This window comes from Callithrix jacchus, chromosome 2 (assembly GCF_049354715.1).
Source record: "Callithrix jacchus isolate 240 chromosome 2, calJac240_pri, whole genome shotgun sequence".
In the NCBI taxonomy this organism is placed as follows: domain Eukaryota; kingdom Metazoa; phylum Chordata; class Mammalia; order Primates; family Cebidae; genus Callithrix; species Callithrix jacchus.
In genome coordinates, this window is record NC_133503.1 from 139,781,459 (window position 1) to 139,852,588 (window position 71,130).

General features: G+C 42.9%; 1 protein-coding gene across 7 annotated transcripts; it reads left to right on the forward strand.

Moving 5' to 3' along the window:
* The first annotated feature begins 306 nt into the window (after nt 1-306).
* On the forward strand, nt 307-55,570 carry LOC100385179 (survival motor neuron protein). 7 transcript variants are annotated; one of them, XM_078365379.1, is made up of 9 exons: nt 307-423; nt 38,471-38,542; nt 40,582-40,701; nt 41,876-42,076; nt 42,232-42,384; nt 44,216-44,314; nt 45,615-45,725; nt 54,451-54,504; nt 55,003-55,570. In XM_078365379.1, the coding sequence occupies exons 1-8, from the start codon at nt 343-345 to the stop codon at nt 54,499-54,501; spliced, it is 888 nt and encodes a 295-aa protein (XP_078221505.1). In that variant the 5' UTR covers nt 307-342; the 3' UTR covers nt 54,502-54,504; nt 55,003-55,570. The 7 variants fall into 7 exon arrangements, with proteins under 7 accessions (XP_078221505.1, XP_035147336.2, XP_078221506.1 ...); XM_035291445.3 differs by lacking the exon at nt 54,451-54,504; XM_078365380.1 differs by lacking the exon at nt 44,216-44,314.
* Nucleotides 55,571-71,130: the final 15,560 nt, after the last annotated feature.

Consider the following 71,130-nt stretch of genomic DNA (forward strand, 5'->3'; position numbering starts at 1 on the left):
TGAGGCAGGAGAATCGCTTGAACCAGAGAGGCGGAGGTTGCGGTGAGCCGAGAACGCGCCATTGTACTCCAGCCCGGGCAACAAGAGCGAAACTCCGTCTCAAAAAATTAAATCAAATTAAATTAAGATTGGGAAACATAATACTGTGAAATAAAAGGTTTGAGAGAAATGAAAAATACACTCCACAAAGGTGGGGGGGCGAGAACCACACGTAGAAAGCGTGAGAAGTTACTACAATGGCCTTCCAGGCCACCGTGCTGTTCCGCTCCCAGAAGCCCCTTGGGCGGAAGTCGTTTAAGAAGAGAAGGGGGGCGCCCCACGCCGCGCACCCGCAGGTTTGCTATGGCGATGAGCAGCGGAGGCAGTGGCGGCGGCGTCCCGGAGCAAGAGGATTCCGTGCTGTTCCGGCGCGGCACCGGCCAGGTGAGGTCGCGACCAGTGTAGCCTCACTATCGGCACTCTCACACTCTCCTTCCCCAGCCGCGGGACTCCATCAACTGGATCCGCTCACTGTTGTTGTGGTCGGCGTTCGTCTACGTCTTTTCCCACTTCTTTCCCTGCGAACCGCATCTATAAGCTTCCTCGAGCAGTTTTTGCGCCTTGATGGCTTTGAGTCGAGGCCCTGTCGCGACTTAGCTGTAACTTATTTTGTCCACTCCTCTCTGGCGGATGCGGGGGAGTTGAGGGCATTAGGCCAGGGTGAAGCTGGGAAACCAGTTAGGAGTCTGTTAAAATTATCCAAACTTTAGATCAAGATGTTATTAACAGAGTTAAAATGTTTGGATTCTGGGTATATTTCGAAATCAGAGGCAACAGATTTTTCAGATAGATTCGATGATGGAGGTTTTCCTGAATAGTTGAAAAGATAAAGTTGATTTTTACTGAGATGGGAAAGAGAAGATAGTCGGTAGAGCAGGTTTCTCAGGAGTTCAGTTTGGGCATAGTATGGCGGGGGATGAATTTGGAAATACAAAAATTAGACTGGCTTTGTGGTGCTCGCCTGTGGTCCCAGCTACTTGGAAGGTTCAGGCCTTGGAAAGCTCAGGGAGGTGGAGGCTGCAGTGAGCTGTGATTGTGCCACTGCACTCCAGCCTGGGCTATTGAGCCAGACCCTGTTTTAAACAAAAACATCTGTAGACATATGAAGGAACTTTATTAAAAAAAAGTTTTGTTGTTTTTTTTTTTAGAGGCAAGGTCACCACTCCCTGTTACCCAGGCTGAAGTGCAGTGGCTGATCATAGCTCATTGCAGCATCGATCTCTTGGTCTCAAGCCACTCTCCTGCTTCAGCCTTTGGAGTAGCTGGGTCTAAAGGAGAGAGCCACCACGAAATTTTATTATAAATGGAGAGTAGAGAAATCGGGCAATAAATGGAGGGGGAAGTGAGTTAAGAGTTTTAATACGTGTGCGTGTGTTTAAGACAGGGCATCTTGCTTTTTTGCCCGGATGCAGTGGGACAATTGTGAATCACTGCAGCCTTGAAATCCTGGATCCTCTCACCTCTGCCTTCCAAAGTGCTGGGATTACTGGTGTGAGCCATTGCACTAAGATGGGAGCAACATGTTTCAGCATGTTTGTGGATTGATAGGAAAGATAAGAATGGGAAAATCGATGTCTGAAAGAGAATTGCTCGAACAATGTCCTAGGGTAGGTAAGAAGGGATGGATTTGGCCTTTGTGGGAAACATTACTGGTTCTTGTGGTGACAGCTATATAGTTACACATATGTGATATGTGAATGGGCAGATATGATGGCAGGAGATTGTGAAAGTTCTCTTGATTCTTACTCTTCTCTTAGTGAAAGCAAGGTTATCAGCTAGGATGCTAGGATGGGAGAGGAGAGAGAAGATGGAAAGTAGATAGGTCTTTAGAAGAGGGGGCAAGGGTTAGACTAGGACAGTTCAATGGAAATGTTGCTAGGCAACATGAAGGCCTACTAGAGATTTGTGGTCATGAGTTGAAGGAGACCAGATAGTAAGATCGTGTATGAGGACACCCACAGAGTAAATGGAGAGTTGAAATTCATACGATTGTAGTTTTACCACGTAGATATGAAGAAGTGAGGGGGGAAGTAAAAATGAGTTATCTTAATGATTGACTATGGAATTTTTTTTTTTTCTGAAGTGAATGAATTGAGCCAAAGAACATGGAATTTAAGCTGGCTAAGAAAGGAAATGAGGACTTTAAGACCTTGGCAGTTTAAAAAGTGCCAGCCCTAGTGAAGTGGAATGTCCCCATCAAACTAGTAATAGGAGTAAGCTGCATAGCCTAGAAGGTGGTGGTTAGAGTGAGATTCTTGAAACTGCATTTATGGAGAGGTTTTGGTTATTGGTTATAATAAATAAATACTGTAGAAGTGAATGAGTAGTGGTTGGGCGTGGTGGCTCATGCCTGTAATCCCAGCACTTTGGGAGGCTGAAGCAGGCAGATCACGAGGTCAAGAGATCGAGGCCATCCTGGCCAACATGGTGAAACCCCGTCTCTACTAAAAATAAAAATATTTGTTGGGTGTGGTGGCGTGTGCCTGTAGTCCCAGCTACTCAGGAGGCTAAGGCAGGAGAATCACTTGAACTGGGGAGGTGGAGGTTGCAGTGAGCCAAGATCGTGGAGTGTGGAGAAGAGAAACACCTGTCATTTGAGATGGCTTCAAAGGAAAAGACATCCGCAGAGAGCTAGATTTTACTTAGAACAAGAAATGAAGGGATGATTCAGAGGTTAAAGAGTGGGATTTTGTTGATTACTTAAGACAGCACAGTAGAATTTTCAGGAATTAGGAGAAGGTAGAAGATAGCAGGGTGTTGGGAATAATTTGAGAAATCTGAGCTACTAGAAGTGACTGAGAATCAGATATAGAGGTAGTTCTGATGATCTTTTCTGCCTGCTGTTGCTGTGTGATGAATCTGCCAAAACTTAGTGGCTTGAAACAACAAAGAACATTTTAGTATTTCTCATAGTTTCTGTGAGTCAGAAATTTGTGAGGGCCTTGCTGGGCAGTTTTGGTGCAGCTGTCTTATGGTTGCGCCTGCATAGTTGCTAGAGCTATATTAGTTCAGGACTGAGCAGCTAGGGATTGTCAAGCTATCTCTTTTTTTCATGTAGTCTCATGAAGATTTCTTTATGTGGTTTAAATGTGTGGGCTGGTTTGGATTTCCTTATAGCATGGTGGCCTCAGCTGGATTGCTGTTTTGTGATCCTTCCCATCCCTCCTTGTCCCATACCCAGACAACCACTAATGTGCTTTCTGTCACCATGGATTAGTCTGTATTTTTAAGAATTTTATAAACATGGAATGATGCAGTACCTTTTTTTGTCAGGTTTCTTTATTTAGCATAGCAATTTTGATTTTCGTCCATTTTATTGCTGAGCAGTATCCCATTGCATGTATATATTATACTATATCCATTTGGGTATTTGGGATTTTTCCAGTTTGGGACTGTTAACAAGTAGAGCCACTATGAATATTAGTGTATAAGACTAGTATTAGTGTTATCGCCAAGGCTGGCAGATCACTGGAGCCCAGAAGTTTGAGACCAGCCTGGGAAACATGATGAAACCCCTGTCTACTTTTATTTTAAAATCAAAAATTAAAATTTTTCTATAAAAATTTTTAAAAAAATTTGTATAAACATACGCTTTCATTTTTCTTGAGTAAATACTTAGGTCACAGGGTACATGTATTTTAGTCTTTAAGGAGCTGTCAAACTCTTCCTCAAAGTGATAGTTGTAGCATTTTACTTTTTTTTAAAAAAATACATATTTTATTGTGTTTTAGGTTTTGGGGTACGTGTGAAGAACATGGAAGATTGTTGCATAGGTATATACTTGGCAATGTGGTTTGTTGCCTTCTTCCCTATCACCTATATCTGGCATTTCTCCCTATGTTATCCCTCCCCAACTCCCCATCCCCTGCTGTCCCTCCCCTAGTTCTCCCCCGACAGACCTCAGTTTGTGATGCTCCCCTCCCTGTGTCCATGTGTTCTCATTGTTCAACACCCGCCTATGAGTGAGAACATGCGGTGTTTCATTTTCTGTTCTTGTGTCAGTTTGCTGAGAATGGTGTTTTCCAGGTGCATCCATGTTCCTACAGAGGACACGGACTCATCGTTTTTGATGACTGCATAGTATTCCATGGTGTGTATGTGCCACATTTTCCCTGTCCAGTCTATCGTCGATGGGCATTTGGGTTGTTTCCAAGTCTTTGCTATTGTAAACAGTGCTGCAGTGAACATTCGTGTGCATATGTCCTTATAACAGAATGATTTATAATCCTTTGGATATATACCCAGCAATTCCATTCAAATGGAATTTCTATTTCTAGGTCCTTGAGGAATCGCCATACTGTCTTCCACAATGGTTGAACTAATTTACACTCCCACCAACAGTGAAAAAGTGTTCTATTTCTCCACATCCTCTCCAGCATCTGTTGTCTCCAGATTTTTTAATGATCGCCATTCTAACTGGCATGAGATGGTATCTCAATGTAGTTTGGATTTGCATTCCTCTAATGACCAGTGATGATGAGCATTTTTTCATATGTTTGTTGGCCTCATATATGTCTTCTTTTGTAATGTGTCTGTTCATATCTTTCCACCCACTTTTGAATGGGCTTGTTTGTTTTTTTCTTGTAAATCTGTTTTAGTTCTTTGTAGATTCTGGATATTAGCCCTTTGTCAGATGGGTAGATTGCAAAAATTTTTTCCCTTTCTGTCGGTTGCTGATTCACTCTAATGATTGTTTCTTTTGCTGTGCAGAAGCTCTGGAGTTAGATTAGGTCCCATTTGTCTATTTTGTCTTTTTTTGCCAATGCTTTTGGTGTTTTAGTCATGAAGTCCTTGCCTATGCCTATGTCCTGAATGGTTTTGCCTAGGTTTTCTTCTAGGGTTTTTATGGTGTTAGGTCTTATGTTTAAGTCTTTAATCCATCTGGAGTTAATTTTAGTGTAAGGTGTCAGGAAGGGGTCCAGTTTCTGCTTTCTGCACATGGCTAGCCAGTTTTCCCAACACTGTTTATTAAACAGAGAATCCTTTCCCCATTGCTTATTTTTGTCAGGTTTGTCAAAGATCAGATGATTGTAGATGTGTGGCGTTGCCTCCGATGCCTCTGTTTTGTTCCATTGGTCTGTATCTCTGTTTTGGTACCAGTACCAAGCTGTTTTGATTACTGTAGCCTTGTAGTATAGTTTGAAGTCAGGTAGTGTGTTGCCTCCAGCTTTTCTTTTTGCTTAGAATTGACTTGGCTCTGCGGGCTCACTTGGTTCCATATGAAGTTTAAGGTGTTTTTTCCCAGTTCTGTGAAGAAGGTCATTGGTAGCTTGATGGGAGTAGCGTTGAATCTATAAATTACTTTGGGCAGTATGGCCATTTTCACAATACTGATTCTTCCTAACCATGAGTGTGGAATGTTTCTCCATCTGTTTGCGTTCTCTCTTTTTTTTTTTTTTGAGACAGAGTTTCACTGTTGTTACCCAGACTGAAGTAAAATGGCACAATCTCGGCTCACCGCAACCTCCGCCTCCTGGGTTCAAGCAATTCTCCTGCCTCAGCCTCCCCAGTAGGTGGGACTACAGGTGCGCACCACCATGCCCAGCTAATTTTTGTTATTTTTAGTAGAGACGGAGTTTCACCTTGTTGACCAGGAGGGTCTCGATCTCTTGCCCTTGTGATCCACCCGCCTCGGCCTCCCAAAGTGCTGGGATTATAGGCATAAGCCACCATGCCCGGCCTGTTTGGTCCCCTCTTATTTCATTGAGCAGTGGTTTGTAGTTCTCCTTGAAGAGGTCCTTTACATCCTTTGTTATTTGTATTCCTAGGTATTTTTTCTCTTTGTTGCAAGTGTGAATGGCAGCTCGTTCTTGATTTGGCTCTCTTTAAGTCTGTTATTGATGTATAGGAATGCTTCTGGTTTTTGCACATTGATTTTTTATCCTGAGACTTTGCTGAAGTTGCTTATCAGTTTCAGGAGATTTTGGGCTGAGACGATGGGGTCTTCTAAATATACAATCATGTCATCTACAAATAGAGACAATTTGACTTCCTCCTTTCTGTATTGAATACCCTTTATTTCTTTTTCTTGCCTGATTGCTCTGGCCAGAACTTCTAATACTATATTGAATAGGAGTGGGCATCCTTGTCTAGTGCCAGATTTCAAAGGAAATGCTTTCAGTTTTTGCCCATTCAATATGATGCTAGCTGTGGGTTTATCGTAAATAGCTTTTATTATTTTGAGATACATTCAGTCAATACCTAGTTTATTGAGAGTTTTTAGCATAAAGAGCTGTTGAATTTTGTCAAAGGCCTTCTCTGCATCTATTGAGATAATCATGTGTTTTTTGCCTTTGGTTCTGTTTATGTTTATAGATGAATTACGTTTATAGACTTGAGTATGTTGAACCAGCCTTGCATCCCCGGGATGAAGCCTATTTGATCATGATGGATAAGCTTTTTGATGTGCTGTTGCAGTCAGTTTGCCAGTATTTTATTGAAGATTTTTGCATCTATGTTCATCATGGATATTGGCCTGAAGTTTTCTTTTGTTGTTGAGTCTCTGCCAGGTTTTGGTATCAGGATGATGTTGGTCTCATAAAATAATTTGGGAAGGATTCCCTCTTTTTGGATTGTTTGGAATAGTTTTAGAAGGAATGGTACCAGCTCCTCTTTGTACATCTGGTAGAATTCGGCTGTGAACCCATTTGGACCTGGGCTTTTTTTGGTTGGTAGGCTATTAATTGCTGCCTCAACTTCAGCCCTTGTTATTGGTCTATTCAGGGTTTTGACTTCTTCCTGTTTTAGGCTTGGGAGGGTGCAAGTGTCCAGGAATTTGTCCATTTCTTTCAGGTTTACTGGTTTATGTGCATAGTGTTGCTGGTAGTAATCTCTGATGGTGGTTTGTATTTCTGTGGAATCTGTGGTGATATCCCCTTTATCGTTTTTTATTGCATCTATTTGATTATTTTCTCTTTTCTTTTTTATTAATCTGGCTAGTGGTCTGTCTATTTCGTTGATCTTTTCAAAAAACCAGCTCCTGGATTTATTGATTATTTTGAAGAGTTTTTTTGTGTCTCTGTCTCCTTCACTTCTGCTCAGATCTTAGTTATTTCTTGTCTTCTGCTAGGTTTTGAGTTTTTACCATTTTACTTTTTAATATAGCAGAGTTTAATTGAGCAAAGAATAGTTCATAAGTCGGACAGCCCCCAAAACTAGAATAGGTTCAGAACAGCTCCGCCATTTTACATTTTGACCAGCAATGTATGAAGTTCCGTTTGCTCAATGTCGTTGCAAACAGTTGATATGGTCAGTTGTTCTAGGCATTCTAATAGATGTGTAGTGGCTTCTCGTGATTTTAATTAGCATCTCCTAGTGACCAGTGCTGCTGTTGATCATTTCATGAGCTTATTTACCATCCATATATCTTCTTTGGTGAAGTGTCTGTTAAAATCATCTGGGTTGTTTTTTTGGGGGAGGAGACAGTGTTTCACTTTGTTGCCCAAGCTGTTGTGCAGTGATGCTGTCATACAGCCTACTGCAGCCTCGACATCCTGCACTCAATCTTCATGCCTCAGCCTTCTGAATAGCTGAGATTACAAGCATGCACCATCATGCCTGGCTAATTTTTAAAATCTTTAAAATTTTTGTGGAAACGAGGTCTTGCTATGTTGCCTGGGTTGTTCGTGAACTCCTGGCCTCAAGTGATCTTCCTCCCTCAACCTCCCAAAGTACTGGGATTGCAAGCATGAGCCCCTGCACTTGGCAGTTTACCCATCTTTTTTTTTTTTTTTTTTGAGACGAGGTCTTGCCCTGTCACCAGCCTGGAGTGCAGTGGCGCTATCTCAGCCCACTGCAACCTCCACCTCCCTGGTTCAAGTGATTCTTCTCCCTCAGCCTCCTGAGTAGCTGGGATTATAGGCACCTGCCATGGCACCCAGCTAATTTTTGTATTTTTAGTAGGGACAGGGTTTCACCATGTTGACCAGGATGGTCTTGATCTCCTGACCTTGTGATCCATCTGCCTTGGCCTCCCAGAGTGCTAGGATTACAGACGTGAGCCACCACACCCAGTCTACCCATCTTCTAATTGGATTTTTTTGTTGTTGCGGTTTGAGAGTTCTTCATATTTGATGGGTACAATAGCTTTATCAGATAGGTAACTTGCATGTATTTTCTCCCAGTTTATAGCTTGGTTTTTCATTTTGTTAGCAATGTCTTTTAAGAACAGAAAATCTTAATTTTGCTGAAATCTAATCTTTCCGTTTTTTCTTTGATGGTTTTGAGAGAGGAGGTAAAAAGAGACTAGCTAGGCCGATAGTTAGGCAAAGAGTCCTTGGTAGAACTTCCTTTCTAATAAAAAGCAGCACAAGAAATCATTTCTCTTCTAACAAAGAGCAGCCTGATCTTTCAGGCTGCAAACATGGATAAGGCACGGAGTGGGAGCTCCCTGGGTAATCAGCAAGCTTCACATACGTATGATGAATCCCAGTAATACAGTGGACCTAGTGAGCACATTCCTTTTTCATTCTTTCTTTCTTTTTTTAAATGTACTCAGATAAGGAGGTTCTAAGCTTGCACATTGTGGATTGGCAGGGATGCGTACAGCTGCATGGAGAGAAACAGTGGGGGACATACCTGGGGCCAGGCATGTCCACCATGGAGGCTCCACCTCCCCTTTTTTAGCACATGCACAACAGGAAAGAGAGGGGGTACAAACCTGGGGCCAGGCATGCCCACCATGGAGGCTCCACCTCCCCTTTTTTAGCTCAGGCCAAGGACCTGCTTGCATAATAAAAGGTTGGGGTGGGGGCTGCCAGAGATTCACACTCTCTGCAGATGGCACACCTGATCCTAACTGGTTTTTTGCTCCCTATGTAGATAAGATATCCCTTCCGCATTAGCTCATTTATAAAAACTCTTGTATTTCACTGGAATGGCAGCCCTTTTGGAAACCCCTCTCTGCAGCAGAGAGCTGTTTGTTCTCTTTTGTCCATTAAACTTCTGCTCTGACCTCACCCTTGGTATGTCAGCATCCTTGATTTCCTTGGCTGTGAGACCAAGACCTTCGGGTGCCACCCCAGGCAACAAGGCCGTTTCAGTTTGTTCTTTTGTTATAGGCAATCCATGATCACAGATTTTTCTCTCTCTCTCTTTTTAAACATTTTAGAGTTTCAGTTTTACACATAGGTCTGAAATCCATTTTGAGTTAATTCTTGTATATGGCTCTATGTAGGCAGAGATTTGATTTGCTTTTGCATCAGGATTTCTAATAGTCTAACCACCATTTGTTGAAACTACTATGCTTTCTCTATTTATTTATTTTTATTTTATTTTATTTTATTTTATTTATTTTTTTTTTTTTTATTGGATTATAGGTTTTGGGGTACATGAGCAGAGCATGCAAGACAGTTGCGTAGGTACACACATGGCAGTGTGCTTTGCTTTTCTTCTCCCCTTCACCCACATTTGGCATTTCTCCCCAGGCTATCCCTCCCCACCTCCCCCTCCCACTGGCCCTCCCCTTTTCCCCCCAATAGACCCCGGTGTTTAGTACTCCCATTTCTGTGTCCATGTGTTCTCATTTTTCATCACCCACCTATGAGTGAGAATATGCGGTGTTTCATTTTCTGTTCTTGTGTCAGTTTGCTGAGGATGATGTTCTCCAGATTCATCCATGTCCCTACAAACGACACGAACTCATCATTTCTGATTGCTGCATAATATTCCATGGTGTATATGTGCCACATTTTTCCAATCCAGTCTACTATCAATGGGCATTTGGGTTGATTCCAGGTCTTTGCTATTGTAAACAGTGCTGCAATGAACATTCGTGTACATGTGTCCTTATAGTAGAACGATTTATAGTCTTTTGGATATATACCCAGTAATGGGATTGCTGGGTCAAATGGAATTTCTATTTCTGAGGCCTTGAGGAATCGCCACACCGTCTTCCACAATGGTTGAACTAATTTACACTCCCACCAACAGTGTAAAAGTGTTCCTTTTTCTCCACATCCTCTCCAGCATCTGTTGTCTCCAGATTTTTTAATGATCGCCATTCTAACTGGCGTGAGATGATATCTCAATGTGGTTTTGATTTGCATCTCTCTGATGACCAGTGACGATGAGCATTTTTTCATATGATTGTTGGCCTCATATATGTCTTCTTTCGTAAAGTATCTGTTCATATCCTTTGCCCACTTTTGAATGGGCTTGTTTGTTTTTTTCCTGTAAATCTGTTTGAGTTCTTTGTAAATTCTGGATATCAGCCCTTTGTCAGATGGGTAGACTGCGAACATTTTTTCCCATTCTGTTGGTTGCCGATCCACTCTAGTGACTGTTTCTTTTGCCGTGCAGAAGCTGTGGAGTTTGATTAGGTCCCATTTGTCTATTTTGGCTTTTGTTGCCAATGCTTTTGGTGTTTTGTTCATGAAGTCCTTGCCTACTCCTATGTCCTGGATAGTTTTGCCTAGATTTCCTTCTAGGGTTTTTATGGTGCCAGGTCTTATGTTTAAGTCTTTAATCCATCTGGAGTTAATTTTAGTGTAAGGTGTCAGGAAGGGGTCCAGTTTCTGCTTTCTGCACATGGCTAGCCAGTTTTCCCAACACCGTTTGTTAAACATGGAATCCTTTCCCCATTGCTTGTTTTTGTCAGGTTTATCAAAGATTGTATAGTTGTATGTATGTTGTGTTGCCTCCGGTGCCTCTGTTTTGTTCCATTGGTCTATATCTCTGTTTTGGTACCAGTACCATGCTGTTTTGATTACTGTAGCCTTGTAGTATAGTTTGAAATCTGGTAGTGTGATGCCCCCCGCTGTGTTCTTTTTGCTTAGAATTGACTTGGCTATGCGGGCTCTCTTTTGGTTCCATATGAAGTTCATGGTGGTTTTTTCCAGTTCTGTGAAGAAAGTCAATGGTAGCTTGATGGGGATAGCGTTGATTCTGTAAATTACTTTGGGCAGTATAGCCATTTTCACGATGTTAATTCTTCCTAACCATGAACATGGAATGTTTCTCCATCTGTTTGTGTCCTCTCTGATTTCGTTGAGCAGTGGTTTGTAGTTCTTGAAGAGGTCCCTTACGTTCCTTGTGAGTTGTATTCCAAGGTATTTTATTCGTTTTGTAGCAATTGCGAATGGCAGTTCACTCTTGATTTGGTTTTCTTTAAGTCTGTTATTGGTGTATACGAATGCTTGTGATTTTTGCACATTGATTTTATATCCTGAGACTTTGCTGAAGTTGTTTATCAGTTTCAAGAGTTTTTGGGCTGAGGCAATGGGGTCTTCTAGGTATACTATCATGTCGTCTGCAAATAGAGACAATTTGGCTTCCACCTTTCCTATTTGAATACCCTTTATTTCTTTTTCTTGCCTGATTGCTCTGGCTAGAACTTCCAGTACTATATTGAATAGGAGTGGTGAGAGAGGGCATCCTTGTCTAGTGCCAGATTTCAAAGGGAATGCTTCCAGTTTTTGCCCATTCAGTATGATATTGGCTGTTGGTTTGTCATAAATAGCTTTTATTACTTTGAGATACGTTCCATCGATACCGAGTTTATTGAGGGTTTTTAGCATAAAGGGCTGTTGAATTTTGTCAAATGCCTTCTCTGCGTCAATTGAGATAATCATGTGGTTTTTGTTTTTGGTTCTGTTTGTGTGGTGAATTACGTTGATAGACTTGCGTATGTTGAACCAGCCTTGCATCCCCGGGATGAATCCTACTCGATCATGATGAATAAGTTCTTTGATTTGCTGTTGCAATCGGCTTGCCAATATTTTATTGAAGATTTTTGCATCTATGTTCATCATGGATATTGGCCTGAAGTTTTCTTTTCTCGTTGGGTCTCTGCCGGGTTTTGGTATCAGGATGATGTTGGTCTCATAAAATGATTTGGGAAGGATTCCCTCTTTTTGGATTGTTTGAAATAGTTTTAGAAGGAATGGTACCAGCTCCTCCTTGTGTGTCTGGTAGAATTCGGCTGTGAACCCGTCTGGACCTGGGCTTTTTTTGGTTGGTAGGCTCTTAATTGCTGCCTCAACTTCAGACCTTGTTATTGGTCTATTCATAGTTTCAGCTTCCTCCTGGTTTAGGCTTGGGAGGACACAGGAGTCCAGGAATTTATCCATTTCTTCCAGGTTTACTAGTTTATGTGCATATAGTTGTTTGTAATATTCTCTGATGATGGTTTGAATTTCTGTGGAATCTGTGGTGATTTCCCCTTTATCATTTTTTATTGCATCTATTTGGTTGTTCTCTCTTTTATTTTTAATCAATCTGGCTAGTGGTCTGTCTATTTTGTTGATCTTTTCAAAAAACCAGCTCTTGGATTTATTGATTTTTTGAAGGGTTTTTCGTGTCTCCATCTCCTTCAGCTCAGCTCTGATCTTAGTAATTTCTTGTCTTCTGCTGGGTTTTGAGTTTTTTTGATCTTGCTCCTCTAGCTCTTTCAATTTTGATGATAGGGTGTCAATTTTGGATCTCTCCATTCTCCTCATATGGGCACTTATTGCTATATACTTTCCTCTAGAGACTGCTTTAAATGTGTCCCAGAGGTTCTGGCACGTTGTGTCTTCGTTCTCATTGGTTTCGAAGAACTTCTTTATTTCTGCCTTCATTTTGTTGTTTACCCAGTCAACATTCAAGAGCCAGTTGTTCAGTTTCCATGAAGCTGTGCGGTTCTGGGTCTGTTTCTGAATTCTGAGTTCTAACTTGATTGCACTATGGTCTGAGAGGCTGTTTGTTATGATTTCAGTTGTTTTGCATTTGTTGAGCAGTGCTTTACTTCCAATTATGTGGTCAATTTTACAGTAGGTGTGATGTGGTGCTGAGAAGAATGTGTATTCTGTGGATTTGGGGTGGAGAGTTCTGTAAATGTCCACCAGGTTTGCTTGCTCCAGGTCTGAGTTCAAGCCCTGGATATCCTTGTTGATTTTCTGTCTGGTTGATCTGTCTAATATTGACAGTGGAGTGTTAAAGTCTCCCACTATTATTGTGTGGGAGTCTAAGTCCTTTTGTAAGTCCTTAAGAACTTGCCTTATGTATCTGGGTGCTCCTGTGTTGGGTCCATATATGTTTAGGATCGTTAGCTCTTCTTGTTGTATCGATCCTTTTACCATTATGTAATGGCCTTCTTTGTCTCTTTTGATCTTTGTTGCTTTAAAGTCTATTTTATCAGAGATGAGAATTGCAACTCCTGCTTTTTTTTGCTTTCCATTTGCTTGGTAAATCTTCCTCCATCCCTTTATTTTGAGCCTTTGTGTATCCTTGCATGTGAGATGGGTTTCCTGGATACAGCACACTGATGGGTTTTGGATTTTTATCCAATTTGCCAGTCTGTGTCTTTTGATTGGTGCATTTAGTCCATTTACATTTAGGGTTAATATTGTTATGTGTGAATTTGATACTGCCATTTTGATGCTAAGTGGCTGTTTTGCCTGTTAGTTGTTGTAGATTCTTCATTATGTTGAAGCTCTTTAGCATTCAGTGTGATTTTGGAATGGCTGGTACTGATTGATCCTTTCTATGTGTAGTGCCTCTTTTAGGAGCTCTTGTAAGGCAGGCCTGGTGGTGACAAAATCTCTGAGTACTTGCTTGTTCGCAAAGGATTTTATTCTTCCTTCACTTCTGAAGCTCAGTTTGGCTGGATATGAAATTCTGGGTTGAAAGTTCTTTTCTTTAAGAATGTTGAATATTGGCCCCCACTCTCTTCTGGCTTGTAGTGTTTCTGCCGAGAGATCTGCTGTGAGTCTGATGGGCTTCCCTTTGTGGCTGACCCGACCTTTCTCTCTGGCTGCCCTTAGTATTCTCTCCTTTATTTCAACCCTGTTGAATCTGACGATTATGTGCCTTGGGGTTGCTCTTCTTGAGGAATATCTTTGTGGTGTTCTCTGTATTTCCTGCAATTGAGTGTTGGCTTGTCTTGCTAGGTGGGGGAAATTTTCCTGGATGATGTCCTGAAGAGTATTTTCCAGCTTGGATTCATTCTCTTCGTCCCCTTCTGGTACACCTATCAAACATAGGTTAGGTCTTTTCACATAGTCCCACATTTCTTGGAGACTTTGTTCATTCCTTTTTGCGCTTTTTTCTCTGATCTTGGTTTCTCGTTTTATTTCATTGAGTTGGTCTTCGACTTCAGATATTCTTTCTTCTGCTTGGTCAATTCGGCTATTGAAACTTGTGTTTGCTTCGCGAAGTTCTCGTATTGTGTTTTTCAGCTCCTTTAATTCATTCATATTCCTCTCTAAGGTATCCATTCTTGTTATCAATTCCTCGAATCTTTTTTCAAATCTTTTTTCAAGGTTGTTAGTTGCTCACAAAAGTTTCTCATTATCCATCTTCTGAAGTCTAATTCCGTCATTTCGTCACAGTCATTCTCCGTCCAGCTTTGCTCCCTTGCTGGTGAGGAGTTTTGGTCCTTTCTAGGAGGCGAGGTGTTCTGGTTTTGGGTGTTTTCCTCCTTTTTGCGCTGGTTTCTTCCCGTCTTTGTGGATTTGTTCGCTGGTCGTCTTCGTAGTTGCTGACTTTTCGTTTGGGTCTCTGAGTGGACACCCAGAATGTTGATGATGAAGTATTTCTGTTGCTTGGTTTTCCTTCTACCAGTCTAGCCCCTTCGCTGTACGAGTGCTGAGGTCCGCTCCAGACCCTGCTTGTCTGGGGTGCACCTCTAGTAGCTGTGGCACAGCGAGGGATGCTACCAGTTTCTTTTCTGCTCTCTTTGTCCCAGGATGATGCCTGCCTAATGTCAGTCTTTTGGATATAGAGGGGTCAGGGAGCTGCTTGAGGAGACAGTTTGTACTTTATAGGGGTTTAATTGCTGAGCTGTGCACTCTGTTGTTCATTCAGGGCTGTTAGGCTGCTATGTTTGATTCTGCTGCAACAGAGCTCATTAAAAAACCCTTTTTTTTTTTTTTTTTTTTCTCAAATGCTCTGTGTTGAGGGGTTTGGGCTTTATTTTTGGATGTCCGATCAGGTGTCCTGCCCAGCTAGAAGGCAGACTAGCCACTGTTTGGCTGCCGAGCCTCCGCCCTGCTGTTGTGTGATTCACGCTGTTCCTGCCGGCTCTGCTGTGGTCTCCGCCACGCCCTGCGGTGGAGTCTCTTCGTTGTAGCGCAACGGCAGGCTGCGTCAGCAGTGGGCGTGTATCTCAGTAGGGACAGGTTGCCTCGGCAACGTCTGGCTGCGTCAGCAATGGGCGTGTATCTCAGTTGGGGCGGGTTGCCTCGGCAACGGCTGGCTGCGTCAGCAGTGGGCGTGTATCTCAGTTGGGGCGGGTTGCCTCGGCAACGGCAGGCTGCGTCAGCAGTGGGCGTGTATCTCAGTTGGGGCGGGTTGCCTCGGTAGTGGTGGACGCCCCTCCCCCACAGAGCGTCTAGGACCGTCTGCTCGGGATAGTTTGAAATCGCAGTTTTGTTCGTCCCACTGGGTATCCCAATCCCTGCAATCCCCTGGGCTGGCCTACTGTCCAAGTCTCGTTCAGTCTCAAATCCAGCCCTCTCAAGTCTCAGGTTGCTGGTTCAACAGGGCACCCGGACAAGCGCGCCCTGTGGGGATTGCTGGGTAGGGCCGGCCGCCGCCGCCCCGGCTGCCGGCTTCGCCAGGCAGACCTACTGCCTGGCGTCCCGTGTCTTTTTTATACTTGGGAGTTTCCCCGTTCTGTGGGCAACAAAGATCAGTCTGGAAATGCCGCTCTGACTCACCGTTTGCGGGTTCAACGAGAAGAGCTCCAATCTGCTTTCTCTATTAAACCACCTCTGTAACTTTAGTTAAAATCAGTCATGTATATCACAGGGATTTTTCTGACTCTCAGTTCTGCTGCATTGTCTATTAGTTTATATTGATGCCAGTACTACACTTTTAATTACTATAGCTTCAAGAGTATGTCTTGTAAGCCAAAAATAAAATTATAGCCTCCCATCCCCAGCCATCTGAATAGACCCATCCTCTCAGCCAAGGGCATTCCAAAATTAACCTGAAAAACTAGTTCTGGCCATGATGGAAAGCAGGAGCTGCACATGTCTCATCATACCCTCCTCCCTTTTGGAATTACTGATAAAATAGACTCTAATAGTCTGGTAGGAAACATTTACAATCGATCCTCTCTGAAGCCTGCTACCTGGTGGCTTCATCTGCGTGATAAAACCTTGGTCTCCACAACCCGTTATGGTAACCCAAACATTCCTTTCTGTTGTTAATAACTGTTTCAACTAGCTGCCAATTAGAAAATCTTTAAATCTTCCTTTGACCTAGAAACCCCCCTATCCCCACTCTGAGTTGTCCTCCCTTTCCTGATGGAACCTGTGTACATCTTATATATATTGATTGAGGTCTTATGTCACCCTAAAATGTGTAAAACCAAGCTGTACCCCATCACCTTGGGCACATGTCACAGCACCTCTCGAGGCTATGTCATAGGGGCATCTTTAACCTTGGTAAAATAAATTCTGAATTGATTGAGACCTGTCTCAGATACTTTTAGTTTACAGTCTTAAAGTTAAATAATGAAAATTATCCGGCTTTGCTCTCTTGTTGTCCTTAGTATTTCTATATAAATTTTAGAATCAGCTTTTCAATTTAATACACTACTTTTCTCTTAGATCGACAATTAAATATATTTGATGTTAACAATTCTGTTATTTTTAAAACCCAAGTTTCCCTGGTTATATCTTTGTTGGATGAAGCTTATCTTCAGTAGATTCCCCTGGAAAGGCTAGTGAGTACAGCATTCTTCCACATTTTAAACTTTTCCTACTCTTGCTACTTCAAGGACTGCTAGGCTGCATATAAAATTACTGGCTCTTACTTTTTCCCCATAAATTTCTGTGAGAAAGTCTAATGATAACTGATTTTCTTTATTTTGTAAATGATTTAGTCTTTTTGTATAGAGGCTCCCAGGATGGGAGTGGGTTGTTCCTCCCATCCTTAAGAATTTTTCTTTTATTTTGAGACGGAGTTTTGCTGTTGTTACCCAGACTGGAGTGCAATGGCACAATCTCGGCTCACCGCAACCTCCGCCTTCTGGGTTCAAGCAATTCTCCTGCCTCAGCCTCCTGAGTAGCTGGGACTACAGGCGCCCACCACCATGCCCAGCTAATTTTTGTATTTTTAGCAGAGATGGGCTTTCATCTCGTTGACCAGGATGGTCTCGATCTCTTGACCTCGTGATCCACACACCTCAGCCTCCCAAAGTGCTGGGATTATAGGCGTGAGCCACCGCGCCCGGCCAGGATTTGGTTTTATAGGTTTGCGGTAGACAGTGGAAAGTTACAGAAGTTACATTTTAAGGTGGTGTTTTGCAAGCTGGCAGGGGTTCGTAGAGTCTGGAGTCACAACATTGACCAATTTTGATTAAAAAGTCCAATGGCCTTATCAGTTGTGGCCACAATAGGAAATAGAAGAATGTCTCTTGTTAGGCGCCACAGGGTTGATTGTTCTTCCGCTTTTCATGGACTTTCAGTTACTTCAGGTTTCGTAATTCAGGAAGGCCATTCAGAGGTGTAAGTGCAGGTCACAGGAGTGACCATGGCATCCATGGCGCCGTCAGTCAGCCTCAAATACCTTACATTCCTGTCTTTTTACATTTAGTAATATAAATGGCAAAAAAATGAAGAGTGGAGGGCAGTGGAATATTAGGAAGGCCGGCACAGAGGAGTGGTGGGCCGATGTTTCTCAGGGCTTCTTTAAGCAGGATTGGGGCGGCACGGAAAGCTAAAAATGGGAAAGAATTTAGACTGCTGGGAGATCTCAGGGCAAGGGGTGATATTGTGGGGTTGTTAGGAGGAGCATTTGTCATATTGAATGATTGGTTATTTCTTGTAAACGATTTTATAGGAATTGAGAGATTAATCGGAAAACACAGGGTCCAAATAAGAGAATAAGAAAGATAGGTATCAGAGGACTAAGGATTAGAAGAAGCCATGACTCCTAGTTAGAGAGTGTCCAGCCAGGTCCAGAATAACCATTTGCCTGATTAGCGAGCTTTTGGGCTCTGTCTTTTAATTTATTGTTGGCATCATATATGAGGCCGGGCTGGTTTACATAAAGACAACATCCTTCATTTAGGAATAGGCAAAGACCTGCTTTTTCAGCAGTCAGTAAATGAAGACCTCTGGTTTTGGAGGACAACTGCAGCTAGGGAATTTACTTGACCTTGAAAAAGGGTTAGTGATTGGGTTAATTCTGCAATGCTAGCAGAGAAATCATTAGAGAGGTTACAGAAGATGACGATTGAAGTGGTAAGGCCTGCTATGCCTGTGTCAAGTGCAGTAGTAATTCCTAACCCTGCAAGTAAGGGGATCAATGGAATGATCCTCTTGTGTCATGTCGGGACCACAAGGGGAACAGGGAGGCTTTTGTCTCCGTTGGCAAACAATTTGGGGAGTAAGAAAAACTAGGATACCAGAGCCTGTCCAGTTGATAGGAAGCCACGTGTAAGAAGAACCACAGTGGAAAATATGTCCTTGGCTTAGACAGAACTGGAAGTGTAAACTGAAAAGGTGAGAAAGTGTTTTGAGGGGGCTGGAGCTTTGGACCCAAATGCCAAGGGAACCAGCAAGGGCTGTGGCTGTTAAAGGTTCTAGCAGGGTTTGGCAGGGTTACTGTGGAGGGAGAGCTTTTGTTTTCATGGTGTATGAGGAAGCATGTGGTATCTATAAGTAACTACTCACTTTCATTAATAAGATTGGGCATGAGCAGAGAATGGGAGCAAGATTAAGAGTGAGTATAAAAGAAAAGAAGAGGACTGTATTGGGGTGGAAGAATTGGAGAGCTCCCTGCCACTGAAGATTATCTATCGATTCTGAGAGAGATTTAAGGGTCGCAGCCTGAGGGTAAAACCATGAAATATCAGAATTGCCTGGAGGAAAAGTGTAAATCGGCAACTTAAACAAAAGCAGGGCATATAAAAGTAAATGAGTACAGTGAATTTGAGCACAGTTAGAAAGTAATAGAAACAAATTTTCTGAGGTGTGTTTTTTTTTGTTTTTTGTTTTTTTTGAGATGGAGTTTCGCTCTTGTGACCTAGGCTGGAGTGCAATGGCACGATCTTGGCTCACTGCAACCTCCGCCTCCTGGGTTCAGGCAATTCTCCTGCCTCAGCCTCCTGAGTAGCTGGGATTACAGACACGTGCCACCATGCCCAGCTAATTTTTCGTATTTTTAGTAGAGACAGGGTTTCACCATGTTGACCAGGATGGTCTCAATCTCTTGACCTCGTGATCCACCCGCCTCGGCCTCCCAAAGTGCTGGGATTATAGGCGTGAGCCACGGCGCCTGGCCCAAGGTGTGGTGTAAGTAGTAGGGCAACTGCTTTAAATAGCGGTGTTAGGGAAAAGATGCCTACTGAAAGTAAAAGGTATATCAGGTTTATATAGGGTTAGTCTTCCACTTCGTGGATACTGGTGAGTTTAAGAGAAGTCGGGGAGAGAGCACTTGCCACTTCCAGGAGGAGATGGAGGAGTCAGGCCAATTGATGGATAAAGCTTTATCCTGGAATGATGGACCCACTGGGGAGGGTCTTGTAGATGGACAGCGGTTGGGGTGCTATAGACGACCAGGAAGGTTCCTGTCCACCGAGGTTGCGGAGACCAAGGGGTTAGGCTTTTAACTAGGAATGACCTTCTGGCTAGGGTGTTTTCACATGGCCAGGTATCTGAAGTGGGTAAGAGGAAATTAGCAGCCTGGTGGATTTCATGTCTGGCCTGTTGGAGGACTGGAAGATAGTCACCAAGAGTACTGGTGTCTGGAATAAGGTTAGGCCCAAACAGAAACGTGCAGCCATGTAGGAGTTCAAAGGGGCTATACCCTGTGGGTTCTTTAGGAGTGGCTCAAATCCTGAATCCTCTGTAGTAGATATCTCTGGCTTTGGCTGGGTCGAGAGTGGCCTTAAGGAGGGCCCTTATGAAGGGGGCATTGATAATAGAGGACCCCTGTGTGGTGAGAAGACCTCTTTCTGCCCATATGGCAGCATGGTGGTATAGGATGTGGAAGGCATAGAGTTAGTATAGATAATAATATGTAGTCCTTTGGCAAGAGTAAGAGCATGGGTTAAGGCAATTAGTTTAGCTTGCTAAGAAGTAGTGGAAGAGGGGAGTGTGGCAGCCTTGATAAAAGATGAATAGGATACAACAGCATAGCCAGCTTTGGCTGTGCCAGCCAACTGGGCTTGGAGGAACTGCCATCAGTAAACCATGTGTGTGGTCTGGGTCTGGAGTAGGAAAAAGGAATATTGGGAATTGGGGAGGATGCTGTATGGATTAGGGAGATACAGTCATGGGGTTCAGGGTTTGTGTTATGTATTATGTCGGGCTGGGTTGAGTCAGGACTGAGAGCAATGGTTACTGTGGGTGCTTCCATGATAGTGAATGAAGTTGGAGGAGGCGAGAGGTGGAAAGTATGTGTGTAAGGTGTGAAGCGAAAACTAAACTTTGGGGGTTATAAGAGCTATAGAGTGTGAGTGGGCATAGCCTGTGATTTTGAGGGATTCTAAGAGTATCAGGGCGGCAGCAGTTGCTGCTGCACGTAGGCATGAGGGCCAGCCCAGGACTGTGAGGTTAAGTTGTTTGGATTAAAAGGCTGTAGGCTATGGGCCTGGCTCATGTGTAAGAATTCCAATGGCATAGCCTTTTATTTCTGCTGTGTAGAGAGAAAAAGAGTTGAGAGGAGTTGGGGAGCACTGAAGTAGGAGCAGTCTCTAAGGCCTTTTTTAAGAACAGAAAGAAGAATGGGGGAAGCTAAGTTTCCTTTTATTAAGTTCATAAAGTGGTTTGGTTAGTAGAGCAAAACCTGTATCTAGAGGTGAAAGTATCCTACAACACCTAGGAAGGAGAGCAGCTGTTTAGTGGATGGGGTTGGGGTTTGGGAAATTAACTGGATACGGTTGGCAGGGAGAGTGCATGTATGCTGGTGAAGGATTATGACAGATGCGTAGAAATGTGGGCTTTAGAAAAAAGCATTTTTGAGGTCAAGAACAGCATAGTGAATTGTGGAAGCGGGTATGGAAGATAGGAGGGCACAGGGGTTTGGTATACAACCAGGTGAATGGGAAGCACTACCTGGTTAGTAAGGCAAAGGTTTTTTTTTTTTTTAAGACGGGGTTTCACCATGTTGGTCAGGCTGGTCTTGAACTCCTGACCTCAGGTGATCCACCCACCTTGGCCTCCAAAGTGCTTGGATTACAGACATGAGCCACCACGCCTGGCCAAGGCAAAGGTTTTTGACTAACTTGTAGGACTTGTCCGGTTTATGGATGGGTAGGATGGAAGTGTTATAGGGAGAGTTAGTGGGAACTGAAAGGCCGTGTTGTAGTAAGTGACTAATAACAGACTTTAGGCCTTCTAAGGCTTGTGCTGGGATGGGGTACTGGTGCTGAATGGGATAAGGGTGGTTAGGTTTTTTTTTTTGAGACGGAGTTTCACTCTTGTTACCCAGGCTGGAGTGCAATGGCGCGATCTCGGCTCACCGCAACCTCCGCCTCCTGGGTTCAGGCAATTCTCCTGCCTCAGCCTCCTGAGTAGCTGGGATTACAGGCATGTGCCACCATGCCCAGCTAATTTTTTGTATTTTTAGTAGAGACGGGGTTTCACCATGTTGACCAGGATGGTCTCGATCTCTTAACCTTGTGATCCACCTGCCTCGACCTCCCAAAGTGCTGGGATTACAGGCGTGAGCCACTGCGCCTGGCAAGGGTGGTTAGGTTTTAAGGGGATGATGAGAGGTGAGTGACTTGTAGCAAGGCATGGGGAGGTGGTGTCCCGCACCCTAGGGTTAAGGTAGGGGGACATAAGGGGAGCTATTGAGGGAGATACGGGTTCGGGAAGGAGGGCAGCAATGAGGTGTGGCTGGTAGCCCAGGAATAGTTAACGAGGCACACAGTTTTGCTAGGATATCTCGGCCTAACAGGAAAACTAGACAAGTGGGGATGATTAGGAAAGAATGTGGAAAGGATTTCTGGCCTATCTGACCCCAGACTTGGGGAGTTTTGAGAGGCCTGGAGGCCTTGCCGTTAATTCCCACAACAGTTTTGGAGCCAAGGAGTCAGGTCCTTGAAAAGAAGGCAGCGTGAAGTGGGTGGCCCCCATGTTGATTAAGAAGGGGATGGGCTTATAGGAGCACATGGAGTGGACAAAACTTCTCAAACACCGTACTGAGTAAGGAAGTGACTTTTTATTCGTCTGGGAGCGGCAGCAGGCTAATGCCTTAACAACTGAGCTCCCCGAAGAGCAATTGCTTTCCCTTTTTAAGGCTTATAACTCTAAATGAGAAGCAGAGGTGAAACTCTGTCATTGCCCATTGGAAGGGCAGCTGACCTCACAGTCCTTGGCTTTTATTGATTTGCTAATTTATATTTGGCATGCACAGAAAGGGAAGAAGGGGAAGGGTTACAGGAGCTGAACAAAAGCAGTAAATCACTCGAGGGCAGATGCAACTCTAAGTGGGGGTGGGGGCGTCTGGATTGTGCAAATATGAAGTATGTGACTGGGGGCAGCTTCCTGGGTCAGAGGAAGAACATTTCTCTGCTATATTCTCAAGGTTTGTAGATAATATAGACACCAGTTACAGAAGGGGAGCTATTTTCCCAGCCCTCAGGCCTCACTGAGGCAAGGCCACTGGCATCAGTTAGTTGCCTGACTGCTGACTTTAGCTTCTTACTATATTACCTTTTCTAACAGCAAGCAACAGGCAGAAAATAAATGGCTTCACCTCACAGGCTTACCTTCCACCGTAAGAGTTACCTGAAGCTTGGCATCTGTGATGGTCCAGGGGGCCTCTGAGAGGTTCAGGCAGCATCAATCTTCAGCTGCCAGGCCGCAGTGACGTGTGTCGGACAGTCCAACTTCCAGTGGCGCCTGCACAGACAGGGCGGGGCTTAGGAGGAATCCCGGGCTGTGGGCATTCCTTGGCCCAGTGGCCAGGTTTCTGACACTTGAAGCAAGGTTCGGGAGGGGTGGCTGGACGCTGTAGTCTGGGCACTTTGAAGTCTTTGTGAGCTGTTGGTGTGGCTGGAGTTTGTCTTATGGCAGAGGCAAGCATTTGTAGTTCTGAGATGCACTGCTGCGAGGCAGCTTCTTCCCTATTACTGAAGACCTTGAAGGCGAGATTGATTCTGTTGTGGGGTTTGAGGGCCAGATTCTAATTTCTCTAGCTTTTTGTAATGTCAGGGGCTGATTGGGTGGTAAAATGCATATTAAGCATTCTTCAGGGGTGGAGTAGAAGTAAGGATGACCTTTAAGTTACTCCAGGTGAGTAATGGGACTGGGTGAAATATTGGAACTCTTGCATATATATAGTAGGATCTCATGAAAAGGAGCCTAACTGTTGGTCGATTTGGGAACGGTGAGGTAAAGAGAAAGGAATGTGCATCCTAACTATGCCTTCGGCTCCTGCCACCTCTCTAGGGGTGAATTGTTGGGCAGGGGCAGAGGAGTTAGCTGCAGGACTAAACTGTGAGCTGAACTGGGTATGAGGTGGGGAGGTAACAGGAAGGCCATAAGGAGGTTGGTTGCGGGCAGAAGAAGATGAGGGAGACTCGGAGGGGTGGTGGGTGGGCCTGGATTAGGGCCTGGTTTAGACAGGCGGGAGGAAAAAGGTTGGAAAGGTTGATGGACAAGGAGGACTCTCGGTCACTGGCAGAGGCAGGAGGGGCAGATGGAAAGAAGAGAAGGAAAATTTGGGATGGGTTGCATTGACAGCAGAGATTAGGGAGGGATTGGAGTGTAAAAAACTGCCTGGACATTGGGCACCTTAGACCGTTTGCCCATTTATTGACAAAAATTGTTTAGGTCTCAATTGTAGAAAAATTGAAAGTGCCATTTTCTGGCCATTTGGAACCATTGTCTAATTTGTATTGAGGCCAGGCTATGTTACAGAAAAAAAAAAAAAGAGACGTTTAGGTTTTAGATCTGACAACAGTTGAAGAGGTTTTAGGTTTTTTAGGACGTAGGCTAGAGGCAAAGACGGGACTAGAGGGCGGAATATTGCCCTAGTGAAGGAGATAAGTTAAGGAAAGGAGTAGAGTAGAGACTAGGAGGAGCGAGCAGCTACCAGGGTTTTCAGCAAGAGTCCCTGACTGATTCCTGGGCTGTGAAGTGGGTGAGTGATCAAGGCAGGTGTCTTGAGTAATTGACCACACACCAAGGGAAGACCATCTTCCCGAATCCGTGACCGACGTCGGAGTCTTTGAGCACATGGATAGAGTGTCTCCTTAGCCTCTACTTAGAGAGGGAGACTTGTCTCTGAAACTTTTCTCCTTGGGATTTAAAGGAAAAGAGAGAGGGAGACTTGTCTCCTTGGGATTTAAAGGAAAAGAGACAGGGAGACTTGTCTCATTAGGATTTAAAGGAAAAGAGAGAGAGAGGGCGACTGCTTACCCGATCTGAAGGTGGTGAGAGCTGTTCAGCACATTAAGTGAGAGCTGCTGGGCTGGTCTGATGTGTTGAGGTCTCTGGTATCTTCCAAGAGAGGCAGCGTCTGTTGTACTGGCCCGAGCATAGAAAGTCAACACCAAGACAAAAGTATGCCAAATTGCAGGGTCTTTATTGCCGGCGGCCACAGAGGACTCACATCTCTCCAACTGGTGGCCCCGAAAGGAGGGTGTCAAGACATTTTATACACGTTAAAACCACCTCGGGGGTGAGGGTGAGGGGCAGGGGTGGGAGTGAGGGGCTTCAGACCTTCCAGTGGATTCCTGGGCAAAGATGAAGGTGAGAGGGCTCTGGACATTCTGAGGGCCAAGGGACTTTTGGCATTCTGATTGTTACTTAAGTGGTTCACAAAAGTCAAGATAAGCATTTGTTTACACGTTGTCTGGGTAGGGTGGAAATCACAGACCTTAATTACTTATTACAAGTCGCCGGGGCCAAGATGGTGTGGGTTTGGACTGCTTGCCTGTCACAGGGTTGCAGAGAGCAGTTTCAAGAGAAAGCCAAGGTATGGTTGAGGTATGCAGTTTTATGGGGCTTTTACTGTGATATATCTGGCCTTGAGTTAGAACCTGTACAATGCCATTTTATAAAATGACAAAACTGTTTCCATTCTCCTCACAATGATTGCTAACCTTGGCTTCTGTAAACTGCTAGTTTACTTTGCAGAATGCAAAGAGGTAAAACTGCATATCTTCTCTTATCTGTAACTGCCAGAATTGCTGGCCTTTGTTTACCGGTAATGACCAGAGTAAGCACCCCCAGATAATTACATCCTGGCGCCAAGCAACTAAAAAATCTGTGGACCCCACACCTGTCCAAATAATGTATAAACTAATGTTTATCTTGACTTCTGTAAACCACTTAAGTGGCAATCGGAATGACAAAAGTCCCCTGGCCCTTGGAATGTCCGGAGCCCCCTCAGCCTCCTCTCTGCCCAGGAGGTGATTTACAGCAAATCACCAAAATGTCTGAAGACTTTCATACCCATCCCCGCTCCTCACCCCCACTCCCAAGGTGGTTTTGCGGATATAAAAAGGTCTTGTCACCCTTCTTTCTCTGCCACGGGTTGAAGAGACGTGAGTCCTCTGTGGTCGCTGGCAATAAACCCTACAATTTGGCATACTTTTGTCTTGGTGTTGACTTTCTGTGCTCGGTCCGATACAACATTACCATGTCACATTTCCTTGTTTTATTTACGGGAATCAAATCATTGATTCCTCCAACAGGTTAGTATTGTTTGTTGGTTCTAAGGGCTCATATTGAGACCTTAATATCATTAGTCTATGTTTTTGGTGTACCATGATATTCTGGAGATAGTTTCACAACCCCAGTTGGGGCAAAATAATTCATTTAAGTCTCCACAGTTCCACCTTTTTTTTGTGGGGTGGATCCTGGGCACAGATATAACCCCATGGTCTGGAATTGTTGCTCTGCCCCTAAACTGCCGCACCCAGCTATACCTCCACTTGTTCTGAAATTTAGGTTGGGGCCTAGGAGGGCACAGACATCTAGGGAAAAGGTAATGGGTTCTTTGGAATGTACTCCAGGGTTAAATTGACTAAGGTGGATTCCTTCCCGGTTAAGGAACTAACATATTCTCCAGTGGAGCCCTGGGTGAGGACCCATTGATAGTAGGTGGGTTCTAGGGGGGATTTGCTACAGGGATTTACAGCATGGATTAGGGTGGCGAGGGTGGTGACCACGAAGAGTGCACCAGTCTTCAGCTTTAGTAAATCAGAGGATGAGTGTTTGACGCTCTATTGTCCTTCCCAGTGGGGCAGTCTTAACGTGGGTGTGATGAATCCAGGCCGTTAGTCTGTCCACCTTGAGTGCGGTGGGTGTGGTCAGGATAATCGTGTAGGGTCCCCTCCAACGGGAAGTGAGGCCAGAGTTGGCGAATCTTTTAACAAGGACAGAGTCTCCAGGCAGGAAGGGGTGTGTTGGCTGGTCTGTGAGGTCCAATGGGGTGGGATGGGTGTCCTTAAGGAGCGGGTGTATCTGGGATTGAACAGACTGGAGCACCTGTAAGGACTTAAGGATGCAGGTCTGGAGAGTAAGGGAGGGAGCCTATTGAACGTGATTTCAAAAAGGGAGAAGCCTTTCTGGTAGGGTATGCATCGGATGTGGAGGAGGACAAAAGGAAGCATGCTGACCCAGTTTTCACCAGTCTCTAGGATAAACTTTGTGAGGGTTTCTTTTAAGGTCTGGTTCATTCATTCGACTTGCCCTGAACTCTGGGGACAATAGGCACAGTGTAATTTCCAGGATATACGCAGGGCCTTCGCTAGGCCCTGAGAAATTGGTGCAGTAAAGGCGGGCCCATTGTCCAACCCCAGCGTTAGAGGGAGGCAGAACTGAGGAACAAGGCCTTGTAATAGTTTTTTTTTTTTTTTGTGACCACCAAGGCAGTCTCTGACCCAGTGGGGAAGGCTTTGACCCATCCAGAGAATGTATCTATAAACACCAGGAGGTATTTATAGCCATTTGCTGGGGGTTTTATTTCAGTGAAATCTACTTCCCAGTGCTCCCCAGGGCTAGCCCCTCTGAGTCTTACTCCTACCTGGCTAGACCTGTTCCCTCCCGGATTTACTCGGGCACATACATCACACTGACTAGGAATTTTCTTGATAAGTTCATGTACGTGGGGAATGTAGCATTTGGCTTTTAGCAGCTCAATTAGTTTGTTCTGTCCTAAGTGAATGGCCTGGTGTGTGTCCTTAACTAGGGCCCGTCTAGAGCCTTGGGGATCACAATCCTTGTGTCCGGTAGAATCCATCATCCTGTGGGATCTTGTATGCCCCCTTGTTCTTTAGCAAAATTTTCTTCATCAGGTGAGTACATAGGGGTAGGGGGCAGGGTTGAGGTCAGCAGAGTTACAAGAAGAGTCAGAGGTTTTACTGGTCCCAAGGCTGCCTGTCTGGCTTGTAGGTCAGCCGCCCTATTTCTCCTCGCCTCTGGTGAATCTCCCTTCTGGTACTTTGCACTGTATTAATGCCACTCCCTCCGGCTTACATACAGCCTCTAGTAGGGCTAGGATTTCTTTATTTTTGATGATTTTTCCCTCTTGAGGTAAGTAGTCCTCTTTCTTTATAAATGGCTCCATGTACATGAGCCGTAGCAAAGGCATACCTGCTATCCGTGTAGATGTTAACAGTTTTTCCCTCCGCCCAGTCTAAGGCCTTTGTCAGAGGTCTGAGTTCTGCCTTTTGGGTCGAGGTTCCATGTGGAAGAGCCTGGGCCCAGACAGCCCGCTCTAGGGTGACGACCACAGCTGCCCCGGCATACCTGACTCCGTCGACCATGAAACTGCTGCCATCCGTATACAGTACTTCATCTGGGTTCTGCAGGGGGACGTTGGTGAGGTCTGGTTGAGCCGCATGGAGGACATCCTTTGTCTGTTGGCAGTCGTGTATGGGCTCCTCCCGCTCACTGTTTGGTAGCAGCATGGCGGGGTTTGAAACTGTAGCCTTTAAAAACTTTATGCGGGGCTGGTCCAAAAGTAAGGCCTGATATTGAACTATGCAGGCATTTGACATCCATTTTCTCAGAGCTCCACGGAGTAGTGACTCCACCATGTGGGGTGCCACTAAGTTTAACTCCTGCCCCAAGATTGGTTTGTCCACCTCCTTGACTAACAGGGCTGTAGCTGCCACCAACCTCAAACAAGCTGGCCACCCAGAGGCTACGGGATCAAGTCTTTTTGAAAGGTAGGTGACTGGCTGGGACCATGGTCCCAATGTCTGGGTGAGCACCCCCTAAGCGACTCCCTATTTTTCATGCATAAACAACCGGAAGGGTTTAGAGATGCCTGGCAAAGCCAAGGCTGGGGCCGTAGTTAGGGCAGTCTTGAGCTTGTTAAAAGCCCATTGTTCTATCTCTGTCCAAGTCAAGGGCTGATTTCCTCCAATGCAGGCATACAGGGGCTTGGCTATCTCCGCGAATCCCAAAATCCATAGCCTACAGTACCCTACTACCCCAAGGAACTCTCGAACTTGGCATTTTGTGGTGGGGGTGGGTATTTGCAGCACCACTTGGACTCGGCTGGTGCCAGTGCCTGGCTGCCCTTCTCTATGATATAGCCCAGGTAAGTAACTTTCGGTTGGCAGAGTTCGGCCTTTTTAGCGAAGACCTGGTAATTCAAAGTCTGTGGGGTCTTTAATAATGACTAGGTGGGCTCTACAGGCCTCCTGGGTTTTTGTAGGCAAAAGTAAGTCATCCATGCATTGGAGTAGGGTACACTCGGGGAACTCAGCTTGGATGGCAGCAAGATCTTGGCTAAGTGCCTCATCAAACAGAGTTGCGGGGAGGTTTTAAACCCCTGAGGCAGTCTTGTCCAAGTGAGTTGCCCTGAGACCCCAGTATCGGGGTCAATCCATTCAAAAGCAAATGTGGGCTGGCTAATGGGCCAGTGGGATGCAAAAGAATGCATCCTTGAGATCCAAGACAGTGTAATGGTGGTGTTCTGGGCCCAAGAGACTTAGGAGGGTGTACAGATTTGGAACCGTAGGGTGGACAGTTTCTACTCGTTTGTTTACCTCCCTTAAGTCCTATACAGGCCGATAGTCCTTTGTGCCTGATTTTAAGACAGGTGTTGCATTGAACTTAGAACAGAAAGTCAACACCAGAACAAAAGTATACCAAATTGCAGGGTTTATTGCCGGCGACCACGGAGGACTCACGTCTCTCCAACCCGTGGCCGAGAAAGAAGAGTGAGAAGACCTTTTTATACCCACAAAACCACCTTGGGAGTGGGGGCGAGGAACGGAGATGGGAATGAAAGCTGTCAATCACCTCCTAGGCTGAGAGGAGGGTGAGGGGGCTCCAGATATTCCAAGGCCAGGGGACTTTTGTCATTCCGATTGCCACTTAAGTGGTTTACAGAGGTCAAGGTAAACATTAGTTTATACATTATTTGGACAGGTGTGGGGTCCATATAATTTTAGGTTACTTGGCGCCAGGATGGAATTATCTGGGGGTGCTTACTTTGGTAAGCAAAGGCCAGCAATTCTGGCAGTTACAGATAAGAGAAAGTATGCAGCTTGTCCTCTCTTTACATTTTGCAAGGTAATCTTAGTAGTTTACAGAAGCCATGGCTAGTAATCATTGTGAGGAGAATGGAAACAGTTTTCCCATTTTAAAATGGCATTGTACTGGTTCTAATTCTAGGCCAGCTATATCACACAGGGAGCAAGCGGGTATTCCAGGGGGACTTACAGGTAGTAGGGATCCCTCCTTTTAGGAGTCTGGTTATATGTGGAGCAATTCCCCATCTGGCTTCCTGGCTCATGGGATATTGTCGTACCTCGACTGGAGTTGCCGTTGCCAATAGCTGAACCACGACTGGGGTACGGTGACTTGCCAAGCCTGGGGAATTTGTCTCGGCCCACACTCTGGGTACATTCTCTTGGAACTGGTGGAGGAGGTCTGATGTTGGTAGTTGATCTGCCTCTGAGGATAAAACTTCCTGCAAGAGATACTCGTCTGACAGAGCACAGGTGATGAGGATTTGCTGAAGTGGCCCTGATGCCAAGGGAGGAGGACTTGAGAGGCAAGCCTGGCCCTCACTGAAAGGAATATTTGCTTGAAGTTTGTGAATTAAGTCCCGTCCTAGGAGTGGGTACAGACACTCTGGAATGGCTAAGAAGGAGTGGGTGACAGTGCCGTTCCCCAGATCAACGAGTCAGTTGGTGGTCCGAGAGCTTGTTTTGGTTTTTCCTGTGGTCCCCTGGATAATTGTTTTTTACTGGCTAGTGGTCCTAGAGGCTTAAGGACCGAGTGGGCCAACCCGGTGTTCACTAAGAAGCTAACAGGTTTGTCCCCAACTCTTAAAGTGAACAGGACCCCCTGGGCTCCTGGGGGCTTAGTAAATAAGAGCCCCAGAGCCCCAGCCCCGTCAATCCTGACCTTCTAAATTGAGGATAGCCCTCGGTGGTTTTTCCTGAGCAATTACTCCTCTTCTCTTGGGGCACTCATTCTTTCTGATGTTTCTCTTCTTTACACTACACACAATGGTTTCTTCCTAATGGAGCCAGGGACCCTGGGGGCCCTTTAACAAGGCCTCCTGCCCTCATGGAATGACTTGTGTCTTCTGAAGGGCTGCTATTACTGCCTTAGTAACCCTTTTTTTTGTATGGCTCCAGGAGTATCCCTGTTATTAAAAACTTTCTGGGCAATTTCTAGGAATTGGGTTAAATTTATTTCCTGGAATCTCTCTAACTTCTATAACTTTCTTTTAATATCTGGGGGCTGACTGGGAAACGAAAGCCAGATTGATGGTCCGCTGATTTTCTGGAGCCTCAGGGTCAACAGAAGTGTAGGTGTGATAAGCATCTTCTAGACGGTCAAGGAAGGCAGCCTGCGTACTCCTGCAGACCCTGAGTTACAGTCCCTACCTTGGAGAGGTTAGTGGGCTTGTGGGCTGCCCCCCTAACCGCTTCTAAAAGATACCAGTGAAGACTGTTCAGAGTCTGGTGACCCCCCCAAGGTATTGGGGTCCCACTGGGGTTGGGTAGAGGGAAAAACCTTTTTAATTCAGTCCCGGTTTTTTTGTTTTTTCTACTGTTCCTTGCCCTGGACCTATGATGGCTTTCAGGGCTTCTTGACTAATTTTGCCTCTTTCCTCTGTGGTGAACAGAATCAGTAATAATTGTTGGCAGTCATACCAAGTTGGGCGATGAGTCTGGAGTACAGATTTTAAGAGCCCTGTCAAAGCCTGGGGCTTCTCAGAGAACGGGGTATGCTGAGCCTTCTGACAGAACTTACTCCATTGTAAAACCCCGCCTTAAGTTCCCCAGCCTCCCAGCACGACCCCCTCCCGGGGAACTTTCCATCTCAGCAGGTTTCTAACCCTCTCCCTCTTGCCATGTTAGCAGTTCCCCAGCACAAACCCCTCCTAGGAACTATTAAACTCAGCAGTTGCTCAGCACCTCCCCTCTTGCACAACCCCTCACACTGGATGCATCTGCTGGCTTGCAGGCCATAAAAATCCCCTTTGCCATGCCACGTGTGCTGCGTGCCAAATTTGGGTGCAGCCCGGCAGCTTTTCCCAGCACTTGGTGTTTCGGCCCTGTCTTTAATTTCTATCACCTTCCAGTTATATAACTCACTTGACAAGAAGGGGATGTGAACAAAGAATGGGCGACCCCAATTGTCTTCTCCTGTTGGGGGCGCCTCTCGGAGAGATAGGACCGCCAGTGGGTGTGGATCCTCGCTGCGAATGTGCACGGGGGACAAGGTTTGGTTACTGGTACTATCCGGGGGTGTTGCTAAGGCTCTGGTTCAGAGGGCCTTGAGTAGGGTGGTGGTAATTTCTGATCCTCCACTAGGGTGGGGGAGAATGGCTGGCCCAGAAGGGGCTTTCTTTGGGCTGGCTAACATGACCTGACGTTTAGCCTGTTTTATGCCCCGTTTCAGCCACGGCGGGATGGGGGGGTCGTTGAACTTAATCCAACCATTGGTTAATGTATGGAAACTGGTCAGGGTGGCCAGGACTTCCCGTGACCATTTCCATATAGCCTGGGTAATTTTTTTTTTTTTTTTGTCGTAGGTCCCAGTGTCAGGCCACCCAATTCCAAAAGACGGCCATTCTAGTTTAGATAAAGAGCAGGGTTCTCCAGGGGTTAATTTTACCTCATATTGGCCTGAAAACCCAACCTTGAAGTTGGCCGTCGTGCATTGGAGGGGGGTACAAGGCTGGGAGCTAGACAACCCCATTTGGTTTTTCCTTCAGTTTTTGAATTTTCCCCCAAGAGATTTCACTAATTTAACACTGGCTTCACTGAGGATATCAACGAACAACCTTGCAGTTGCAGGCCCTACACCTTAACTACTGTGCTAACAGGTCACTTGCATTACAGAGAGTTAGAAAGCTTTTCTTAAAGCCATATTTTGGATGTAGATACTGCACCCTGAAGCAGTGTGGCCTGCCTGAAAGCCAGGCGGGGCTGGCAGCCGGCAGAGAAAGAAAAAAACGCCTTTCGGGTCAGTTTAAAACTGAGCTTGCAGCCACTGGGCCGGCTTCGAGTTTTCCACCCCTGCAGCTTTTGGTCGCCTTGACACAGGGACCCTAAAAAGCATTAAATTCCTCTCTCCCTATCTCTCTCTCTTCTCGTTCTCTCTTTTTTATTTCTTTTCTCTTTGTCTCTGTCTCCTCTCTCCTCTCTTTCTCCTCTCTCCTCTGTCTACTTTTTTCCTCTCTCTCTTCTCTCTCTCCCTGTCTCCTCTCTCCTCTCTTCTGTCTACTTTCTCTCTTTTCTCTGCCTCCTCTCTTTTTCCCTGTCTTTTCTCTCTTCTTCCCCTCTCTTTCTTGTCCTCTATCCTCTCTCTTCTCTGTCTCCTCTTTCTCCTTTGTCTCCTCTCTCCTCTTCCCTTCCCCTACTTTCTTTTCCTCTCTCCTCTTTCCCTCCCTATCTCTGTTTCTTTTGACAGAAGAGACAGTTACTCCTTTTTTACCCTAAATGGGCAAAGAGGGCTGGTAATTTCTTTTTTTTTTTTTTTTTTTGAGACGGAGTTTCAGTCTTGTTACCCAGGCTGGAGTGCAGTGGTGCAACCTCCGCCTCCTTGGTTCAGGCAATTCTCCTGCCTCAGCCTCCTGAGTAGCTGGGATTACAGGCACACGCCACCATGCTCAGCTAATTTTTTGTATTTTTAGTAGAGACGGGGTTGCACCATGTTGACCAGGATGGTCTCGATCTCTTGACCTCGTGATCCACCCGCCTCGGCCTCCCAAAGTGTTTGGATTACAGGCTTGAGCTACTGTGCCTGGCCGTTAGTTTCTTATTTAAAGTTTGATTCCCTAAGACAGAAAAAACTACACCCAAGTCGTCAGGGGCAGAATTTTCGCTCAGACATGAGAAAAAGGAAGAATGAGGCCTCAAGGAAAGAGAACAGAATTATTCCAGGGGTGTAAACTCAATTAGAGTTCCTTAAAGTCAGTGGTCACTTAGCCAATGGAGAATATTATCCACCTCAAGAGTAACAGGCCTAAACCACTGTATATCGGCCAACAGGAGTCTAACAAAACTAGTGAATCTACAATAAAGACAAAACCACATATAGGATTGACAGACAAAGGATGGGTGCCCCCTCAGATGAGAAACCAGTCTGATGCCCGCCCGGCCATGTCCCTGGAGGGATGTTACAGAGCATCTTGGCTAAGATGTACCCGTATAAACCCGGGGCCTGGTCACCTCAGAATTTTCAGTCCTGAGATGATGTCCTGCTTTATGACATCCCCATGGAACCGTGGGTCAAGGCCCATACAAGCCCCATAGCCTTCCAGCCATGGGACTACATATATATACATGCACTCTCTCATTCACATCAAGGTTATGGAAAACAACCAAAAACTAAATTACCTGAGCCTCTAATGAGGTAACTTGAGCCTCCAGTGACATCTCATGGTAGGTTTGCCTGGTCAGAGTTGCAATGACTACGTCAGGTCCTCCGACTCAGGTCCCCTGACTCAGGCCCCTCTGATGGACCGGTCCCCAGACCTGACTTACCTCTAGAGGTTCCCAGGACCCTGAGGAATTTCGGGTGAATGTCAGCCGGGTAGTCACTATCCTCCACGGGGCCAGAACTCTGGGGCCCTGGAATATCTCAGGGGGCGCCTCCCCTAGAGGTCCCCAAGGTGGAGCGGCCACCTGGGCGAGAGTCTGAGACGGCTTTTGTCTGGTGATGGATGAAGATAAATCTCGGTGGGACCTCCAAAATGTACTGGCCCGAGCATAGAAAGTCAACACCAAGACAAAAGTATGCCAAACGGCAGGGTCATTATTGCTGGCGGCCATAGAGGACTCATGTCTCTCCAACCCGTGACCCTGAAAGGAGGGTGTCAAGACATTTTATACCTGTAAAACCACCTTGGGGGTGAGGGGTGAGGGGTGAGGGGCGGGGGTTGGGGTGAGGGACTTCAGACATTCCAGTGGATTCCTGGGCAAAGATGAAGGTGAGAGGGCTCAGGACATTCCGAGGGCCAGGGAACTTTTGACATTCTGATTGTTACTTAAGTGGTTTACAAAAGCAAGATAAGCATTTGTTTACACATTGTCTGGGTAGGGTGGAAATCACAGACCTTAATTACTTATTACAAGTCGCAGGGGCCAAGATGGTGTGGGTTTGGACTGCTTGCCTGTCACATTAGGGTTACAGAGAGGAGTTTCAAAAGAAAGCCAAGGTATGGTTGAGGTATGCAGTTTTATGGGGCTTTTACCATATCACAGTTGACAGGGTGCCGGTCTCCCCAAAGGAGGACTCCTGTCCTGGGTTTTCTGCACCAAATGTTAAAATGCATGCTCTGAATGAAGAGACCCCTCAAACAGGCTTTATGTGAGCAACATGGCTGTTTATTCACCCAGGTGCGGGCAGGCTGAGTCCAAAAAGAGAGTCAGCAGAGAGCAGTGGGATAGAAGTTGGTTTCATAGGTTTGCAGCAGGCAGTGGAAAGTTACCGAAGTTATGGTTTAGGGTGATTTTTTGCAAGTTGGGAGGGGGTTGTAGAGTCTGGAGTAATGAAATTGACCAAGGTCGGTCACAAAGTCCAATGGCCTTTTCAATTCAGCCTGGAATAAGAAATAGTAGAAGAATGTCTCAAGTTAGTTAGGCGCCACAGGGGTTGATTGTTGTTCCGCTTTTCATGGTCTTCCAGTTATTTCAGGTTTTCTAATTCAGGAAGGCCATCCAGAGGTGTATATGCAGGTCACAGGGATTGCCATGGCATCCATGGCATCATCAGTCAGCCTAAAAGACCTTACAGATGTGTCCTCTAATTTTGTGATTTCTTTATTTCTTCAGGACCACCTTTCATTTTCTACTGTTTGCTTCCCTTCTTTTTTTTTTTTGAGGCAGTCTCACTATGTCACCCAGACTGGAGTGCAGTTGTGTGATCTTGGATCATTGCAACCTCTGCCTGCTGGGTTATAGCAATTTTCCTGCCTCAGCCTCCCGAGTAGCTGGAACTACAGGCATGCACTACCACGTCCAGCTAATTTTTGTATTTTTAGTAGAGACGAGGTTTTGCCATGTTGACCAGGCTTGTCTCAAACTCCTGACTTCAAGTGATCCACCCGTTTCTGTTTCCCAAAGTCCTGGGATTATAGGCATGAGCTACCATGCCTGCCCCCGCCCTTTTTTTTTTTTTTTTTTTTTGAGACAGAGATTACAGCAGTGAGCCATTGGACTCAGCCTGTTTTTATTCCTTTTACCAAATCTACAAGGAACATCTCCCCTTCCAAGTGGGAATGTAACCTTAAGTCAGTTAACCTCTTTGTGATTAGTTTTCTTTTCTTTTCTTTTCTTTTTTTTTTTTTTTTTTACCGGATTAAACTGCATAAATTAACAGACCTATGTGATTACTTTTCTTATTTGCAAAACGACTTAATGATTTTAAGGACCTTTTTTTTTGGAGACAGGGTCTCACTCTGTCGCCCAGGCTGGAGTGCAGTGGCACAATCTCTTTTTCTCTGATATTCGTTCACTGCAGCCTCCCATTCCGGTTCAAGCAGTCCTCCCACCTTAGGCTCCTGAGTAGCTGGAACTACAGATGTGCACCACCACACCCAGCTAATTTTTGTACTTTTTGTAGAGATGAGGTTTTACCATGTTGCCCAGGCTGGGCTGGGTTCAGGTGATTCTTCTGCCTCGACCTCCCGAGTAGCTGACACTACAGGCATGTGCCACCACGCTTGGCTAATTTTTTTGTATTTTTGGTAGAGATACGGGGTTTCACCATCTTGGCCAGGCTGGTCTCAAACAACTGACCTCAATCTGCCTGCCTTGGACTCCAAAGTGCTGGGATTACAGGTGTGAGCCACCCTGCCCAGCCAGAAGTACTTTTTATCATATAGCAAGATTGAGAGTTTTACACTGGAACACATTTGTTTCTATATAATAGAGATTAACAGGGTAATGACAAGGCTGGGTGCAGTGGCACACACCTGTAATCCCAGCACTTTGGGAGACTGAGACGGGCAGATCACCTGCGGTCAAGAGTTTGAGACTAGCCTAACCACAATGGTGAAACCCATCTCTACCAAAAATACAGAAATTAGCCCAGCTTGGTGGCAGGCACCTGTAATTCCAGCTACTTGAGAGGCTGAAACAGGAGAATCGCTGGAACCTGGGAGAATCGCTGGAACCATGGAGATTGCAGTGAGCCGAGATCATGCCACTGCACCTCAGCCTGGGTGGCAGAGCAAGACTCTGTCTCAAGAGAAAACAAAAACAAAAAAAATAGGAAAATGACAAAAAGTAATATTACAACTCAATGAATTTTATAACAAACTTTTTTGGAATTCAATGACTAATACTGTACCAAATCCAAGATACTTTATAGTATACCAAATCCAACTCCGCTCTATAGTATAAATTTTATTCTATTTGGACTTGTCTCACTAATCCCTCATACAGTGTATTTTACTTTTTATTGAAGTAAAAAATGGTCATTTTAGCCATTTTTAAGCATATAGTTCAGTAACATTAAGTATTTTCATATTGTTGTGCCACAGATCTTCAGAACTTTTTCATCTTGCAACCTGAAACTACTCATTAGCTAATCCCATTTTTCCTTCCACTTAGCCCTTGTTAAACTTCATTCTTTCTAGTTCTATGAATTTGACTCCTTTAGTTACCTCATGTAAGTGCATTCTTACAGTTAGCGTGTTTGATTTTGCTTCCATGATTCTTTGTTGTTGTCATGCTGTAGTTGGAATGCATTCTATTTTGTCTACCTGTGCAAATCCTATTGGTTTTTTGTTTTGGTGGTGGTGTTTTGAGACAAGGTCTCAATTTGTTAGTTACCCAGGCTGGAGTGCAGTGGCTCCATCTCTACTCACTGCATCCTTGTGTTCCTGGGCTCAAATGACCCTCTCACCTCAGCCCCACAAGTAGCTGGGACTATAGGCATGTGCCACCATGCCCAGCTAAATTTTTGTATTTTTAGTAGACATGAGCTTCTTACCGTATTGCCCAGGCTGGTCTCGAACTCCCAGACTCAAGCAATTCGCCTGCTTCAGCCTCCCAAAAATGCTGGAATCACAAGCATGAGCCACCGTGCCTGGCCCAAATCCTGTTGGTTTTTATTTCTTAGGCCTGTTTCCTCCATATGATCATTCAGTATACATTAATTTCTTTCCTTTACAATTAAAATACTTACTGTTTATATTTCATATTTTGATGTTTGTTCAGAATTGCTTAATACTGTTTTTTGTTTTGTCTATGCGACAGTCTTAAATCCTTAGTTAGATCATATCTCTGGAGAGTTAACATATTTCCATATATCTCTCAGTGACTTTTATTATTATTATCATAATTATGTTGTTGTTGTTAGACAGGGTCTCCCTCTGTCACCCAGGCTAGAGGGCGGTGGGATGATCATAGCTTACTGTAACCTCCAACTCCTGGGCTCATGTAATTCTCCTGCCTCAGTCTCCCAGTTAGCTGGGATTACAGGCATGAGCCACCATGTCTGGACAAAAATATTTCCAGGTGTGGTGGAAATGAAGGGAGGGAGGGAGAGAAGAAAGAAAGAACCAAAAGAAAGGAAAAGGAAAGGAAAGAAACAGAAAATTGGTACCAGGAAAGCAGGAAAGGGAAATGGAAATAAAAAATAATAGTGAAAATAAAACAGAAATTGGTTAGTCACTGTTAACAATTTGTATCCTTATAATCTAGAAACATTATAATTTCAAGACAAAAACTTACTTTGGATGATAGATTCTGAAGTCAGAATAGCATTCCCATAGTCTAGATGAAGTCAAGTTTTATCTGATCTTAATTTAAATAAAAGTAGCTGGCTTTGAACAAATCTACTCATGGTCTGTGGGTAGGAATTAAATTGTAGGGGCATTCACTTGATGGCATTCATTCTTAGAACATTTCCCTATGTCCAGCATTGGGAGTCAAGTCACATAACCTCTAAGCAGGTAAGTTTCCTGTGGCTTTATTTAGGATTTTAAATATTCATTTTCAGTGTAATTTGGTTATGTGTAGATTGAGATGACTCTTGGTACTAACATACATTTTCTGATTAAACCTACCTGATCATGAGTTGTTTTTATTTCTTACCCTTTCCAGAGCGATGATTCTGACATTTGGGATGATACAGCATTGATAAAAGCATATGATAAAGCTGTGGCTTCATTTAAGGTATAAAATGCTTACTTAGTTACTTGTTTGCTTATTTTCTCTTATTACTCATTTGGAAAAGAATTGATAACATAAAGTGTTAAAGTACATGTTATTCAGTTTTCATTCTGAAGAGTAGTTGGTATTATGGGTTATTAAATCAGGTGGTGTCTTCCTTTAGAAGTTGATAGCTTATATATGTCATTCTATTTGTGGAGGCAATTTAAATAAAATTTAAAACATTTATTCCTGACTGGGTGCGGTGGCTCACTCCTGTAGTCCCAGCACTTTGGGAGGCCCCGCGGCGGGGTGGGTCACTGGAGCTCAGGCGTTCAAGACCAGGTTGGCCAACATGGTGAACTTCTGTCTACTAAAAATACAAACATTAGCCAGGCATGGTGGCTCATGCCTGTAATCCCAGCTACTTGGGACACTGAGACAGGATAATCACTTGAACCTGGGAGACAGAGATTGCAGTGAGCCAAGATCATGCCACTGCAGTCTAGCCTGGGCGATAGCGTGAGACTCTGGCTCAAAAAAAAAAAAAGTATTTTTAGTATTTTTATATTGTATCAAACTGTAGAAGTCCTCTAATTGAGATTAATAGGAAAAGGACAGTCTGAATATTTTAAACATTTAACAATTATTTAATAAAATAATGATGATGATAAATAGCAGTAGTACAGTAATTAATACTTGTAGCATGCTGACAGTGCTCTACATGCTTTGCACATGTTAAATTAATCCCAAATCCTATGAGTTGGGTATGAAGTCAAGTGTTCCTGTTGGGTAGGAATATATGGTTCTTTTAGGAAGTGTAGTGTGGTTCTGTGGCTCAAACAAATAGTTGGCCAACATCATCACCTTCTCCACTCTCTGAAGTGCTTAGTCTTAGTGAGAACTAAATATAGGTCATCAGTAGTCCAGGCTACCTTGAGCAAACAGAGCATATACTCATGCAGTGTATAAAGAGCACCAAGCATACTGAGTTCATGTCTTTCTCATAGTTACTCTTGTGACATGAGCTAAGGATCAGACCTCTGTGTCACCTTTGTAGCTGAATTCTAGATTTTTTTTTTTTTTCTGAGATGGGGTCTTTCCCTGTCACCCAGGCTGCAGTGTTGTGGCGCGATTATGCCTCACTGCAGCCTTCAACTCATGAGCTCAAACAATCCTCCCACCTCAGCTTTCTGAGTGGTTGGGACCACAGGCATGGGTCACCACACCCAGCTCATTTTTGTAGTCTTTGTAGAGAGTCAGTCTCACTGTGTTGCCCAGGCTGGCCTGGAACTCCTGAGCTCAAACAGTCCCTCTGCCTTGACCTCCCAAAGTGCTGGGATTACAGGAATGAGCTGCTGCACCTGGCCTAGATTTTTAAATATGCTTTCCAATATACACTGAAACTGGAAGTCGACTAAAGAAGAATTATCAAGAGAGTTCTATACAATAGAGATTGAAATGGGGCTCAATGTGGGATGGCTTGGTGATATTGCAGGGGGAAGTAATCTGAGTAAAGAAGGAAAAGAACTGATTTGGGAAAATGATAGTTTTAGTAGTGTTGAGTTTGAGGTATGAAGATGTGAAATCCTTCATTGGAAATGTTGGATTCAGCAACATCAGATCTAGATAATGGCTTCAGAAGTTTGTTTGCAGACTGTTGTAGTTAAAGTATTAAGAATAGATGGCTTTAAGCAAGTAAAGAAGGATGGCCAGTTTTTATTGGGAATGCCTAAGTGTAAGGCTTGATCAGAAGTAATGAAAGCATTGGGGCCCTACATTGCTGTGACATCCAACGTGCCATGAATGTCAGGAAGCAGGATAATTAACAGGGCCTGATGTTGCAGAGAGGTTGAGAGCAAGGAGATTTGATTAAAAGGGTCTTTAGAGCTGATTATCAGATATAATGCCTTTAAAGAGCAGTTTTTATAGTGTAGGAAGTGGTCAAAAGGAAATAGATGCTTTCTGCGGTGGTGGATCCTTGATACCAACTTACAGTGGTAACTGAGTTATGTCATGACTTTTATTTTATGTACCACCCTGTAACATGTACATTTTCATAGCATGCTCTAAAGAATGGGGACATTTGTGAAACTTCAGGTAAACCAAAAAGCACACCTAAAAGAAAACCTGCGAAGAAGAATAAAAGCCAAAAGAAGAATACTGCAGCTCCTGTAAAACAGGTTAGTTCAAAATATTGAGATTTAACTTCAAAGGATATCTTGTTAGTCCTTATTTAAAGTTAGTAAAATATCTTTAACTTTAGTGATTAGTACAGTGTTTCTGTTGATCGACAATTATAAAACATGAAAAACAACTATTAAATTTTCTATTTAGGAACATACATGTTAGTCATGAAAGTATAAGGAATTAAATGGGAATGAAAAATCTAAAATCAGGACATGCGTTCCATTTGTGAGTGGAAGGTGGGGAGAAGGAGATGCTGTTTGGGAGGAGTACCCAACGACTGTAAGCTGAATTAGCAGTGTTTTACGTCTTAAGCTGAGAGATGGATTTTTTTTTCCTTTTTTCTTCAAAAACTCTAGAACTATTAATTCCAAGGAACCCAGAAGTCTAGGTAGATTATTTCTGCTAGTTAAAAACAGTAGTCCTGAAAGCTGAATATTTTGGTGTCTCATTAGCCAACTTTAGTTTCATCATTACCAAGGAGGAAGAGAGCTAACAGTTGATGAACACTTGCTCTAGGCCGGATCAGAGTGCTGGGCACCATATGCTGGGCACCATTCTGTCCTTCCTGCTCTTCACAGCAAATATGGGAAGTAGCTTATATTGTAGCCATCTAATAAGATGGGGAAACGAAGACTCAAAGAGATTCAGAGGCCGGGCACGGTGGCTCAAGCCTGTAATCCCAGCACTTTGGGAGGCCGAGGCGGGTGGATCACGAGGTCAGGAGATCGAGACCATCCTGGTCAATTTGGTGAAACCCCGTCTCTACTAAAAATACAAAAAATTAGCTGGGCACGGTGGCGCGTGCCTGTAATCCCAGCTACTTGGGAGGCTGAGGCAGGAGAATTGCCTGAACCCAGGAGGCGGAGGTTGCAGTGAGCCGAGATCGCGCCATTGCACTCCAGCCTGGGTAACAAGAGCGAGACTCCATCTCAAAAAAAAAAAAAAAAAAAAAAAAGAGAGAGATTCAGAAATTTGTCCATGATTATATAAGTGAGAGAGTTGGAATTCAGACTTAGGTGTTTAGACCCCAAGCCTTTCTCATTACATCATTTTGCCTTCCAAGTCTCTACCCTCTATTCTTCACCTCCCCACTGATCAAAACAAGATGATAGTTTGCCCTCTTCAAAAGAAATGTTTGCACGTATGTATCTTTGATTTCTTTTGTAGTGGAAAATCGGGGACAAATGTTCTGCCATTTGGTCAGAAGATGGTGGCATTTACCCAGCTACCATTGCTTCAATTGACTTTAAGAGAGAAACCTGTGTTGTGGTTTACACTGGATATGGAAACAGAGAGGAGCAAAACCTGTCTGACCTACTTTCCCCAATCTCTGAAGTAGCTAATAATATAGAACAGAATGCTCAAGAGGTAAGGATACAAAAAAAAATTCAGTTTCTGGAAGCAGAGACTAGATGAGAAACTGTTACACAACATAAGTAGTTGTCAGTTAGATACACTGAGGCATTAAGTTTTTCTTAATGACACCCTTATAACAAAAACCTACGTATTTTTTCTTTTTAAAGAATGAAAATGAAAGTCAAGTTTCCACAGATGAAAGTGAGAACTCCAGGTCTCCTGGAAATAAATCAGATAACATCAAATCCAAAGCTACTCCATGGAACTCTTTTTTCCCTCCACCACCCCCTATGCCAGGGCCAAGACTGGGACCAGGAAAGGTAAACCTTCTACTTATGAAAGGTTTCCCACAAAATAGTTAATATCAGGATGTGTAAAACTTTTTATTAACTAATTTGTAGCTCTCCCATGAAACCTTTGTAACTCTTGTTAGATGTTGTAAAGACACAAGAAATAAGACAATGAAATAAGATAATGATGCAAAATAGTTAACTTTTTTTAAAAAAAACCTTAGACACTGCAGTGAACGCCACAAAATACTTTATGCGAAAGATTTATCCAGCTTCTTTTGTGGAGTATTAGGTATTAGACTAATAATGAGCACACTTATTTAAGTTAAAAAGTATAATAATTTATCATCAGCTGGATGACATGCTGTTGTTTCCCATGTCACCTGTATAAGATAGGTAAAATAGGCTGGGCACGGTGGCTCAAGCCTGTAATCCCAGCACTTTGGGAGGCCGAGGCGGGTGGATCACGAGGTCAAGAGATTGAGACCATCCTGGTCAACATGGTGAAACCCCGTCTCTACTAAAAATACAAAAAATTAGCTGGGCATGGTGGCATGTGCCTGTAATCCCAGCTACTCAGGAGGCTGAGGCAGGAGAATTGACTGAACTCAGGAGGTGGAGGTTGCGGTGAGCTGAGATGGTGCCATTGCACTCCAGCCTGGGTAACAAGAGCGAAACTCCGTCTCAAAAAAAAAAAAAAAAATACGTAAAATAAGAACACATCATTTACATCTAATATAGGTAAAATCCCGTGGTGCTCTCAGATTGTTTTATAGAGTTCAAATGTAAATATTGTTTTCATTTATAATCCTTTGATTATAAGTAACAGAAACTAGGTCTATTATGAGAAAACACGGAACATGTTTAAAAAAAAAAGAAAGAAACTAGTTCTAAAACGATTTGTATTATAGGTTAGATTACGTCATGGAACCTAAAGTTAGTAAAATATCTTTAACTTTAGTGATTAGTTTTTCCAGTTCTTTTGTATAAACCAGCGATTTCTTCTGTGGAGGGAATGATATTTAGGCAATAATTTTTTTGAGCCGGGGGCACATTCTCGGTTCCCTGCAACCTCCGCCTCCTGGGTTGAAGCGATTCTCCTGCCTCAGCCTCCCGAGTAGTTGGGATTGCAAGTGCCCACCACCACACCTGGCTAATTTTGTATTTTTGATAGAGGTGGGGCTTCACTGTGTTGGCCAGGCTGGTCTTGAACTTCTGACCTTAAGTGATCTGCCCACCTTGGCCTCCCAGAGTGCTGAGATTACAGATGCCTGGCCTAGGCAATCATTTTTTAAAATCAAGCATGATTCATCTGAAGTTTTTCTTAAGATTTTCTGTGATAACTTTCTTGTTGAGGCTGACATCATGTTATAGTTTCTTGAATCTAAAATGATAAATCCTCTTAGAATGTATATATTATGCTTCTTTGGTCTCAGGGGACTGATTTTTATAAGGTGTGAGATTTGCTAGTTTTCACAATATGTGCTCTAAGTTAACTTATATAGCTAAACTGGTTTCCATAAAAATACAATTTAGTTAATGAAATTGGGGGTATAGTCTTTTATGATTGAAATAATCTTGCAAAATAGACTGTGTCTGATTTATTGGGTAATTACCACTCTTATTTTGTTTTACTTCCTTAATATCTACCTAGAAAGGAAATGAGAAAAATCTAGGGGTTGTAATTTGAATTATGAGTCTGTTTGACTTCAGGATTTGGTGCATGAAATTTCACTTAATCTTTTTTATATGTATAATACAAATATTATTCAGGGTATTTTAATTTTTTTATTTTTAATCATTTTTATTCATTTCATATTGAAAAGGGTAAATTAATTTTCCTTTGAACTATTCCTTATAGCCAGGTCTAAAATTCAGTGTCCCACCACCACCACCACCACCACCACCTCCACCTCCCTTTCTACCACACTGCCTGCCTCCATTTCCTTCTGGACCACCAGTAAGTAAAAAAGCATGTATATATTAGATTTTGCTTTCACGTACAATTTGATATTTAGCAGAATAGAGGATTGGAAAATGTCATTGTAGACCATCCCTAGGGCCAGATTCTGATGGGTAGAAATTTGAACTAAACCTCTGGGTTATTTGTGTGTGTGTTTTTAATTCTTTTCTGTTACCTAAATGCAGTGTTCTTGTAGTGCCAACTCTAGGCTCTGTGTTGCTAGCTTCTTTCCTAGCAGAAGTTGGTATCTGTTCTATAGGGAGGTTCCTGTTAGAAAGGATTTAATTATACCATATAGAAGGGACTAGTATTTTAGTATTTGCCCTTCTAGGTATAGTTGGATGTTCTGATGTAAACTGGATTTCTTTTTCTTTCTTTTTTTTTTATTTTTGAGGCAGTTTTGACCTTGTTCCCCTGGATGGTGTATAGTGGTGTGATCTTGGCTCACTGCAGTCTCTGCCTCTGGGTTCAAGTGATTCTCCTGCCACAGCCTCACAAGTAGCTGGGACTACAGGTGTGCATCACCATACCCAGCTAACTTTTGTATTATTAGTAGAGACAGGGTTTTACCCTGTTGGCCAGGCTTGTCTTCAACTCCTGACCTCAGGTGATCCGCCTGCCTCAGCCTCTCAGAGTTCTGGGATTACAGGCATGAGCTACCGCACCTGGCTGTAAACTGGATTTCTAATGGTAGATTTTTAGGTATTAACAATAGATACAAAGATACTTGTTGGCATACTGTGTATTGGGGTGGGGTTAGGACAGATGTTCTACCCAAGACCTTTACTTAAAATGGCCCTTGAAATGCTGTGTGACCTCTTTGTGTGCATATATGTGTGTGTTGAGGAAAAGCATGAAAGCATTTGTACTTGATTTTTTTACTCATAGCTTCATAGTGGAACAGATATGTAGTCTAATGATATAAAAATGTTTAAACATTTTACATCACTGTTAGTTGATCCTTGTTTAATTTTGTTGGTCTTTTGTTGTTACTGGTTGGTTTTCTCCAAATGGTAGATACATTAAGAAATTTAAGGCTGGGTACAGTGGCTCATGCCTGTAATCCCAGCACTTCAGAAGGCCGAGGCAGGAGGATCACTTGAATTCAGGAGTTTGAGACCTGTCTGGGCAATGTAACAAGACCACATCTTTGTTTAGGGAACAAAAGAAAGAAATTTAAGTAGGAGATGATCTAAGCAAACATACACTTAATATCCAGCATTCGCTATATAATATAAATCTCCAGACTTTACTTTTTTGTTTACTGGATATAAAATGTACCTTTTTCTGTCTCCAGGTAATTCCCCCACCACCTCCCATATGTCCAGATTCTTTTGATGATGCCGATGCTTTGGGAAGTATGTTAATCTCATGGTACATGAGTGGCTATCATACTGGCTATTATATGGTAAGTAATTGCTTAGCATCTTTTCCTGACAATGTTTTGTAGTTATGTGACTTTGTTTTGTAAATTTATAAAATACTACTTGCTTTTCTCTTTATATTAGTAAAAAATAAAAATACAACTCTCTGTCTGAGGCTTAAATTTTAGTATAATTTTAGTTAATTTTAAAAAGCTTTTATGCTTTTCTTAGGTTATTTTGATTATATATAATCCAACAATATATTTAAATTCTTTTTCTGTATAATTTTTTAATCTCTGCTTTCATTTGAAATTGATTGTAGGGGATGGAAAAGATGGGATAATTTTTCATAAAATAAAAATGAAATTTTTGTGCACAAAGATCTGGGGTAATATGTACCAAATTGAACCTTGGGGCCTGTGGCTTCAAACTTGTCACTTTATACATTAGTCTCCTACAGACAAGTTCTATTATATTTTAGTCAAAACATTTAAAATTATTTTTAAAAGGAAGCTCTTAGGCACTGCTAAAATTATGATATGATACTGTAGACATCTGAATTTTTAGTAAATTAATATAGAAGACACAACCGACTAAAAGGTGTAAGTTTTTATTTATTTATTTACTGGAGTGCAATGGCACGATCTCGGCTCACCGCAGCCTCCACCTTCTGGGTTCAAGCAATTCTCCTGCCTCAGCCTCCCGAGTAGCTGGGACTGCAAGTGCACACCACCATGCCCAGCTAATTTTTGTATTTTTAGTAGAGATGGGGTTTCACCTTGTTGACCAGAATGGTCTCGATCTCTTGACCTCCTGATCCACCCGCCTCGGCCTCCCAGAGTGCTGGGATTACAGGCTTGAGCCACCGCACCTGGCCAATTTATTTATTTTTGAGATGGAGTTTTGCTCTTGGTACCCAGGCTGGAGTGCAATGGTGTGATCTCGGTTCACTGCAACCTCCGCCCCCTAGACTCAAGCAGTTATCCTGCTTCAGCGTCCAAGTAGCTAGGATTACAGACATGTGCTACCACACCTGGCTACTTTTGTGCTTTTAGTAGAGATGGGGTTTCACCATGTTGGTCAGGCTAGTCTCAAACTCTTGACCTCAGGTGATCACCCACCTCTGCCTCCCAAAGTGCTGGGATTACAGGTGTGAGCCACCATGCCCAGCAGGTATAAGTTTTTAAATGTATCATCTGTGTGCGCCCCCATTAATATTTTTATTTTAAAAGTTAAGGCCAGGTGTGGTGGCTCACACCTGTAATCCCAACACTTTGTGAGGCCAAGGCAGGCAGATCACGTGATGTCAGGAGTTCGAGACCAGCCTAGCCAATGTGATGAAACCCTGTCTCTACTACAAATACAAAAAAGAATTTAGCCTAGCGTAGTGGAGGACACCTGTAATCCCAGCTACTTGAGAAACTGAGTCAGGACAGTTACTTGATCCTGAGAGGCAGAGGTTGCAGTGAGTCGAGATTGCACCACTGCACTCCAGCCTGGGTGACAGTGAGACTCCGTCTCAGAAAAGAAAGGAAAAGACCTGGCACAGTGGCTCACACCTATAATCCCAGTACTTTGGGAGGTTAAGGCAGGTGGATCACTTGAGGTCAGGAGTTTTAAGACTAGCCTGGCCAACATGGTGACACCCCGTCTCTATTAAATATATAAAACTTAGCCCAGTGTGGTGACAGGCAGCTATAATCCCAGCTACTTAGAAGACTGAGGCAGGAGAATCACTTGAACCTTGGAGGCAGAGGTTACAGTGAGCCAAAATTGTGCCTCTGCACTCCAGCCTGGCCAACAGAGTGAGACTCTGGGGGGAAAAAACTGAAGTCTCTCTTCAGTTGTTGTGGTATAACCTTGGAATATTTGTATGTATTATGGACTTCTCATTTTAATGACCAAAAAGTAACAAATCAGCAGCTTGTAATTTGTTTTGAGATCAGTTATAACTCTCTAAGCTTTTACAGTTTTTAAAATTATGAAGTATTTGAAAAAATATATAATGTATATATAAAGTATCGGCCTAATTTATGTTCTAAATAGCTTTCTTGAGATATAATTCACATGCTGTGCAGTTTACCTTTGAAAGTATACAAGCCAGTGGTTTTGGTTTTCACAGTTATGCAGACATCACCACAATTTTAGAACATTTTCATCACTCCAAAAAGAAACCCTGTTACCCTCATTATTTTCCACAGCCCTCGAGAGTCAGTACACTTTCTGTCTCTCTTTCTCGTTTTTTTTTTTTTTTTTTTTTTTTTTTTGAGATGGAGTCTCTGTCACCCAGGCTGGAGTGCAGTGGCACTATCTTGGCTCACTGCAACCTCTGCCCCCTGGGTGAAAGCAATTCTTCTGCCTCAGACTCCTGAGTAACTGGGTTTACAGGCGCACACCACCATGACTGGCTAATTTTTGTATTTTTTGTTGAGATTGGGGTTTCACTGTGGTGGCCAGGATGATTTCCTGATCACATGATCCACATGCCTTGGCCTCCCAAAGTGCTGGAATTACAGGCGTGAGCCACTGCGCCCGGCCCTTTTTTTTTTTGAGACAGGCTCTTGCTCTGCCACTGAGGCTGGAATACAGTGACATGATCCATATCTCACTGCAGTCTCAAACTCCTGGGCTCAACAAGGCCCCTTCTTCACCATGCCCAGTCCAGAATATTTTTATTACCCAGAAAGAAACCCTATACACCTTAGAATTTACTCCCTAATATCTTCTCCCAGCTCCTGACAACCACTAATTTACTTGCTATATATTTGCCTATTCTGTACATTTTATGTAAATGGAATTTTACAATATGTGGCCATTTATACCTGGATTCTTTTATTTAGCATAAGTTTCTCAAGGTTCGTCCATATTGAAGCCATATATCTGTACTTCATATCTTTTGTTGCTGAATAATATTTCATCATATAGACATGCAACAATTTGTTTATCCAGAAAGGGATTTGGGTTGTTTCCTCTTTGAGTTATGATGAATAATGCTGTTAAGAATGTTTGTGTGCAGAATTTTGTATGGGCATGTTCTCAGTTCTCTTGGATATGCAACTAGGAGTATAATTGTAGGCTCTTAGGCCAACTCCGTGTTTAACTCTTTGAGGAACTTCAAAACTGTTTTCTGAAATGGCGGCACCATTTTACATTCCCGACAGTGTATAAGGGTTCTTCTTTACATTCTCTTCAGCAGTTGTTACCGTCTCTGATTATAGCCATCCTAGTAGGTGTGAAATGGTACCTTACTGTGGCATTGATTTGCATTTGCTAATGACTGAATGATGTTGCATCTTTTCATAACTGGTCATTTATATATCTTCTTTGGAGAAATGTCTTTTCAGATCTTTCGTTTATTTTTTAATTGGGTTGTTTGCCTTTATTGTTGGATATTGATAGCTCTTTATATTTTCTGGATAATAGGACATCATCATAATCTCTTACCTTACTGCAGTAATTCCCAAATCTCATGTCACCCTGCTAAATTTCTTTTTCATACAGAAGCTAGAGTAGTATTTTAAAATGTGAAGTAGATCCCATCTCTTCATTTAAAAGACCCTCCAATCGCTTCCAGTAACACTCGGGTTAAAATCCAAACCTTTTACCCTGGTTTGCAAAGTATAACATGTTATGTTTCTTTACCTAAATCTCATTTCATGATCTCTCTTCCTCTGCTCCAGCAACACTGGCCTTTATTCTTCCTCTTATGTACCTGGTTTATAGCTTCTTCAGGGCCTTAGCACTCATTGTTCTTTCATCTGGAAACCCTACCTCAGATTTCATTTGTTTGGCTACTTGCCATTCAGATATCACCTTAAATTTTACCTTCCCTCTTCAGTCGGGAAGTGATAACCCCTCATTTTCTATCACTTTACCCCCCCTTAGATTCTCTGTATGTCATTCGTCATTCCCTGATAAAATTTTTCTTGCCTGTTTTATCTGTTTATGCCCACTAGAATGTAAGTGCCATGAGAGCAGGGACCCTGTCTGTCTTGTAGTCCCTTATATCTTGTGTCTGTGACATTTAGAACAGTGCCTGGTTCCTAATAAATTTAGTTCAGAATAAGTTGGTATTTTGCCAAATGTTGAACATTAACAAGGTTTAATGTTGATAATTAGATAACCATTTATATATATATAAAGTTTTGTGTAGCTTATTTCCTTATGGCTAAGAAATGTCATTATCAGGTAAAAAAAAAGTGTAAACATTTTAATAACTTTTGATACATACTGACAACTGGCTCTCCAAAATTCTTCTTATATGCATTGCCACCTGTACAATTTGAAAATGCCTATTTTACCATAGCTCTTGATAGTTATGGATCTTATTATTGATGGTTCTAGCAACAGTTTAAAAATATGAATGCACTTATATGTTAGAATATAGTTGAAGAATGACATGGATGAAAAATTAGAGTTAAATTGTACTTAAACATTCCTGTTTCAGGTACTTGATAGTACTGTTATTAAAACCTAGTGGGTTTTTCAGTAGACTTACTGAAAAGTCAGGTGGCTATTTTTTTTTTTTTTTTTTTTTTTTTTAAGACAGGGTCTCACTCTGTCATCCAGGCTGGAGTGCAGTGGTGTGATTTTGGCTCACTGCAGCCTCTGCCTCCTGGGCTCAAGCCATCCTCCCAGCTCAGCCTTCTTAGTAGCTGGGACTATAGGCATGTGCCATGCATGGCTAATTTTTATATTTTTTTTGTAGAGATGGAGTTTCACCATGTTTCCCAGGCTGGTCTCAAACTCCTGAGCTCAAGTAATCCGCCCACCTCAGCCTCCCAAAGTGCTGGGGTACAGGTGTGAGCCTCTTGACCAACAACATCCAGATGTTTCTGTTTCTTTTACCTGAGTTTGAGCAGCAATTGTTAGGCAGAGCCTTCTCCAGAATATTTGCTACAAATTCTGGCTAACTAGAGAAAAGATCCTTATTTTTAGAAGTATTTTCTGCATATTCATTCAAGTTAATTAATTAAAATATAAACATACAAACTTCAGTTCAGAAATGTTAGGAAATTCCAGTTTCCTTAACCTGCATTTTTGTCCCTTGGAATTTTATTTTTTATTTTTTTAAAGACAGGGAGGGACCCTGTCTGTCTTATAGTCCTTGTATCTTGTGAGCAGGGTTGGCCAGGCTGGTCTTGAACTCCTGACCTCAGGTGATCCGCCCCCGCGGCCTCCCAAAGTACTGAGATTACAGGCATGAGCCACCACGCCCGGTATCTCTTAGAATTTTTATTATTAAAAAAAATAAGCCAGCTGGGCACAGTGGCTTACTCCTGTAACCCCAGTGCTTTGGGAGGCTGAGATGTGATTGATTGCTTGAAGCCAGGAGTTGGAGACATGCCTGGGCAACTTGCTAAGAGCCTGTATCTACAAACAGTTTTTTAAAAAATTAGCTGGGCATGGTGACATGCACCTGTTATCCTAGCTATTTGGGAGGCTGAGGCAGGAGGATTCGCTGAGCCCAGGAATTCAAGGCTGCAGTGAGCTCTGATCACACCATTGTGTTACTGACCGTGTGTTGTTCGGCTCTCAATACAATAGAAATTGTGAGGCCAAAGGAATTTTCCTAAATAAGGCTTTCTTGGAGCATATGCCCAGGTATAAGGGAGGCAGCACAAGAGAGAGACAATTTTCTGGCTGACTCCCCAGAGGGAGTTGGAAAGGCAGTTTGTAAGAGGCTGTCGTGGGAAAAGAGCGACTTTTAGGTATGTAGAGGCAGGGAACTTTTAGCACTTGTGCAGTTTCATAACATGCTTCTTCATCCTTGGCATGTTGCATTAGCATGTTAACATCTCCACCCTAGGTGTGATTTTTAGTATTATAATGAAGCTAGGGTTAAGGATTGTTCCTTCTCCTGTCCTTGTGTGTATGCTGGAGATAGGGTAACTCCCTTGAGTAAGATTTATAATGGGAGCTGCAGCTTCAAGGCCTCATATTCAGTAGGTATGGCCCCTTGAGTAAGATTTATGGTGCATGGTCCAGATGGTTTGGTTGGGGTCTCCACCAGCCACAGGGCCTCGCTTGCACCAGCCTGCAGTAGAGGTCCTTGGTGGGATAGGAGAAGGAGGTGCTGAGTCCCATCCCTACCCTCTCTCAATTATACTTCAGCCTGGGCAACAGAGAGAGATGCTGTCTCTAAATAAACAAAAAGAACAAACCACTGCTGATTATTAGGTTTTCCAACAGCTTAAGTGTGGTTTTTTTGTTGTTGGTTTGGTTTTTTTTTTTTTTTTTTTACATTTTTAAAAATAGAATCAGGGTCTTACTCTGTCTCCCAGGCTGAAGTGCAGTGGCACAGTCATGCCCGGGCTTAAGTGATCCTCCCATCTCAACCTCCTGATTAGGTGGGACTACAGGCACAAGCCACAATGCCAAGTTGATTTTTAAATTTTTAGTAGAGATGAGGTCTCCCTGTGTTGCCCAGGCTGGTCTTGAATTCCTGTGTTCAAGTGATCCTCTCACCCTGGCCTCCCAGAATGGTGCAACTACAAGTGGGAGCCATTCCCCGGCCCTGCTTAAGTATTTTTAAGATGTCATTGCCTTATGCTAGCAATTCTTAACCTTTGTTCTACAGAAGCCACATGGTTGAGATAGGCTCTGAGTCCAGCTCTTAACCTCTGTCTTATTGTCCTAAAAATCAAAGCAGAATGCAAATAACTAGAATAATATTGTTGAAATAACATAAAATAGGTTATAACTGTGGTACTCATTAGTAACAAATCTTTCAATACATCTTAAGGTCTGTAAATTAGTAATGAAATGGGAAGCTGCTGCAAGCTAGTGTACATACAGAGAGATAGAAAGCATTGAAGCCAGAAGAGAGAGGACATTTGCGCTAGGTCTGACCAGAAAAAAACCAGATGTTTTAGTATTAATTTTTATTTGGCTTTATTTTTTAATTAATTAATTTATTTTAGTGAGTGCTGGTTTTTAATGGTCTCATTTTAATAAATGAATATGACACAAGTAGTTTAAGGTTGTTGCAGGATGATCCGCTGACAGAACCCCTCAGACAACCTGAGTGAGGAAGGAAGAGACTTTATTCAGCTGTGGAGCATTGGTAGACTTGCGTCCAAGAGTCAAGCTCTCCAAAAAGCAGTTTCTTTTCCTTTTTAAGGGCTTACCACTCTAAAGGGGGAACTGTGAAACTGTGTCATTGCCCATTGGCTGGGCAGCTGACCTCACAGTCTTTAGCTTTTATTGACTTGCTAATTTATATTTGGCATGCCCAGGAAGGGAAGAAGGGGAAGGGTTACAGGAGCTGAACAAAGGCAGTAAATCACTTGGGGGAAGATGCAACTCTAAGTGGGGGGTCTGGACTGTGCAAACATGGAGGACATGACTGGAGGCAGCTTCCTGGGTCAGAGGAAGACCATTCCTCTGCTACATTCTCAGGGTTTATAGATAACATAGGCACCTGTTACAGAAGGGAAGTTATTTTCCCAGCCCTCAGGCATCTCTGCAGCAAGGCCACTGGCATCAGCTAGTTGCCTTGACTACTGACTTCAGCTTCTTGCTATTTTACTTTTTCTACCAGCAAGCAACAGGCAAGAAATAAATGTCTTCCTCTCACAAGGTCATATATTTTATTTGATGAAAATAAGGTGTAAGTGGGCTCAGGAATATTATTGGACTATTGAAAGAAAAAAAAAATCTTTTTTGAATTTTTTTAATTTGAATTTTATATTTTAGAGACTGGGTCTCACTCTTGTCGCTCAGTCTGAAATGTAAGGGCACATTCACAGTTCACTGCAGCCTTGACCTCCAGGACTCATCGCCTCTCACCTCAGTTTCCTGAGTGGCTGGGACTACAGGGATATGCCACTCCACCTGGCTAATTTTTATTTATTTATTTTTATTTTTGGATGGAGTATCATTCTGTTGCCCAGGCAAGAGTGCAGTGGCCCAGTTTCAGCTTATTGCAACCTCCACCTCCTGGGTTCAAGTGATTCTCCTGCCTCAGCCTCCTGAGTAGCTGGGATTACAGGTGCTGGCCACCATACCAAACTAATTTTTGTATTTTTAGTAAAGATGGGGTTTCACCGTCTTGGCCAGGCTGGTCTTGAACTCATGACCTCAGATGATCCACCCACCTCAGCCTCCCTAAGTGCTGGGATTACAAGCGTGAGCTCTTTTTATTTTGAGACAGTGTCTTGCTCTGTCACCTAGGCTGGAGTGTAATGGCACAATCTCGGCTCACTACAACCTCCGCTTCCTGGGTTCAAGCAATTCTCCTGCCTCAGGCGCCCGAGTAGCTGGGATTACAGATGCCCACCACCATGCCCAGCTAACTTTTTGTACTGTTAATAGAGACAGAATTTTGCCATGTTGGCCAGTATGGTCTTGAACTCCTGACTGCAGGTGATCCACCTGTCTTGGCCTCCCAACGTGCTAGGATTACAGACATAAGCAACTGCGCCCAGCCTGTGCTACCATGCCTGGCCTAATTTTTTAATTTTTTTATAGAGACAGAGCCTCATTATGTTGCCCAGGGTGGTGTCAAACTCCAGGTCTCAGGTGATCCCCCTACCTCAGGTTCCCAAAGTTGTGGGATTGTAGCCCTGAGCCACCAGTACAAGAAAAACTTAACTGCAGCCTAACAATTGTTTACTTTGGGATAATTTTTAAAGCACTTTAAAAGACTATAAACTTATTTTCTGATATTTTATTGAATAAAATAAGTAAAATGTCTTGTGAAACAAAATACTTACTAACATCTGTATAAAATGTATATGCTGTTCTCTAACTTTGATTTCCTTACAGGGTTTCAGACAAAATCAAAAAGAAGGGAGGTGCTCACATTCCTTAAATTAAGGAGTAAGTCTGCCAACATTATGAAAGTTAATTTTTGTAAAACTTTATGGTTTGTGGAAAACAAATGTTTTGGAACATTAAAAAAGTTGAATTGTTAAAAAGTTGAAAGATTAATGTAAAATAGTATTAAAGGCATTTTGATGCCACAACTATTAGATGAAAGGTTAATCTGCATCCCTACTAGAATCCTCATGGTGTCCAAGTATCAGCTTACCAAATACTGGTCGGTTGTGTGGAGGAAAACATACTTTCACAATGAAGAGAGCTTTAGGATATGATGCCATTTTCTATCACTAGTAGGCAGATAACCAGGCATGTTTTTTGATTGTGATACAGGATGACCTAGGCATACTGCGCTGCACACTTTATGACATACCAAGTACTCTAGTTAAGTTTAACTGGTGTCCACAGAGGACATGGTTTCACTGGAATGTGTCTTTTTTGTTTTGTTTTGTTTCACTGGAATTTGTCAAGCCTTTGGTTCTAATTTCTTGTTTGCAGGAAATGTGGCACAGACCAGCAGTAAATGACACCACTGAAGAAACGATCAGACAGATCTGGAATGTGAAACGTTACAGAAGAGAATTGACCTCATTTCTTCAAAATATCAGTGTTGGGAAAGAAAAAGGAAGTGGAATGGGTAACTCGAAGAGTAAAAGTTATGTAATAACCAAATGCAATGTGAAATTTTTTATTGGACCCTATTTTGAAAAACCATTGTAAAAGACTGGGGTGGGGTGTGGAGGTGGGGGCAGCACACTGGTGAGACAGTTGAGAAAATTTGAATATGAACTAGATTTCGAATGATATTGGATAATTATTGCTAATTTTATGAGCTGTGAGAAGGGTGTTGTAGTTTATAAAAGACTTTTAATTTGCGTAGTTAAGCATTTAGGAATGAAGTGTTAGATGTCTCATAAAATGTTTAAAATGGTTTAGTGACGCATATGTGGCAAAATGTTACCAAATCCAACTGATATGTATATGGCTATTCATTGTACTATTTTTTCTATCTTCTGTATGTTTAAAAGTATATAATAAAAATATTTAATATATTTTTTTTAAATTAGCTATGTGTCTACAAACCACAGTGCTTCCATTATTCATGTAAAAAAAAAAAGAGAAAAAAAAATTAGCTATGTGTCTGTGATTGTATTTCCTTTTTTTTTTTCAGACAGGCTGGAGTGCAGTGGCATGATAGTGGCTCACTGCAACATCCAGCTCCCAGGTTCAAGCGAGTCTTCTGCCTCAGCCTCCCGAGTAGCTGGGACTGCAGGCACACGCCACCGCACCCAGCTAATTTTTGTATTTTTAGTAGAGACAGGGTTTCACTATGACGGCCGGGATGGTCTCGATCTCTTGACCATGTAATCCACTCACCTCTGCCTTCCAAAGTGCTGGGATTACAGATGTGAGCCACCACACCCAGCCTTGATTGTATTTCTTTTTTGCGTATTATTTGGCACTTTTGCCCATATTTGTATATATTTTCATATGGATGCCACCATGGCATTTTGTGTATGTGCATGTGTATTTCCACTTAGTGTCATATTTTTCTCATCTTTACATAATCTTTTTTTTTGTTTTTGAGACAGTCTTGCTCTGCTGCCCAGGCTGGAGTGCAGTGGTGTGATCTCAGCTCACTGTAACCACTGCTACCCAGGTTCAAGTGATTCTTGAGCCTGAGCCACCTGAGTAGTTGGGATTATAGGCCTGTGGCACCATGCCCTGCTAATTTTTGTATTTTTAGTAGAGACAGAGTATCACCATATTGGCCAGTCTGGTCTCAAACTCCTGGCCTCAAGTAATCTGCTCACCTTGGCTTCCCAAAGTACTGGGATTACAGGTGCGAGCCACCACTCCCCAGCCTCTTATTTTTTTGTAGAGACGAGGTCTCACAATTTTGCCCAGGGTGGTCTCCAACTCCTGGGCTCAACCAGTCTCCCCACCTTGACCTCCCAAAGTGCTGGGATTACAGGTGTGAGCCATCACACCTGGCCTCCGCCCAGCCTTCTTATTCACCACCCCCATCTACGTAATCTCCCCCTGTTGAAGCTGCTCTCTACTTATTTTTTTTCTTTTTTTTGAGACAGAGTCTCAGTGTCTCCCAGGCAGGTTGGAGTACAGTGGCACAATCTCAGCTCACTGCACCCTCTGCCTCCTGGGTTCAAGTGATTCTTCTGCCTCAGCCTTCCAAGTAGCTGTGACTACAGGCTTGTGCCACCATGCCTGGCTTTTGTATTTTTAGTAGAGATGGGGTTTTCCCACATTGACCAGGCTGGTCTCGAACTCCTGACCTCGTGTTCTGCCTGCGCCTCCCAAAGTGTTGGGATTGTAGGCATGACCCACTGTGCCCAGCCTCTCTACTTATTTCTATACATAGCTTTTCACATTATATTATGTTTATTGTTTATATCTGTCTTTCCTCTTTCATTAGAGAAAAGGTACTGCATCTTATTCTTCACGGTGTCTACAATATCTGGCAGTTTTTGGAAGTCAAGGATGAGCTTAGAGCATAGACTGATAGGATTGTCAAAGAAGAGAACAAATGGAAGAGAAATTTCAGTTATTTTTGGATCAGTCTTTAATTCATCAGGACAGGTTATGCATTAGTTGTATTTCTTGCTAATTTTGAAGAAGACTCAGCAAATCCTACATTAGGTAAATGGTTTTGAAAATTGAGTTAATCATAATGGTGTTTGACCTAGGTCTATTTTTAGGCCCCTATTTATTTTAATATCTAGTAATGAAGCAGCTTCCCCCTTAGATATAGACAGAAAATATCAAAGCCAGCACACTCCTGACTAGACTAATCCTAGTAATAAAGTCATAACTGAGCTAGTTCTCTGGCTTTCACTGTAGTAATTGTTCTTGTGATTGTAAGGAATCCTAGATGGAAAATTGCATGGTCTGTTCTACAGCAATAGCTATACCTACATTCAGGAGACAAAAGGTGCTATATTTGAAGAGAGCCTTCATTAAGGGATCAGACAGAGATGACTTTGAGACATATTCTAAGTTTAGCTTTTCTCCAGGGTTGCCATTAACAGAAATAAACCACAGAGTTAACTTTTTTTTTTTTAAAAAAGGAACAGAGGCTTACTCTCTTGCCCAGGCTGGAGTGTGGTGGGATGATTTCAGTTCTCTGCAACCTCTGCCTCCCAGATTCAAGCAATTCTCCTGCCTCAGCCTCCCGAGCAGCTGGGATTGCAGGCATGTGCCACTATACCTGCCTAATTTTTGTGCTTTTAGTAGAGTTGGGGGTCTCAACATATTGGGAAGGCTTGTCTCGAACTCCGGAGCTCAGGTGATCCACCCACCTTGGCCTCTGAAAGTGCTGGGATTACAGGCATGAATCGACCATGCCCAACCCTTCTGTACACTTTTCACAGTATACCCTTTATGTTTTTAAAAATGTTTGTGTACATTTATTGTGAAATTTTAAAAACATGTAATTAAGGCTGGCCATGGTGGCTTACACCTGTAATTCTAGCACTTTGGGAGGATGAGGCAGGTGGATAACCTGAGGTCAGGAGTATGAAACCAGCCTGGCCAACATGATAAAACCCCATCTCTACTGAAAATACAAAAGAAATTAGATAGCCATGGTGGCGGGCACCTGTAATCCCAGCTACTCAGGAGACTGAGGCAGGAGAATTGCTTGAACCCAGGAGGTGGAGGTTGCAGTGAGCCAAGGTCATGCCACTGCACTTTAGCCTGGGTGACTGAGACTGTTTCAGAAAAAAGAAAAAGTAATTAAAATCTGTCATGATATATCATTACCCTTTTTGAACTTTTAAAATTTTTTCTTTAGAGAGAATTCATACAATGTTATTTAATAGATAAGTGCTTTTTTCTCAGTATATCTTGGAGAACACACCATATCAGTATTTAAAACTCTAATTTTAAGCATTTACAGGATATTCTTATATGTAGATGTATACCAGACTTAATGAATTGAGCTTCTGTGGAGGAAAGTTTTGTTTCTAATCATTTGCTACTTAATAGTACAGTCAGCATCTTTAGGATTAAGTATCTAGAATTAGAACTTTTATGTTGAAGAGAATATTGCATTTAAATTTTTAATAAATGTTTACTAAATCGTTCTCAGTAGAGATTGTATTAATTTATATTTATACCAACATCGAGAGTTTATTTTCTGCAAAATAGCCAATAATCTATCAAACCTTTGAATCTTGGTCAGTTGAATAGTTAAAAATGATTATCTCATATTTATCAATTTTTATCTTATGAACTTCAGCACCTTTTCATGTGTTTAAAAACTTTTAATTTCCTGTTGTTTACATGGTTTTCCCATTATCATTTTAGCTATTTTTATTTTCAGAGTTTTTGTTTATGCAGTAGTATTTATAGTCAATTCTCATTATTTGTTGAATCTGTATTTGTAAAGGTACCTACCTGCTAAAATTTATTTGTGATCTAACATCAGTACTCATGGCAGTTTCATGGTTTTTCATGGGCATACACAGAGGTGAAAAATTGGAGTACCTTACACAGATATTCCCAGCTGGGGTTGAAGAATTCTTTGTTTTCCGTTTAGTTCTCTTACTATAAACACGTGTCCTTTTTGAAAGTAGTTTATCTAGTTCCATATTTTTCTTTTCTTTTTTTTTTTTTTTTTTGAGACGGAGTTTCACTCGTTACCTAGGTTGGAGTGCAATGGCGTGTTCTTGGCCACCACAACCTTCGCTTCCTGGGTTCAAGCAATTCTCCCGCCTCAGCCTCCTGAGTAGCTGGGATTACAGGCACGTGCCACCATGCCCAGTTAATTTTTTGTATTTTTAGTAAAGACGGGGTTTCACCATGTTGACCAGTATGGTCTCAATCTCTTCACCTAGTGATCCACCTGCCTCGGCCTCCCAAAGTGCTGGGATTACAGGCTTGAGCCACCGGGCCCGGCCAGTATTTCCATATTTTTCACGTCTTCATCTTCTGTTTGTGATTTTACAGTGTAAAGTGATCCCCAAGCATTGCACTGAAGTGCTATATAGTATGGTATTCTGAGGTGCATGTGGATTGTGAGGTGTCTTATAGAATACATATGTTAGATAACCTTTGTTGAGGCATGAGTTTTAGTACTGTTGAGTGGGAGTTAGATAATGAGTCAACAATATTATATATATATATATATATATATATATATATATATATATATATTTTTTTTTTTTTTTTTTGAGACAGAGTCTTACTCTGTTGCTCAGGCTGTAGTGCAGTTGCACAATCTCAGCTCACTGCAATCTCCTCCTTCCAGGTTCAAGTGATTCTCCTACCTCAGCCTTCCCAGTAGCTGGGATTATAGGAGCTTGGGATATATAAGCAACCACACCTGGCCTAATTTTTTGTATTTTTAGTAGAAATGGGGTTTTGCCATGTTGGCCAGGCTGGTCCTGAACTCCTGACCTCAGGTGATCTGCCCACCTTGGCCTCCCAAAGTGCTGGGATTACAGGTGTGAGCCACCACACCAGGTCTATATTTATTATTAAATAATGTGTCTTTAAAGAGAAACTGACATAAAACAAGGTTATGTATTAATAGGTTGATGAAAATGTGACCAAAGGCTTGCAGGAACCTAACCCTGTATTTCTCTTAGGAGCAATGGCTCAGGAGTCACTAATTTGAGTGTTTGTGGCAACTTTATAGAACATGACTACCTCAAATAATGAGAACTGACTTGATTCTTTTTCAAGTCATTTTATAAACAATTTACAGAAGAATGAAGGGATGGTGAAAATTAAGTTTGTTAGCAATTTTAATAATCCAAATATAGGAGACCCAAACTTTTTCCTAAATTTTCCCAGTTTTTAATGTTTCTGTATATCTAAAAGGCATTACATCCTTTGAAAGCAGGTGTTATTTATGCATGGATCTGGAACATACCTACATTATAAATACTGATTTTGGATTTCAGGTGCATCTCTACTATGTTCTGGCTTATTATTTTTATTCTTCTTCATGAACATACTTTGTCAAAATGCAGTACTTTTGGTTTTTAATTTATTTTTATTTTTTGTAGAAAAGGGTCTCACTGTGTTTCCAGGCTGGCCTTGAATACCTGGCCTCTAGTGATCCTCCTACCTTCCAAAGTGCTGGGGACTATAGGCGTGAGCCACCGCAGCTGTTCAAACTGCAATAGTTTGAAAACTTTAGAGCTCATAGTTTTGTTTTTTATTTATTTTATTATTTTTTTGTTACATTTTAGGTTTTGGGGTACATGTGAAGAACATGCAAGGTAGTTGCATAGGTAGACAAGTGGCAGTGTGATTTGCTGCCTTCCTCCCCTTCACTTATATCTGGCATTTCTCCTCATGCTATCTCTCCCCAACTCCCCACCCCCACTGTCCCTCCCCTATTCCCCCCAACAGACCCCAGTGTGTAGTGCTCCCCTCCCTGTGTCCATGGGTTCTCATTGTTCAACACCCGCCTATGAGTGAGAACATGTGGTATTTCATTTTCTGTTCTTGTGTCAGTTTGCTGAGAATGATGTTCTCCAGGTTCATCCATGTCCCTACAAAGGACATGAACTCATCGTTTTTGATGGCTGCATAATATTCCATGGTGTATATGTGCCACATTTTCCTTGTCCAGTCTCTCATCCATGGGCATTTGGGTTGATTCCAGGGCTTTGCTATTATAAACAGTGCTGCAATGAACATTTGTGTGCATGTGTCCTTAGAGTAGAACGATTTATAGTCCTTTGGATATATACCCAGTAATGGGATTGCTGGGTCAAATGGAATTTCTGTTTCCAGGTCCTTGAGGAATCACCACACTGTCTTCCACGATGGTTGAACTAATTTACACTCCCACCAGCAGTGTAAAAGTGTTCCTATTTCTCCACATCCTCTCTAGCATCTGTTGTCTCCAGATTTTTTAATGATCACCATTCTAACTGGCATGAGATGGTATCTCAATGTAGTTTTAATTTGCATTTCTCTAATTACTAGTGATGATGAGCATTTTTTCATATGTTTGTTGGCCTCATGTATGTCTTCTTTTGTAAAATGTCTGTTCATATCCTTTGCCCACTTTTGAGTGGGCTTGTTTGTTTTTTTCCTGTAAATCTGTTTTAGTTTTTTGTAAATTCTGGATATCAGCCCTTTGTCAGATGGATAAACTGCAAAAATTTTTTCCCATTCTGTTGGTTGCCGATTCACTCTAGTGACTGTCTTTTGCCGTGCAGAAGCTGTGGAGTTTGATTAGGTCCCATTTGTCTATTTTGGCTTTTGTTGCCAATGCTTTTTGTGTTTTGTTCATGAAGTCCTTGCCTACTCCTATGTCCTGAATGGTTTTGCCTAGATTTTCTTCTAGGGTTCTTATGGTGTTAGGTCTTATGTTTACGTCTTTAATCCATCTGGAGTTAATTTTAGTGTAAGGTGTCAGGAAGGGGTCCAGCTTCTGCTTTCTGCACATGACTAGCCAGTTTTCCCAACACCATTTATTAAACAGGGAATCCTTTCCCCTTCTTTTTGTCAGGTTTATCAAAGGTTGTATGGTTGTAGATATGTTGTGTTGCCTCCGATGCCTCTGTTCTGTTCCATTGGTCTGTATCTCTATTTTGGTACCAGTACCATGCTGTTTTGATTACTGTAGCCTTGTAGTACAGTTTGAAGTCCAGTAGTATGATGCCTCCAGCTTTGTTCTTTTTGCCTAGAATTGACTTGGCTATGTGGGTTCTCTTTTGGTTCCATATGAAGTTTAAGGTGGTTTTTTCCCAGTGAAGAAGGTCATTGATAGCCTGATGGTTATAGTGTTGAATCTGTAAATTACTTTGGACAGTATGGCCATTTTCACGATATTGAATCTTCTTAACCATGAACATGGAATGTTTCTCCATCTGTTTGTGTCCTCTCTTATATCGTTGAGCAGTGGTTTGTAGTTCTCCTTGAAGAGGTCCTTTACATTCCTTATTAGTTGTATTCCTAGGTATTTTATTCTCTTTGTAGCAATTGTGAATGGCAGTTCGTTCTTGATTTGGCTCTCTTTGAGTCTGTAATTGGTGTATAGAAATGCTTGTGATTTTTGCACATTGATTTTGTATCCTGAGACTTTGCTGAAGTTGCTTATCAGTTTCAGGAGATTTTGGGCTGAGATGATGGGGTCTTCTAGATATACTATCATGTCGTCTGGAGATAGAGACAATTTGGCTTCCTCCTTTCCTATTTGAATACCCTTTATTTATTTATTTATTTTTTGCCTGGCTAGAACTTCCAGTATTATATTGAATAGGAGTGGTGAGAGAGGGCATCCTTGTCTAGTGCCAGATTTCAAAGGGAATGCTTCCAGTTTTTACCCATTCAGTATGATATTGGCTGTTGTTTTGTTGTAAATAGCTTTTATTATTTTGAGATACGTTCCATCAATACCAAGTTTATTGAGGGTTTTTAGCATAAAGCGCTGTTGAATTTTGTCAAAGGCCTTCTCTGCATCAATTGAGATAATCGTGGTTTTTGTCTTTGGTTCTGTTTATGTGGTGAATTACGTTTATGGACTTGCATATGTTGAACCAGCCTTGCATCCCCGGGATGAATCCTACTTGATCATGGTGGATAAGCTTTTTGATGTGCTGTTGCAATCGGCTTGCCAGTATTTTATTGAAGAGTTTTGCATCTATGTTCATCATGGATATTGGCCTGAAGTTTTCTTTTCTTGTTGAGCCTGCCGGGATTTGGTATCAGGATGATGTTGGTCTCATAAGATGAATTGGGAAGGATTCCCTCTTTTTGGATTATTTGGAATAGTTTCAGGAGTGGTAACAGTTCCTCTATGTGTGTCTGGTATAATTCAGCTGTGAACCCATCTGGACCTGGGCTTTTTTTGTGTGTTAGGCTCTTAATTGCTGCCTCAACTTCAGATTTTGTTATTGGTCTATTCATGGTTTTGACTTCTTCCTGGTTTAGGCTTGGGAGGACGTAAGTGTCTAGGAATTTATTCATTTCTTCGAGGTTTACTAGTTTATGTGCACAGAGTTGTTTGTAATATTCTCTGATGATGGTTTGAATTTCTGTGGGATCTGTGGTGATTTCCCCTTTATCGTTTTTTATTGCATCTATTTGGTTATTCTCTCTTTTCTTTTTCATTAATCTGGCTAATGGTCTGTCTATTTTGTTGATCTTTTTGAAAAACCAGCTCCTGGATTTGTTGATTTTCTGAAGGGTTTTTCATGTCTCTGTCTCCTTCAGTTCTGCTCTGATCTTAGTTATTTCTTGTCTTCTGCTAGGTTTTGAGTTTTTTGATCTTGCTCCTCCAGCTCTTTCAATTTTGACGATAGGGTGTCAATTTTGGATCTCTCCACTCTTCTCATGTGGGCACTTATTGCTATATATTTTCCTCTAGAGACTGCTTTAAATGTTTCCCAGAGATTCTGGTATGTTGTGTCTTTGTTCTCGTTGGTTTCAAAGAACTTCTTTATTTCTGCCTTCATTTCATTGTTTATCCAGTCAACATTTAAGAGCCAGTTGTTCAGTTTCCATGAAGCTGTGCAGTTCTGGGTTAGTTTCTGAATTCTGAGTTCTAACTTGATTGCACTCTGGTCTGAGAGACTGTTATGATTTCCGTTCTTCTGCATTTGTTGAGGAGTGATTTACTGCCAATTATGTGGTCAGTTTTAGAGTAGATGTGATGTGGTGCTGAGAAGAATGTATATTCCGTGGATTTGGGGTGGAGAGTTCTGTAAATGTCTATCAGGTTTGCTTGTTCCAGGTCTGAGTTCAAGTCCTGGATATCCTTGTTAATTTTCTGTCTGGTTGATCTGTCTAATATTGACAGTGGAGTGTTGAAGTCTCCCACTATTATTGTGTGGGAGTCTTAGTCTCTTTGTAAGTCATTAAGAACTTGCCTTATGTATCTGGGTGCTCTGTATTTAGAATCATTAGCTCTTCTTGTTGTATCGATCCTTTTACCGATATGTAATGTCCTTCTTTGTCTCTTTTGATCTTTGTTGCTTTAAGGTCTATTTTATCAGAGACGAGAATTGCAACTCCTGCTTTTTTTGCTCTCCATTTGCTTGGTAAATCTTCCTCCATCCCTTTATTTTGAGCCTTTGTGTATCCTTGCATGTGAGATGGGTTTCCTGGATACAGCACACTGATGGGTTTTTGGCTTTTTATCCAATTTTCCAGTCTGTGTGTTTTGATTGGTGCATTTAGCCCATTTACATTTATGGTTAATATTGTTTTGTGTGGATTTGATCCTGCCATTTTGATGCTAGATGGCTATTTTGCCCATTTGTTGATGCAGATTCTTCATTGTGTTAATGCTCTTTACCATTTGGTATGTTTTTGGAGTGGCTGGTACTGGTTGTTCCTTTCTATGTGTAGGGCCTCTTTCAGGAGCTCTGTAAAGCAGGCCTGGTGGTGACAAAATCTCTGAGTACTTGCTTGTTAACAAAGGATTTTATTTTTCTTTCACTTATGAAGCTCAGTTTGGCTGGATATGAAATTCTGGGTTGAAAGTTCTTTTCTTTAAGGATGTTGAATATTGGCCCCCACTCTCTTCTGTCTTATAGGGTTTCTGCCGAGAGATCTGCTGTGAATCTGATGGGCTTCCCTTTGTGGGTCACCCGACCTTTCTCTCTGGCTGCCCTTAGCATTTTCTCCTTCATTTCAACCCTGGTGAATCTGACGATTATGTGCCTTGGGGTTGCTCTTCTTGTGGAATATCTTTGTGGTGTCCTCTGTATTTCCTGGACTTGAATATTGGCCGGCCTTGCAAGGTGGGGAAGTTTTCCTGGATAATATCCTCAAGAGTATTTCCCAGCTGGGATTCATTCTTTTTGTCACATTCAGGTACACCTATCAAACATAGATTAGGTCTCTTCACATAGTCCCACATTTCTTAGAGACTTTGTTCATTCTTTTTTGCACTTTTTTCTTTAATCTTGTCATCTCGTTTTATTTTATTGAGTTGATCTTCGACCTCTGATATCCTTTCTTCTGCTTGGTCAATTCGGCTGTTGAAACTTGCGCATGCTTCACGAAATTCTCGTGTTGTGTTTTTCAGCTTCATCAGTTCACTCATATTTTTTTCTAAGTTGTCCATTCTTGTTATCATTTCCTCAAATCTTTTTTCTAGGTTCTTAGTTTCTTTGCATTGCGTTAAGACATATTCTTTTTGCTCACAGAAGTTTCTCATTACCCACCTTCTGAATTCTGATTCTGTCATTTTATCACACTCATTCTCCACCCAGCTTTGTTCTCTTGCTGGTGAGGAGTTTTGATCCCTTGTAGGAGGAGAGGTGTTCTGGTTTCAAGTGTTTTCCTCCTATTTGCGCTGGTTTCTTTACATCTTTGTGGATTTATCCACCTGTCGTCTGTGTAGTTGCTGATTTTCAGTTTGGGTCTCTGAGTGGACGTCCAGGTTGTTGATGATGACGTTATTTCTGTGTCTTAGTTTTCCTTTCAACAGTCTGGCCCCTCTGCTGTAGGACTGCTGAGGTCCACTGCAGGCCCTGCTTGCCTGGGGATCACCTGCTGCAGCTGCAGAACAGTAAGGGTTGTTACCAGTTTCTTCTTCTGCTATCTTTTTCTCAGAATGATGCCTGCCACATGTCAGTCTGATCAGTCTTTTGTGAGGTGACTCTTTGGATATACGGGGGGTCAGGGAGCTGCTTGAGTAGACAGTCCATTCTTCATTGGAGCTCAGGTGTTGAACTGTGAGCTCCATTGTTCTTTCAGAACTACTAGGCAGGTATGTTTAAGTCTGCTGCAACAGAACTCATAAACCGCATTTTTTTCCCCAGGTGCTCTGTCCCTGGGAGTTAGGACTTTATTTATGAGTATCCATTGTGCTGCTGCCTTTTTTTTTACAGGGCTGCCCTGCCCAGCAAGGAGGCAGCCTAGTCACTGTCTGCCTGTATAGGCTTTGCTTATCTGCTTTGGGCTCTGCCCTGCTGCTGTTGAGCTTCCCTGTAGTCCTGTTTATATGGGTGTGGTTAGAACTGCCTCAGCAATGGTGGCCCGCCTCTGTAATGGTGGACTCTCTGTTATGGCAGGTTGCCTCAGCCATGGCAAGCTGCCTCAGCAATGGCGGACTACCTCCGTAGGGGTGGAGTGCCTCAGTAATGGCGGACACCCCTCCCCACTGAGCTGCACAGTCCTGGGTTCGGCTGTGTTTGCCGTGAAACTCTCAACCCCAAGTGTTTCCAATTGCTGTTTTTTGTTTGTTTGTTTTTGTGGGGGTGGGACGTGCCGAGCCTGATCACCTGGCTCCCTGCCTCAGAACCTTTTTTTTTTTTTTAAGTTGAACGGTTGACTCTCTCCTAGGTGTTCCAGTCGCCCGCTGAAAGGGCGCCAGGATCTGTGTGATTTCCTGTGTCGTGACCCACTGCACCGGCTGAAACAACAGCGCTGCCCGGAAATCTCCTGGCCTGGCTCCTTTTCAGACCCGTTTAATCAGATGAATGGGCGAATCTGAATTCTCAGAGTGCCAATTGCCAGCTTAAAAAGGCAACCAGACCAGTGTGTTTTGTATGGAGAGCCGCTGCGCTGCAAAACAGCCGCATCAGCTAAAATACCCGTGCTGGCCAAAACAGCCTGCCGGTAACCTGTAGGGCTGCTCTGCCTAGGAATCTCCTGGTCTGTGGCCAATAAAGATCCGTCTGGACATGCGGCGTCCACTCACCCTCTGTGCTTTCACTGGGAGCTGCAATCCTGAGCTGCTCCTAAAAGGGCCATCTTGGATCCTCTCCCATTTTTTTTTAAATAGTGACAGGGTTTCACCATGTTGGCCAGGATGGTCTCCATCTCCTGAGCTAATGATTCACCCACTTCTTCCTCCCAAAGTGGGGGATTACAGGCGTGGGCCACCACACACGGCCTATTTTTACATTTATAAATACCAATTAGAATGACTCAGTGGTTTGGTTTTTATTTTTCACATCATCTTTACCTTCCACTTACTTTGTATACATATCTGTCTCCCATACTTGTCCACTTACAGACTTTCAAGTAAATTGTGGTGTACAAGCATAAAAGATGAAAGAACACTGTCACATTGTCACTTGTCCTTTTAGCAATTGTGCGATGATTCAGCTCTTCTAAGTACAGCTGCAGGGAGAGCATTCCAGGCAAGGGAAATAAGGACAAAGGCCCTAAGACATGAGTGTGTTTAACATGTTTAGGGAATAACAAGGAGTCCATTGTGGCTGGAGTGGAGGTAAGGAGGAGAGATTAGGAGATGGAGCTAAGACAGGTAGTCAAGGATGGGGTCATATGTAAGCAATCGTAATCTTCAACACTTACTTTAAGCTGGGAATCCATTGAAAGGTTTTGAACCCAAGGTATAGCATGATCTGACTTACAGAAAGAGACTTCTGATTGCTGTGTTGAAAATACACCATAGGTTTCAAGGGAGGAAGCAGGCTGATTAGTTAGAACCAGGGTGGGTAGTGGTGGTTGGATCTGAGTATATTTTGCAAGTGGAGCCACCAGGATTTGCCAGTACATTGCTTACATGTGGTGTATGAAAGAAGAGTGTCAAGTCAAACTCCAAGATTTTTGGTTTATGCAACTGGAAAAGGTCAGAATTTAATGAGATGGAGGGCTGCATAAGGAGTACTTTTGTGGCAGGAAAGAAATTGGGTTTTGAACGTATGAAAATTGAGATGCCCCCTAATAGAAGTTGAACATGAATAAAGAGTCCAGGCCAGATGCAGTGGCTCATGCCTGTAATCTCAACACTTTGGGAGGCCAAGGCAGAAGGATCATGTGAGCCTGGTAGTTTTAAGACCAAACTGGGCAACAAAATGAGACCTTATGTTATTAAAGTAAAAAAACAGTTCAGAGGAGAGGTCTGGGCTAGAGATGGAAATGTAGAAGTTAGTATAGATATAAAATTTAAAGCCATTCAACTAGATGAGATAGCTGAGGAAGTGCATTCAAGTAGGAAGGATGTCAGAGAACTCTGGGTTCTCTTTGGTTAGAGATCGTATATGAGGAGAAACTGCAGGAGACTAAGAAGAAGCTCTCTGTGAGTTTGGAGGATAATCAAGAGGGATGCCCTGGAAGCCAAATGAAGAAAGTATTTTGAGGAACAGGGTTGATGGGCCATATGCTGCTAATGGGTCAACTAAAATGAGTATTCACTGAATTTAGCAATATGGAACTCATTGGTGACCCTCATAAGAGCTGTTTTGGTGGAATGGAGGAGGTAAAACATAAGAATGAGAGAACAGTTGACAGCGCATATAAAAACTTTAAAGGAACTTTGTATTTCTGAATTTTCATTTATTTGGATATTAACAAATATTTGATATAGCATTACTAAGATTTGTTTTTGTAGAACTTCAGTTGTGTATATGAATATAACGTGTGTGTGTGTAGTGTTGTGAAATTTATTAATTGTGGATCATGGTTTAAAAAAGCTCAAGAATAAGCAGATCAAGAAGGTAGAAGGACTGTGATCTAAGAGGTTGTGGATATAGGATATTCTACCCATGTGGACACAGTGGAAGGATTTAGGAAGTTGGAGTAGGTTGGGATATGTGATCAGAAAGTAGGAGTTTAGCTCTCTCGCTTGCCCCTGCTTTCCCGATGTGATATGTCTGCTGCCCCTTCACTTCTACCATGACTGTAAGCTTCTTGAGGTCTCCCTAGAAGCCAAGCAGATTCCAGCACCATACTTCCTGAAAAGCCTGCAGAACCGTGAGCCAATTAAACCTCTTTGTAAATTACCCAGTTTCAGGTATTTCTTTATAGCAATGCAAGAATGCCCTAATACAGCAAATTGGTACTGAGAAGTTGGGCATTGCTAGTAAGATATCTGAAAATGTGGAAGCAGTTTTGGAACTGGGTAATGAATAGTAGTTCGAAGAGTTTGGAGGTCTCAGAAGACAGGAAAATGAGGATAAGTTTGGAACTTTTTTTTTTTTGAGACAGAGTCTTGCTTGGTCACCCAGGCTGGAGTGCAGTGGCATGATCTTGGCTCACTGCAAACTCCACCTCCCAGGTTCAAGCAATCCTCCTGCCTCAGCCTCCTGAGTAGCAGGGATTACAAGCATATGCCACCACACCTCTCTACTATTTTTCTATTTTCTTTCTTTTTTTTTTTTTTTTTTTTTTGAGACGGAGTTTCGCTCCTGTTACCCAGGCTGGAGTACAATGGCATGATCTCAGCTCACCGCAACCTCCGCCTCCTGGGTTCAGGCAATTCTCCTGCCTCAGCCTCCTGAGTAGCTGGGATTACAGGCACGCACCACCATGCCCAGCTAATTTTTGTATTTTTAGTAGAGATGGGGTTTCACCATGTTGACCAGGATGGTCTTGATCTCTTGACCTCGTGATCCACCCACCTCGGCCTCCCAAAGTGCTGGGATTATAGGCATTTCAGAGACCTGTGGGGTAGCCCCTCCTATCATAGGCCCTGAGGCCTAGGAAAACTGAATGGTTTTCTGGGCTGGGCCCAGGGCCCTGTTGCCCTATGCAGTCTCAGAACACTGCTCCCTGCATCCAGATGGCTCTAACTCCAGCAGGGCTTAAAGGGGCCCAGGTATAGCTTGCGCCATTACTTCATGCCTTGGGCATAAGCATGAGCCACTGCTCCCAGCAAGTTTGGAACTTCTTAGAGACTGGTTAAATGGTTGTGACAAAAATGATGATGGTGCTATTGACAGTGAAGTCCAGGCTGACAAGGTCTCAAATGGAAATGAGGAATTTATTGGGAACTGGAATAAAAGTCACATGTTATGCCTTAGCAAATAACTTGGCTGCATTCTTTTCATGCCCTAGGCATCTGTGGAAGGTTGAACTTAAAAAGTATAACCTAGGGTATCTGACAGAAGAAATCTCTAAGCAGCAAAGCATTCAAGATGTGGCCTGCTGCTTCTAACAGCCTATGCTCAGATGTGGGAGCAAATAAATGACTTAAAGTTGGAACTTATATTTAAACAGGAAGCAGAGCCTAAGTTTGGAAAATTTGCAGCCTACTACAGGTTAGAAAAAGAAAGCGCTTTCTCATCAAGGAATTCAAGAAGGCTGTGGAGCAACCACTTGCTGATATTTGCATAACTGAAAGGGATCCAAGTGCTAATATCCAAGACAATGGGGGAAAGGCCTTGAAGGCATTTCAGAGACCTGTGGGGTAGCCCCTCCTATCATAGGCCCTGAGGCCTAGGAAAACTGAATGGTTTTCTGGGCTGGGCCCAGGGCCCTGTTGCCCTATGCAGTCTTAGAACACTGCTCCCTGCATCCAGATGGCTCTAACTCCAGCAGGGCTTAAAGGGGCCCAGGTATAGCTTGCGCCATTACTTCATGCCTTGGGCATAAGCCATAGCCTTCACTGCTTCCATGAAGTGGTAAGCCTGCAGGCAAACAGAATGCAAAAGTGGTGGATTCTTGGTAGCCTCTGCCTGGATTTCTGAGGATATATGGAAAAGCCTGGATGTCTAAGCAGAAGCCTGCTGCAGGGCAGAGCCCTCACAGAGACCCTCTACTAGGGCAGTCTTTAGGGGAAAGGTGGGGTTAGAGGCCCAGTGCAGGGTCCCTACTGGGGCACTAGCTAGTGGAGCTGTGAGAAGAGGGCCACTGTTCTCCAAACCCTGGAATGGTAGAGCCACTGGCAGCTTGTACCCTGCACCTGGAAAAGCCACAGGCACTGAACTCTAGCCCATGAGA

Excerpts from the sequence above, each read along its gene's own strand:
- LOC100385179 (XM_035291445.3), top strand. The coding sequence starts at position 343 with ATGGCGATGAGCAGCGGAGGCAGTGGCGGCGGCGTCCCGGAGCAAGAG. Across the intron at positions 40,702-41,875 it reads CTGCAGCTCCTGTAAAACAG|TGGAAAATCGGGGACAAATG; the intron begins GTTAGTTCAAAA and ends TTTCTTTTGTAG. Across the intron at positions 44,315-45,614 it reads CATTTCCTTCTGGACCACCA|GTAATTCCCCCACCACCTCC; the intron begins GTAAGTAAAAAA and ends TTCTGTCTCCAG.